Source organism: Heterodontus francisci, chromosome 12 (genome assembly GCF_036365525.1).
Source record: "Heterodontus francisci isolate sHetFra1 chromosome 12, sHetFra1.hap1, whole genome shotgun sequence".
NCBI classification, from domain to species: Eukaryota; Metazoa; Chordata; class Chondrichthyes; order Heterodontiformes; family Heterodontidae; genus Heterodontus; species Heterodontus francisci.
In genome coordinates, this window is record NC_090382.1 from 103,905,417 (window position 1) to 103,977,505 (window position 72,089).

Sequence of the window (72,089 nt, forward strand, 5' to 3'; positions counted from 1 at the left end):
GTCCTGCCCTGGTTTAACTTCCCAAAATGCATCACTTCACACTTGTCTGCGTTAAATTCCATTTGCCACTCCCTTGCCCACTTTCCCAGTTGATCTATATTCTGTTGTAACAGGGCGGCACAGTGGCGCAGTGGTTAGCACCGCAGCCTCACAGCTCCAGCGACCCAGGTTCAATTCTGGGTACTGCCTGTGTGGAGTTTGCAAGTTCTCCCTGTGTCTGTGTGGGTTTCCTCCGGGTGCTCCGGTTTCTTCCCACATGCCAAAGACTTGCAGGTTGATAGGTTAATTGGCCATTATAAGTTGCCCCTAGTATAGGTAGGTGATAGGGACAGGTGGGGATGTGGTAGGAATATGGAATTACTGTAGGATTAGTATAAATGGGTGCTTGATGGTCGGCACAGACTCGGTGGGCCGAAGGGCCTGTTTCAGTGCTGTATCTCTAAACTAAACTAAACTAGACCATCTTCTTCACTGTCCACTATACCACCAATTTTGGTGTCATCTGCAAACTTACTAATCATGCCCCTTACATTCACATCCAAGTCATTAATATATATGACAAACAACAGAGGGCCCAGCACCAATCCCTGCGACACACCACTGGTCAACTTCTTGAAAACATACAATGTTTTGGCCTCAACTGCTTTCTGTGGTAGCGAATTCCACAGGCTCACCACTCTCTGGGTGAAGAAATTTGTCCTCATCTCAGTTCTGAAAGGTTTACCCCGTATCCTTAGACTATGACCCCTGGTTCTGGACTCCCCCACCATATGGAACATCCTTCTTGCATCTACCCTGTCAAGTCCTGTTAGAACTTTATAGGTTTCTATGAGATCCCCCCTCACACTTCTGAAATCCAGCGAATATAATCCTCATCCTCTCTCTTCATACGTCAGTCCTACCATCCCAGGAATCAGTCTGGTAAACCTTCGCTGCACTCCCTCCAAGGCAAGAACATCCTTCCTCAGATAAGGAGACCAAAACTGCACACAATATTCCAGGTGTGGACTCACCAAGACCCTGTATAATAGCAGCTAGACATCCCTGCTCCTGTACTTGAATCCTCTCACTATGAAGACCAACATACCATTTGCCTTTTTTACCGCCTGTTGCATCTGCATGCTTACCTTCAGCGACTGGTGTACGAGAACACCCTGGTCTCGTTGCATATTCCCCTCTCTCAGTTTATAGCCGTTCAGATAATAATCTGCCTTCCTGTTTTTGCTACCAAAGTGGATAACCTTACATTTATCCACATTATACTGCATCTGCCATGCATTAGCCCATTCACTCAACTTGTCCAAATCACCCAGAAGCCTCTCTGCTTCCTCCTCACAACTCACCCTCCCCCCCAGGTTTGTGTCATCTGCAAATTTGGAGATATTACATTTAGTTGCCTCATCTAAATCATTAATGTATTTTGTGAATAGCTGGGGTCCTAGCACCGATCCCTGCGGTACCCCACTAGTCACTGCCTGCCATTCGGAAAAGACCCATTTATCCCTACTCTTTGTTTCCTGTCCGCCAACCAATTTTCTATCCATCGCAATACACTATCCCCAATCCCATGCGCTGTAATTTTACATGCTAATCTCTTATGTGGGACTTTGTCGAAAGCCTTCTGAAAGTCCAAATAAACCACATCCACTGGCTCCCCCTCATCAACTCTACGAGTTACATCCTCGAAGAATTCCAGTAGATTTGTCAAGCATGATTTCCCTTTCGTAAATCCATGCTGACTCTGCCCGATTATATCACTGTTCTCCAAGTGCTCTGCTACAAATCTTTGATAATGGATTCTAGAATTTTCCCCACTACCGGTGTCATGCTGACTGGTCTATAATTCCCTGTTTTCTCTCTACCTCCCTTTTTAAATAGTGGAGTTACATTAGCTACCCTCCAATCTGTAGGAACTGTTCCAGAGTCTATAGAATCTTGGAAGATGATCACCATTGCATCCACTATTTCTAGGGCCACTTCCTTAAGTACTCTGGGATGCAGACCATCAGGCCCTGGGGATTTATCGGCCTTCAATCCCATCAATTTCCCCAACACCATTTCTCTACTAATACTGATTTCTTTCAGTTCCTCACTCTCACTAAGCCAGTGTTCCCCAACATTTCTGGTATATTTGTGTCCTCCTTTGTGAAGACAGAACCAAAGTATGCATTTAGTTGGTCAACCATTTCTTTATTCCCCATAATAATTTCCCTTGTTTCTGACTGTAAGTGACCTATATTTGTCTTCAGCAACCTTTTTCTCATCACATACCTATAGAAACTTTTACAGTCAGTTTTTATGTTCCCCGCAAGCTTGCTCTCGTACTCTATTTTTCCCTTCTTAATCAATCCCTTGGTCCTCCTTTGCTGAATTCTAAACTGCTTCCAATCCTCAGGTCTGTTGTTTTTCCTGCCAAATTATATGCCTCTTCCTTGAATCTAATGCTATCTCTAATTTCCCTTGTAAGCCATGGTTTGGCTACCTTTCCCGTTTTACTTTTGCGCCAGACAGGGTAAACAATTGTTGCAGTTCATCCATGTGCTCTTTAAATGTTTGCCATTGCCTATCCACCGTCATCTCTTTAAGTAACGTTTCCCAATCCGTCATGGCCAACTCGCACCTCATACCTTGGTAGTTTCCTTTACTCAGATTCAGGACCCTTGTCTCAGAATCAACTACATCACTATCCATCTTGATGAAGAATTCTATCATATTATGGTCGCTCGTCCCCAGGGGATCTCACACCACCAGATTGTCAATTGTTCCTCTCATTACACAATGCCCAGTCTAGGATGACCTGTTCTCTAGTTGGTTCCTCAATGTATTGGTCCAGAAAGCCATCCCATATACACTCCAAGATTTCCTCCTCTACAGTATTGTGACTAATTTGATTTGCCCAATCTATATGCAGATTAAAGTCACCCATAATTACAGATGTTCCTTTATCACATGCATCTCTAATTTCCTGTTTAATGCCATTCCCAACATTACCACTACAGTTTGGGGGGTCTATATACAACCCCCACTCATGTTTTTGCCCCTTAGTGTTTCTCAGCTGTACCCATACAGATTCCACATCGTCAGAGCTACTATCTTTCCTCTTTAACCAGCAATGCAACTCCACCACCTTTTGCTTTTTATCTGTCCTTCCTAAATACTGAATATCCCTGGATGTTCATTTCCCATCCCTGGTCACCTTGCAGCCATGTCTCCGTAATCCCGACTATATTAGACCCATTTACATCTATCCCTACGGTCACCGATCCCAAAACTAGGTCGCACTCCAGGTGCACCCAGTGTACAGGTACAGGCATATACTGCCCTCCAATACCATTCACCACCATTCTGGTGTTCACTGCACTCTCTGGGGGAAAGGTCAGGCCTTTTCCCAGTAAAAGGGATCTAGTGGCCCCTTTGTCCCTAAGAATCACTATGGGCTTGCTTGCCCCACTCAAGGGGTGTGGGGTTACTCTCCCTTCAAACACAAACCCTGATAACCCTCAGGAATCCTATTTTATTTTCCTGAACTTGCAGGGGTAGACTTCCTGAGTCTCACTCTTACTGCAGCTTGTTCTGCTGTGCCTTCAGAGCCCCATCTTCACTGAGTGGATGTGCCCTAATTAACCCTACAGGTTTTCCCTTTAGTTTCCAGCAGTTAGCCCCTAAATGCCCTGCTTTATTACAATGGAAGCACACAGGTCTTGCTCACAGCAGCTTCCTTTTTGGCTACAGGAGAGCCCCCTGTGTCTCCTGCTTTCCTTTCACTCCCAGGACTGCTTGGGCTCCGATCATCTTCCCACCCTTTGTCCCTTGCGGATTTGTGGGGGTGACGAGGAAAGGTTCTCCCCTGGGAAACCGACTTATAAATTAAAGCAAACGCATCGACTAGGACAGCCGCTTGCTGGGCTCTCTGGACCCACTGCTCCTCTACATGGGTCTTTATGGAGAGTGGGAGAGAGTGTTTTAATTCCTCTAATAGAATTACTTCTCTGAGATTCTCATAGCTGAGCTGTACTTTAACAGCCCTCAGCCACTGGTCAAAAGTCAGCTGCTTACTTCTTTCAAACTCCAAATAAGTTTGATTAGCTTGCTTATTGAGGGTTCTACACTTTTGGCGATAGGCTTCGGGTACTAATTCATATGCCCCGAGGATAGCATTTTTGGTCAGTTCATAATTTTATAAACTCTCATCTGGCAACAGGGAATAAGCTTCATGGGCTTTTCCAGTTAGCTTGCTTTGCAGTAAGAGAGGCCAGGTCTCAGCTTGCCATTTTAGCTGCCTTGCCAGTTTCTCAAAGGACACGAAAAATGCTTCGACATCCTCCTCAGTAAATTTTGGAATTAGTTGAGCTAGTTTTAATAATTTTGTACCCAGCCCCTCAATATAGGCCATGCTTTCTCTGGAGTTACTCTGGTAACCCCCTAGTTAACTTAATTCTCTCTCTTCGCATCCCTTCTGGAATATTCTTTCTCTCTCCCTCTCCTCAAATTCAAGTATCCTCTGTTCCAATTGTATCTTTGCTAACAATACTCTGTTGCAGTCTGCTTCAAACCCTGTTTCTGCTTCTTCAGATTCAAGGGAAAAATGGTTGGCCACTAGTCTTAGGTGTTCAGACTTCCTAGCCTTGCCACGTACAGTGATCCCACACTGCTCAGCCATTTTCCTCAACTCCTCCTTTTAACTTATCCCAAGTTACTTCACGCTGGCTTGGGGAGCTACTAGCTTCAGTTGCAGACATGTTGGTATTCAAGCACACACAACCACAAGAAAACCTGTATTGAAATCTGGCTCTTTCTTGATTGGGAACAATTTGGCTTCCCACTTCCAATTTCTCTCGTTTATCTGCGAGTAAAATCAGGAACCCAAATTTCTGTTACGACCAGGTGAGAAAAAGGTCTAGGGTTCCCTTTCAGCCTTCACCTGGTCTTACTGTAACAGCGTTTAATTTTAAACATACCGTTTTTTGCTCCCCCTTGGTGAATCCTTGTTCATCACTTTCCAATTATAAGGCAAAGAAACCAGCACAAACAGGCTTTCTTAGGTTTAAAGAAGAAAAGTTGAAATTTATTAAACTTAAACTCTAATTCAGTTAATGCCTACGGATACACACCATGTCTCACGCTAGTATGCATACGCAATACACACATGCAAATAGAGACAGTTAAGAGCAGAAGAAAAATAAAGTAGAAAGGTTTGAGGCAATATCTGAAGAGTTTTTGTTACGGTTCTTTGAGCTCACTGTAGAGTCCTTGATTGTAGGTAGATCTTGCTTTTCGTTGGGGCCCGGTATTCTTTTTAAACCTTGTTCGCTGTAGGAGACTTTTCTCTCTTGGGGTTCATGTGTCTTCAGTGGATTCAGAGGCTTGTGAGAAAGAGATGGAAGCAGGCTGACAGGAGAGAGAACTTCTCAGTCCAAGAGCAAACACCTTTCTGCCAGTTCAAACACTGTCTCTACAATTTAAAACTGCCCAAGTTGGCCAGCAGTACTGAGTTGATGATCCATCTCGGCCCCCTCCTGAAATCTCCAGCATCACAGACTTCAGCCAATTCGATTCACTCCACATGATATCAAGAAACGACTAAAGACAATGGGCCCTGATGACATCCTGGCAATAGTACTGAAGACCTGTGCTCCAGAACCTGCTGCGCCCCTTGCCAAGCTGTTCCAGTACAGCTACAATACTGGCATCTACCCAGCAATGTGGAAAATTGCCCAGGTATGTCCTGTACACAAAAGTCAGGACAAGTCCAACCCAGCCAATTACTACCCCACCAGTCTACTCTCAGTCATCAGTAAAGTGATGGAAGGTGTCGTCAACAGTGCTACCAAGCGGCACTTGCTCAGCAATAACCTGCTCAGTGACGCTTAGTTTGGGTTCTGCCAAGGCCACTCAGCTCCTGACATCATTACAGCCTTGGTCCAGACATGGACAAAAGAGCTGAACTCGAGAGGTGAGGTGGCAGTGACTGCCCTTGAATTTAAGGCAGCATTTGACCGAGTATGGCATCAAGGAGCCTTGACAAAACTGGAGTCAATGGGAATCGGGGGAAAACTCTCCACTGGCTGGAGTCATACCTAGCGCAAAGGTTGTGGTTGTTGGAGGTCAATCATGTGAGCTCCAGGACATCACTGCAGGAGTTCCTCAGGGTAGTGTCCTAGGCCCAACCATCTTCAGCTGCTTCATCAATGACCTTCCTTCAATCACAAGGTTAGAAGTGGGAGTTTTCGCTGATGTTTTCACAATGTTCAGCACCATTCACGACTCCTCAGATACTGAAGCAGTCTGTGTAGGAATGCAGCAAGACTTGGACAATATCCAGGCTTGGGCCGATAAGTGGAAAGTAACATTCGTGCCACACAAGTGCCAGACAATGACCATCTCCAACAAGAGAGAATTTAACCATCTCACCTTGACATTCAAAGCCATTACAATCGCTGAATCCCCCACAATTAACATCCTGGGGTTACCATTGACCAGAAACTGAACTGGAGTAGGAATATAAATACCATGACTACAAGAGCAGGTCAGAGGCTAGGAATCCTGTGGCAAGTAACTCATCTCCTGACTCCCCAAAGCCTGTCCACCATCTACAAGGCACAAGTCAGGAGTGTGATGGAATACTCTCCACTTGCCAGGATGAGGGCAGCTCCAACAACACTCAAGAAGCTCGACACCATCCAGGCCAAAGCAGCCCGCTTGATTGGCACCCCATCCACAAACACACAATGGCAGCAGTGTGTACCATCTACAAGATGCACTGCAGCAATGCACCAAGGCTCCTTAGACAGCACTTTCCAAACCCGCAACCTGCATCACCTAAAAGGACAAGGGCAGCAGATGCATGGGAACACCACCACCTGCAATTTCTCCTCCAAGCCACATATCATCCTGACTTGGAACTATATCGCCATTCCTTTATTCTCGCTGGGTCAAAATCCTGGAACTCCCTTCCGAACAGCACTGTGGGTTTCCCTACCCCACATTGACTGCAACAATTCAAGAAGGCAGCTCACCACCACCTTCTCAAGGGCAATTAGGGTTGGGCAATAAATGCTGGCCTAGCCAGAAGCCCACATCCCATGAACAAATAAAAAAAAAGCGCCGATCATAGTTAACTAGATTTTCATCTCTGAGTTAGAAAGTCGAGGGTTCAAGTCCCACTCCATACATTTATGCACAAAATCTAGGCAAACACTCCCAATGCAGTAGTGAGGGAGCACTGCACTGTTAATAGGTCAGTACTAAGGAAGCACTGCACTGTGGGAGGGGCAATATTGAGGATGTGCTGTACTGTCGAAGGGGCAATACTGAGGGAGCGCTGCACTGTTGCTGTGGCACTACTGAGCAAGTGCTGCAATACCAGAGGGACAGTCCTGAAGAAGTGCTCTACTGTCTGAGGGGCAGTACTGAGGGAGTGCTGCACTGTTGGCAGGTCAGTCGTGAGGGAGCGCTGCACTGTTGGTGTGGCAGTTCTGAGCGAGTGCTGTAATATCAAAGGGGCAGTACTGAGGCAGTGCTGCACTATTGGAGGGGCAATAGTGAGGGAGCGCTGCACAGTTGGTGGGACAGTATTGAGAGAGCCCTGTACTGTTGGTGGGAGAGTTGAATGAGCTTCCTAAGACTAGCCAACAGTCAAGCAGTCACATTGCTGAAGTGAGCAAACTTTCACAGGGGAGTATGTGGGCAATGGAAGGTGTGTTTTCTAAAATAGTTTTGTATTTCTTGTGTCTCTGATGAAATAATTTTAAACTGTTAGAAATGAGGACCTAAAGGAGTCCATATCCAGTTTGCATTTAATAGAAACATAGAAAATTTACAGCATGGAAGGATCCCATTTGGCCCATCGTGTCTGTGCTGGCAAAAAAGAGCTTTCCAGCTTTATCTCACATTCCAGCTCTTGGTCCATTGCCCTGTAAGTAATGGCACTTCAAGAGCATATCCAAGTATTGCTAAAATGGTTTTGGGGTTTTGACCATTTTGTAAAAATTGTTCCCTCGACACCAGATTACATAGACACAAATACATATACTCACACACATAGGTACAGACGCATGGACACACGCAGCTTACTCACAGACACCCACACACACAAAACGCATCCTCATCAGTACACACACAGATACACGTGCATTCACACAGGTGAACAGACATACACTCACAAATACAAAGGTACACACACACTGAAACAGACACGTCCCCATGCAGACATGCACACACATATAGACATAAACGCATCAAACACACCCACACTCAAACGCAGATACATACCCTCAACACACGCATACACAGACACATGCACAGACACACATACCACTACACACACATAGGCACACTTACAGGCACACACACATACAGAGACATACCCATATACAAACAAAGAGACACACAGACATACACCCACACATACACATAGAAACACACACAGAGTAATACACATTACTCAGTAGCCTGAACAGTAACGTTCAATCGCGGAGACTAGTTCCTATTTGCTATTCAGTGAGTAGCCTCTAGGAGGTGTGCCAGACCACTGCAGATTGAATCTCTGAGTTGGCAGCTCAGAATTGTTGAGAATTGTAGAAAAAATCAGAACTGAGAAACAATTAGTAAATGTTCCACTAGTGTGGGCCAACATATGGACTGAAAATCAGAGACACATAGTTGCACATTCGCCATAAGTACCCCAGCTGGGGCTCAGTTGGGGGAGAGTGAAAACGGAAACTTACAGAAACAGAGACTTCCCTCTCTCTGGAAGTGTTTGATGCGACAGTGTAGAGGGAGTTTTACTCTGTATCTAACCCCATGCTGTACCTGCCCTGGGAGTGTTTGATGGGACAGTGTAGAGGGAGCTTTACTCTGTATCTAACCCCATGCTGTACCTGCCCTGGGAGTGTTTGATGGGACAGTGCAGAGGGAGCTTTACTCTGTATCTAACCCCATGCTGTACCTGCCCTGGGAGTGTTTCATGGGACAGCGTAGAGGGAGATCTACTCTGTATCTAAACCATTCTGTACCTTTTTTTATTTGTTTATGGGGATGTGGGAGTTGCTGGCCAGGCCCATCCCTAATTGCCATGAGAAGGTGGTGGTGAGACGCCTTCTTGAACCACTACAGTTCATGTGGGCTAGGTACAACCACAGTGCGGTTAGGAAGGTAACATTTGGGATTTATTTCTCTGAAGACCACCAAATATTACATCGTGGCAATGATTGATTTTTTCTGAAGAATACACCAACTGAGAACAAAGAACAGCTAATTGCATACTAGATGTGGCTGAAGAATCGGGAGGAGACCAGTTGGCAGGAGATCCCACAACAATGCAGCAAACTAGGACTATAGACATGACCTCAGGAGGTGTTGAAACTCTGCGTACAGCAGGGGATTTGCTGAGGGATCAGAGTTTACAGCTGGTCTGGTAGTGGGCCGAAAAGTAGTAACTGAAGCCATTACTGTTTTAGTTTCCCAGTTTTTTTGCTTCCTGGGTGGGGCTGAAACCGAAAAGAGTGGGAAGTGCTCAATAGTGCCACTGGAGGTCCAGCACAAGTAAAAGGCTGGCTGTGGCGGCTGGCGGTACTGCAAGCTGCAGCTCCCTGCAGAGAGAAAAATGTGAGGACAAAAACTGCTCTTTCATTTTAAAAATGTGTAAACAAAGAAAGCAGCTGTTGTCTCATTCTTAACAGGGGCAGGCCTTCAAAAATTAACCTGTTTATAAAAGGAAGCAGAAAGTTGTACCTGAGAGACAGAAAACCTTTAAAGCAGCGAGCCTGTGAAATGTGCCTTTGAAAAAGAAAACCTGTAAAAAGTCCTACATTTTTTTTTAAAAATCAGGATTTTCCAGACCATGGCTTTCAGTTATCCAACTATGGATCAAAAGGCATTGGACATAGTGTCTGAATTTTAGCTGTTTTGACATTGGATGTTTCCTGGAACAAGAAGTGAGAGAACCAGAGAAACAAGCTGTGAAGACCAAGTTTGCACTGGGCAACGAGGGCCTGCAATTAATCAACACATCAGGATTATCAGCTGAGGAGCAGAAGGACCCTAGCAAGCTACAGATATTCCTAGAGAAGCAACTCAAGGCACAGGTCAATTTCCGAGTACATAGGCTTGACCTTATGACCTACCAGCAAAGGCAAACTGTGTTAATTGACCAGTTTTTTTGCCAGGTGTCGAGACAAAGCTCAGGAATGCAACTTCCCAGAAATTAAATTGTCGGAATGGGTTATGGAGCTAGTAATCGTGTCTACCCCAATTGAGGCCTTTCAAAAAGCCCTGCTAGCAAAGAAGAAAGGACACACCAAAGATGCACTAGTTAATGATGGAAGGAAATTTGAAGCCATCATGGCTGGGTGCTAACAGTTACAAGCATTGGGGATGGTATGGTAACCAATGCTCAGATGTCTGCTAAGCCTTGTGGCAAGCGTGGCCTGGCTCGCTCAATCCGCAGTTGTCTAGCATACCAGGACCAGTGCAAAGCATGTGGCATGTGAGGACATTGGGCAAGGCAGTGCAGATGGCCGAGCTCAGATACTGCACACAGGAGTGGTGGCAGATCACATGCAGAGAGAACTCTGCAACACAGGATGGCAAATGCAACAAATGGTATGTCAAAACACAACAAAAGCTCAAGTACATCAGCTCAGCAGAGAGACAGATTGCCAGGAGGACACGGATGAAGAATACACTCATGCAAACAGCAAGCAAGCATCTCACATAGTTAATTTGAATTAACATGTCAATGCTATAATACAATCTGAGGCATTCGCCATGATCGGGATTATACGTCCACAGTAGAGTGCCAGGAACGCACTCGGAGTGAAAATCGACACCAGAGCAAGTGCAAATATTCTGCCCATCCGTCGACCTAAGGACATGTATCTAAAGAAATGGGAATCTTCGGTGCTACCCACCACGGCTAGGCTGACTGCTTGCAATGGTTTTCCTATCAAGCGTGTTGGATTGAATACCTTGCAGTCCAGCTATGGGAACTCCGTATGTCTACCACAAATGTTTGATATTGTAGACACAACTGGACCAGCTGTCGCAGAACATCCAGTCTGCCAAGGTTTATGAATTGTCACAATTCATGAAGTCAGTAATGCACCAAAGATGGTAGAAAATATCCAGGTCACGTGTACCAGGTCAGTCCATGTACATGACGACACAAAGGCTCGGAGTCTTGGCATGAAGAGGCAATATGACCAGGAGTCTATCCTTGGGCTTCAATTTGTTGCAGCAATTACCCGGAGGCCAGAGGGATTGCTGGTGATTGGTGATGTTGCCAGTCATCATTTTTCTAAGCTATCTAAACAAGGTAAGATGACGGCATTGTATGACAGGCAAGCAGGGCCAGAATTAGCTCGATTGCGAGTAGGACAGAAGGTCAGACTCCTCAATAATGTGTTGGGAACTTGGTATCCCACAGAGGTTGCTAGGATATGCAAGCAGCCTGAATCGTATAAGGTTCAGACACCCACTGGTGCAATTCTCAGACAGAACCGAAGTCAACTCAGGGAGCTGTATGACAACACTACATGTGACAACGCTGTGGCATCACGGACACGTTCAAAGACAAAGTCTGAAGATGAACATACAGTCTGAAGATGAACATACGGAGGCTACAAGCACAGAGAAAGAGCAAGCTATCCAATGTTCTGAGTTACCAGAGTCTCAGAGGAGTTGTCAAGATGAGTTCAGCTCTGGGATGACATTTACGATAATAAGATCGGGACGAATAAGCAAACCTCCACTACGTTTTAGAGAGTGTTAAACTCCTTTACTTGTAAATAACGTTTTGTTTTAATCATGTATAGTCGGTCCAAACCGCAACATCACAGCATATTGTACATATGTTTTTATCTTTGGAAAAAAGGGCATCTTGTGGGATGACCTTAAGAGGCTGTCAGTAAAGACCACTGGAGGAAGTGAAGTCGTGTCACACATGACCAGGGACTTATGAGTGTAGCCCGACAGAGTAAGATGTGTGTTGGTGTGGCTCCTATAGTAGCTACATATATATTATATATTCTAGTTAAGTTATAATAAAAACCCACATTTTCTTTGGATATTACTTGGAACCTTGTGAATCTTACAATTGTTCACATACCAAAGGAACAAATAATATTACATGCGCCTACAATGGAAAAGTGTTCCATTCTCAACTTTAATATCCCTCAGTTTCATGAGCATAAAGTTCAGTAAATGGGTAAAAAGATAACAGGACATATTTCAAATCAGTGATGAAAGGTCACACTTGTAGAAAGAGGAAATTAATTTTGCTACAAAATGTTGAATTGTAAATCCAATCTTATTAGACATGTGGACCAGTAAAGGTCACCAGCTGTTAATCTTTCACTGTTTGAACTGTCAAAACTGAGCACTGGCTTTGCTGAATTTTTGCTCTTCCATCTCCCAATGTCTCCCAGTTCACCCAACATAGAGCTGCTCCCCTCACAGACCCCCCAGCCAACATCCATCAATCCACTCCTTACCTCTCTCCTGCCCCATTTTGCCAAGTCTCCCCTATTCCACCTTCACACTGCATCCTCCAATCCCTTCCCTTACCACAAACTTCAATTCTTTTTATTCTTTCTCTGGCTATGGATGTCACTGGCAAGGCCAAGAGCATTGGCCAATGAGGAGGGATTGAGTAGAATGGGCCTAGATTCTCTGGAGTTTAGCAGAATAAGAGGCGATCTCATTGAAACAGAAATAATTCTGAGAGGGCTTGACAGGGAAGATGCTGAGAGGCTGTTTCCCCACGTTGGACTTGGCGTCAGAATCTCAGGATAAAGGGGTTGGCCATTTAGTACTGAGATGCGGAGACATTTCTTCACTTTGAAGGTTGTGAATCTTTGGAATTCTCAACCCCAGAGGCCTGTGGATGCTCACTCATTGAGTATATTCAACACAAAGATCAATAGATTTTCAGACAGGGATATGGGTTAAGAGCAAGAAAGAGGAGTTGGCGTTGAGGTTCAACCATGATCTTATGGATTGGCAGAGCAGTCTCAAGGGGCTGTATGACCTACTCCTGCTTCTATTTCTTATGTTCTTATATTGTTGCCCATCGTTAATTGTTCCTTGAGAAGGTGGTGATGAGCTGCCTTCTTGAACTGCTGCAGTCCGTGTGGTGAAGGTATATCCACACTGCTGTTTGGAAGGGAATTGCAAGATGTTAGCCCAGTGACGATGAAGCAATGGTGATATATGTCCAATAGCCTAACGAAACCTGAAATTTGAACACCACAAACCATTTCCACTGTCAAACAAATAAATTATTTGATTGTGACATTTGGGTGTTTAATACCGGAAATGTACTTTTAAACATTAAAATTTAAGTGTAACAATGTTTGTTTGTTGCAATTGCCTAGGCGGGAAAGGCAGGAAAGGGCAATTCTTTATTAAAACGATTTTCAATATTGGCAACATATCCCTGGAGTTTTGAAAGCTTTCGCGGTCTCAAGTTTATCAGTTTAGGAAAGCTGTGAAAAACCCATGGGTCTGTTGGGTTGGTATATGATTTGAAATTCTCACCTAAAAACTAGGAAAGAGACAGCTCAGGCTCATCACAAGGGCACTACGTGAACAATCAAATGTCCAGCTCCACAAGGTGACTCCTGCAAGGCCAGAAATTGATGTGCATTGTGCCAAATTTGTCAGCGAGCAAGCACGAGCTGCAGGTTAATGAGTGAATGGGACTTGGTGCGAGTTTGGATCAAGGTAACAGAGTGCTAAATGAGCTCAATTTCCTGGAGGGTAGAAGATGGCAGGCCAGCTAGGAGAGTATTGGATCCCGTCAATGTCATCGGGGAAGGGGCGGGTTGTAGCTGTCTACACACTGCAGGAAAATTACTCCCACTGCCCCAAGCAGCCAGCTCAATTAACAACCAATCAGTAAGAGACTGCAACCAGTTACTAGACTGAATTTAACCAGGAAAAACATACTATCTCACAGGCGGTGTAATAAGTCAGGAAACAGCTCAAAAACTGTATTGGAGTCACCCCAATTCTAACCCACAGCCCCGTTTCCCCTCAGCAGCACCCTCGCCTGCCCCCAGCCCTAAGCATGCCCTTCCCAACACAGCCTCACACCCCAGCTATGCATCGCCAGCCCCACACTCTCCCAGCCTCACCCTTTTCCCCAAAATTGCACCCTCCCCCAGTATCACCCCCTCCTCCGACCCATCCGTCCCCTAGCCCACCTCCTTCCAGAGAACAACTCCTTCCCTAATACTGCCCCCTCCATAGACCCACCCCCTCATCGAGCCCAACCCCCCCTATTCCAGCGCCCCATATCCCAAACTCCACCCCGCCGGTCCCCCATCTATGCCCCCTCTCCCAGCTCCATCATCACCTACGGACGTGCTCCATCCACCAGGACCACCCTTACCCACAGATATGCCCAGAGATCTATCCGCCAGCTCCTGTTCCGCCTCCCCCCACCAGGTTCGCCACTCCCACAGCCCTGCCCCTTCTGAGATCCACCAGCTCCCCAACTCTGCCCCCTCCCTATCCCTGTCCCTCCCCGTACAAGCCACCTCAGTTCTGCCCCCACCTCCCAACACCTGGCTGGCATGGGGCACATGGGCGTTAAAATGTTTGAGCTTAGTTTTTACTCCCAGCCAGGAATGGGCAAAACAAGCAAGAACAAACAGGCCAGGCCAATTTCACGATCAGACACAACAGCTCACTGTGCAATTTCTGGATGGGATCCTTCAATGGGCTTTATAATGGCTGTTGGCATTAACATAGAGACAGATTAAATAGAAAATTTCCACACATGGTGTCTGTGCCAGCAGAAAAGGAACTATCCAGCCTAATCCCACCTTCCAGCTCTTGGTCCGAAGCTCTGTAGGTTTTGGCACTTCAAGTGCACATCCAAGTATCTTTTAAATGTGATGAGGATTTTTGTCTCTGTCCCTGTTCCAAGCAGTGAGTTCCAGAAAACCATCACCCTCTGGGTGAAAAACAAATTCCTCAACTCCTCTCAAATACTGCCAATTACTTTAAAACTATGCCCCCTGATTATTGGCCTCTCTGCAAAGGGAAATAGGTCCTTCCAATCCATTATATTTAGGCCCCCTCATAATTTGGTGCAACTCAATTAAATCGAAATTGCCAGGGGGATGGGCACCAACATATAGAAGTAGAAAAGAGGAATAAGGTGCATAAAGGGATGAGGTTGTTGGATAGTACGAGAGATGGAAGTAGTACCACATTGGATAGGAGCAGACAAAGAAGGACTACAAGGAATACAAAGACAGGTTTACAAAGCATGCATGTAAACGCACAAAGTATGGTGAATGACATTGGTGAGATTTATTTTATTTATTTAGTTTAGAGATACAGCACTGAAACAGGCCCTTCGGCCCACCGAGTCTGTGCCAACCAATAACCACCCATTTATACTAACCCTACAGTAATCCCATATTCCCTACCACCTACCCACACTAGGGGCAATTTACAACAGCCAATTTACCTATCACCTGCAAGTCTCTGGCTGTGGGAGGAAACCGGAGCACCCGGCGAAAACCCACGCGGTCACAGGGAGGACTTGCAAACTCCACAGAGGCAGTACCCAGAATCGAACCCAGGTCCCTGGAGCTGTGAGGCTGCGGTGCTAACCACTGCGCCACTGTGCTGCCCCAAGCACAATGCAAGCACAAATAACTATGTGGGAATATGATGTAGTGGCAATAACAGAAATGTGGCTTAAAAATGATGAGGACGGGGCACTCAATATTCAAGGATGCAAAGTGTTCAGAAAAGATAGTGAAGGAAATCTTCTACCGACATGTAAATAGTAAGCGGGTAGTAAGAGGTGGAGTGGGACCTATTGGGGACAAAGAGGGTGATATATGCTTTGAGGCACAGGGCAAGGCTAGAACACTGAAAGAGTATTTTTTATTGGCGTTTACCAAGGAAGACGATGCTGACAAAATATTGGTAGAAGTGGAGATGGTAGAGGTAATGGATGAAGTGAAAATTGAAAGTCAGGATGTACTGGAAAGGCTGGCAATGCTTAGAGTGAATAAGTCACCTGGTCTGGATGGCTTGCATCTCAGGTTGCTAAAGGAAGTGGGAGTGGAGATAGTGGAAGGGCTTGCTATAATCTTTCAATTATGAAGGCGTCAGAGGATTGGAGAGTTCATTCAAGAAAGGATGTAAAGATATTCCTAATAACTACAGTTTAACATCCGTGGTGGGTAACATTTTAGAAACAATCAGGAAAAAATAATCAACAAGTACTTGAGAGGTTTAAGTTAATTAGGAAGAACCAGCATGAATTTGTCAAAGGTAGATTGTGCTTGACTAATTTAATTGATTTTTTTGATGAAGGGAAAGCAATGGATGTTATCTATATGGATTTTAAGAAGGCGTTTGACAAATTATCACATAAAAGACTGGTTACCAAAATTGAGGCTCATGGATTAGAAGGGTCTGTGTCCAATTGGATAAAAAGTGGCTTAAGGACAGAAAACAGCGAGTCATGGTAAATGGTTGTTTTTCAGACTGGAGGATAGTAGACAGTGGTGTTCCCCAAGGGTCATTGCTAGGATCACTGCTTTTTTTGACACACATAAATGACCTGGATATTGAAATACAGAGTCAAACTTCAAAATTTGCCCATGATACCAAACTTGGAGCTGTGGAAAACAATGAGGATGATATCGATCAACTACAACAGGACCGAGATAGGCCAGCAGAATGGGCAGACAAGTGGCAGATGGAGTTTAATACAGTGAAGTGTGAGGTGATGCATTTTGACACAAAGGATAGGGAGAGGCAATATAGCCTAAATGGTACAGTTCGAAACAGTGTACAGGGACAGAGGGACCTGCGGATTCATTGTATTGATGTTTAATGGTGGCAGGACATATTGAGAGAGTAATTAGCAAAGCATATGGGATCTTCATCTTCATAAATAGAGGCATAGAGTACAAAAGCAGGGAGGTTATGCTGAACCTTTAAAAAGCTCTGGTTAGTCCACCATTAGAGTATTGCAAAGAAGGGTCACTGACCCGAAACGTTAACTCTGCTTCTCTTTCCACAGATGCTGCCAGACCTGCTGAGTGATTCCAGCATTTCTTGTTTTTATATTAGAGTATTGCGTCCAGTTCTGGTCACCACGCTTTAGGAAGGATGTAAGTGTCCTTGAGAGGGTGCAGAGGAGATTTACCAGAATGGATCCAGGGATGGGGGAATTTAGCTACAAGGTTAGGTTGTTCTCCTTGGAGCAAAGGAGATTGAGTGGAGATCTGATGGAGGTGTACAAGATTATGACCGGTTTAGATAAGGTAAACAAAGAAAATCTGTTCCCATTAGCTGATGGTACAAGGACTAGGGGACACAGATTTAAGGTTTTGGGCAAGAGCTGCAGGGGGAATGTGACGAACTTTTTTATGCAACAATAATAACAACTTATATTACAATAGTGCTTTTAACATTATAAAATGTACCAAAGTGATTCACAGAAGCATTATAAAATGAAGTATGACATCAAGCCACAAAAAGGAGATATTATGGCCTTACAACCAAAAGCTTGGTCAAAGAGGTAGGTTTTAAGGAGCGTCTTAAATTGAGATGGAGAGGCAGAGAGGTGTAGGGAGGGTATTCCAGCGCTTGGGGCCGAGGCAACTGAAGGCACAGCCACCAACGGTGGAGTGATTAAAATCAGGGATTTACAAGAGGCCAGAACTGGAGGAGCACAGATACCTTGGAGGGTTGTGGGGCTGGAAGAGATTACAGAGTGTGAGGCCATAAAGCGATTCGAAAACAAGGATGAGAATTTTAAGGTCGAGACATTGCTTGACCGGGAGCCAATGTAGCTCAGTGAGCACAGGGATGATAGGAGAATGGGACTTGGTGTGAGTTAAGACACAGGCAGCAGAGTTTTGGGTGACCCCAAGTTTACAGAGAGTAGAATGTGGGAGACCAGCCAAGAATGCATTAGAATAGTCTAGTTTTGAGGTAACAAAGGCATGAATGAGGGTTTCAGCAGCAGATGAGCTGAGGCAGGGGCGAAGCTGGGCGATGTTACGGAGGTGGAAATAGACAGTCTTAGTGATGGCATGAATATGAGGTCGGAATCTCATCTAGGGGTCAAATGTGACACCAAGGTTGCGACAGGCTGGCTTAATCTCAGACTGTTGCCAGGGAGAGGGATGGAGTCAGCAGTTAAGGAATAATGTTTGGAGTGGGGACTGAAAACAATGGCTTCAGTCTTCCCAATATTTAATTGGACAAAATTTCTGCTCATCCCATACTGGATGTCGGAAAAGCAGTCTGACAATTTAGCAACAATGGAGGAGTAAAGAGAAGTGATGGTGAGGTAGCAATTGGTAAAGACCTGGAACTCACTGCTGACATGGGTGGAAGTGGAGATGATGAATGACTTCAAAAGGAAATTGGATAGGCACTTGAGGGAAATAAACTTAAAGGGCTACGGAGATAGTGTCATGGAATGGGACTAATTGGATTGCTCTGCAGAGAGCGGCATGGACTCAATGGGCCAAAGAACCCTCTTTCTGTGCCGTACGCCTCTATGTCTCTATGACTTTCCTCAGCCTCTCCGTTCTAAAGGAAACAACTATAGCCTATATAATCTTTCCCTCATAGCTAAAATTCTTCAGTGCTAACAACATCCTTGCAAACTATCTCTGTACCCTCTCTAGTGTGACCACATCTTCCCTGTAAGGTGGTCACCAAAACCGTACACAGTTCCCTAGCTGTGACATAGCTAGTGTTTTATACAGTTCTATAACATCCCTGCTTTTTTATTCTATGCCTCAGCTAGTAAAGGAAAGTAGCCCATATGCCTTCTTAACCACCTGTTCTGCTATCTTTGGGCATCTGTGGACAAGCACTCCAAGGTCCCTCTGTTCCTCTACACTTCTCAATAACCTACCATTTATTGTGTTATTATTATTCCCTTGCCTTGTTTGTCCTCCCCAAAAGTATTACCTCACACTTGTCCAGAATAAATTCCATTTGCCAATTTTCCGTCCATCTGACCAGTCCATTGATATTGTCCTGCAGATTATAGCTTTCTTCCTCACAATCAACCAAACGGACAGTTTTTGTATCATTTGCAAACTTCTTAATCATGTCCCCTACATTTAACTCGAAGTCATTGATAAATCCCACAAAAAGCAAGGCACCTAGTACCGAGCCCTGTGGAACCCCACTGGAAACAGCCTTCCAGTCACAAAAACACTGTCAGCCATCACCCTTTGTTTCCTGCAATGGAGCAAATTTTGGATCCAATCTGTCACTTTCATTTGATCCCAAAGGCTGTTACTTTACTGACCTGTCTGCCATCTGGGGCCTTATCAAAAGCCTTGATAAAATCCATGTAGATTACATCAAATGTGCTACCCTCATCGATCTTCCTTGTTACCACCTCAAAAAATTCAATCAAGTTCGTCAGGCATGACTAAAAGCCTGCTCGTGTATGCAATTGAAACCTGACCCAAACCTGACAGAACTACATCCAAACCGAACCCCACCTGGCCTGAGTCCTTTGATTTTTTCCTGCTCCCAACCCGACCTGACCCGACTACCGGAATGAAGTTGATTATATCAAAGAGGTTGTGCTCTACCTTGGATGAAATTTCTCACTGCAAACTAGTGCAGAGTCTGGATGCACGTTTCCCGCCTTGACGTCCTGGCTGTTCAAATTTTGAAGCTTTTTCCTCCCTGACCAAAAGACAGCAGCACTGTGTCCGACCTGGCCCGACCCGACTCTAGCCTGGATGCCGGACCCGGGAGAGGGACCCGACCCCAACCCGACACATGTCGTTGGGTCTGGTCGGGTTCTGGTCGGGTAGCCATGCTCTAGGCATGACCTTCTCTTAACAATTCCATGTTGATTGTCCTTGATTAATCTATGCCTTTCTAAATGATGATTTATACTGTCCTTCAGAATTTTTTCAATACTTTTCCCACCACCATGGTTAAACTCATCGGTCTGTAATTACTCAGTCTATCCCTTCCTCCCTTTTTAAACAAAGGTACAACATTAACAGTCTTCCAGTCCTCTGGCACCATGCCTGTAGCCACAGTGGATTGGAAAATGATGGTCAGAGCCTTTGCTTTTTCCTCCTTTGCTTCTCTTAGCAGCCTGGGACACATTTCATCTGGGCCTGGCAATTTATCCACTTTCAAAGATGCTAAGCCCCTTAATATTTCCTCTCTCACTATGTTTTTACCATCCATTATTTCCCACTCTTCCTCTTTAACTGCAATATCTGCATCAGCCTCCTCTTTTGTGTATTCACTCAGAGCCATACCCACATCTTCCGCCTCCATACACAGGTTACCTTTTTTGCTCTCTGATCAATCCTACTCTTTCTTTAGTTATCCTTTTGCTCTTTTATTTATTTCTAAAACATCTTTTCTTTGATTTTACGTGCCAATTTTTTTTATGCCCGCTGTTTGCTTTCCAGATTTCCTTGCGAATTTTGCCCCTGTACTTCCTATACTCCTCTCACCTTTCTGCAGTGTTGAGCTCTTGGTATCTGACCATATTCAAGGGACTCACTCCTGTTTGATGTGTTTGCCTGAGAAGCCGAGGAAAGGGCCTTGTGAAGTAAAGAAAGGGACTGGAGAGATTGGGTGCAGACCATCCCATTGCTAAATTGGTGCACTTACTGTTATATTCCGGAAAGCTTGTTGACGGATTATGCTGGAGCCAATCTTTACTCAGTCTTGCATTTATTTTACAAAGTAATAAGATTACAAACATGCAGCTCCTCACTCAAACCTTCACCCAGTTTCAGTAAGTGCCTCCTTATATATATACTCAAGTAAGACGCTAAGTAACACCCTCCGCCTGCATATGATTAAGCACAATTAACACATACTACCTGCTTTACACCTGAGAAACAGGCGCAACACACACCAATATCCACCCAATCCATCAGCAGCCTCAGAAGTTCTGGTGAGAAATAGGAGCTCATCTAGGTGATGTCAGAACTGCAGCCCAAGATTGCTTAGGGGGCACCATCACCCTGACTGCAGCTGTCCTGTTTACAATCAGGCTGTAATATAACTCATCTGTTAAATTATCAGGCTCCATTACCTGCCCAATAACCAACTACATTAATGTTCCGTGTTATCTTAGACCCTAGGACAGCACCTTAGACCAGAGCAGGAGCAGTCGGCGGCGGACCTGGGAGGAGGCGGATCCGGAGAGGGACCTGTATAAAGAAAGAGCGGGGCTCGAGGCCCTTAATTACCTGAGGAGTGGAGCGGCAGCAGGCGGCTCTCTGTGTCGGCACGCGCTGGGTTTGAAAAATGGGGAAAAGAAACTACCAGTGACATCACAGGAAATCTGTAAACTGATTGGTTGGTTATCAGAGAATCAGAAAATCAGAGAAAAAGAAGTTATTTTTTTAAAACCCCTTAAATAGCAACCTTGTAAGTGATAAGGTTAGTACTACTAAGCTTTTTTAATGAGTGTAATTTATTAATAATTACTAATTTAGAATAGTGCTGGTTGGACGAGTGAGGCTATGAGTTGCGTGTGAAGGATTTCACTGACTAGGGGAAGGAGATGCTCTTTGCTGTCTTTCTTTTCTTTTCTGTCTTTTCAGCCTCCACGGGTACAGGGGAAGAAGCTGACTGGCAAGTGACGGGTAAGTTATTCCACTTATTACATTAGCATTAATTAGTTTGTGAAGCTAAGTAATGGCAGGGCAGCTCGGCCAAGCGGAATGTGCCTCCTGTGGCATGTAGGAAGTCGTGGACGCACCATGTGTCCTAGACAAATACATCAGCAGGAAGTGTCACCGGCTGCAGAAGCTTGAGCTCCAGGTTTCGGAACTCAGCTGGAGTCACTGTGATGCATCCGCGAGGCAGAGAACTACGTGGATAGCATATTTCAGGAGGTAATCACCTTAAGAGAGCACAGGCAGAGAAGGACTGGGTGGCTGCCAGACAGACAAGACGGTCAAGGCAGGTAGTGCAGGAGTCCCCGAAGGGCATCCCACTTTCTAACCGATATTCAGTTCTGAGTACCGATGGGAGAGAGATGAATGCATGGCTGGAGAGATGGTGCAGAAGGGAGGGCTTCGGGTTTTAGCAAGGCGTTTGATAAGGTTCCCCATGGTAGGCTCATTCAGAAAGTAAGGAGGCATGGGACTCAGGGAAAGTTGGCTGTCTGGATACAAAATTGGCTGGCCCACAGAAGTCAGAGGGTGGTAGTAGATGGAAAGTATTCAGCGGTGTTCCACAGGGATCTGTTCTGGGACCTCTGCTCTTTGTGATTTTTATAAATGACTTGGATGAGGAAGTGGAAGGCTGGGTTAGCAAGTTTGCCGATGACACGAAGGTTGCTGGAGTTGTGGATAGTGTGGAAGGCTGTTGTAGGTTGCAACGGGACATTGACAGGATGCAGAGCTGGGCTGAGAAGTGGCAGATGGAGTTCAACCTGGAAAAGTGTGAAGTGATTCATTTTGGAAGGTCGAATTTGAATGCGGAATACAGGCTTAAAGACAGGATTCTTGGTAGTGTGGAGGAACAGAGGGATCTTGGGGTCCATGTCCATAGATCGCTCAAAGTTGCCACCCAAGTTGACAGGGTTGTTAAGAAGGCGTATGGTGTGTTGGCTTTCATTAACAGGGGGATTGAATTTAAGAGCCGCGAGGTTATGCTGCAGCTCTATAAGGCCCTGGTTCGACCACACTTGGAATATTGTGTTCAGTTCTGGTCGCCTCATTATAGGAAGGATGTGGAAGCTTTAGAGAGGGTGCAGAGGAGATTTACCAGGATGCTGCCTGGACTGGAGGGCATGTGCTATGAAGAAAGATTGAGGGAGCTAGGGCTTTTCTCATTGGAGCGAAGAAGGATGAGAGGTGACTTGATAGAGGGGTACAAGATGATGAGAGGCATAGATAGAGTGGATAGCCAGAGACTTTTTCCCAGGGTGGAAAGGGCTATCACCAGGGGGCATAATTTTAAGGTGATTGGAGGAAGGTTTCGGGAAGATGTCAGAGGTAGGTTCTTTACACAGAGAGTGGTGGGTGCGTGGAATGCGCTGCCAGCGGTGGTAGTAGAAGCAGATACATTAGGGACATTTAAGCGACTCTTGGATAGGTACATGGATGATAGTAGAATGAAGGGAAGGTAGTTAGTTTGATCTTAGAGTAGGTTAAAGGTTCGGCACAACATCGTGGGCCGAAGGGCCTGTACTGTGCTGTACTGTTCTATGTTCTATGTTTCTGGGACATTGGGACAGGTTCTGGGGAAGCTGGGACCTGTACAAGCTGGACAGTCTACACCTGAACAGGACGGAGACAAATATCCTTTCAGGAAAGTTTGCTGGTGCTGTTGGGGATGGTTTAAACTAGTTTGTCAGGGGGATGGGAACCTGAGCGCAGTCTTCAATAGGACAATTTCAGGGCAGGGAACAGGAGGCAGAAAATTAGTGAGTGACTCTGAAAGACAAAAGAATCAAAGGTTAAAAAGTGTGCAGCAGAGGAATTTGACAGTGTTAAAGGGTATTGATTTAAATGCAAGGAGTATAGTAAATAAAGCCGATGAGTTGAGGGCACAGACAGACACATGGCAACACAATATCATTGCTATAATGGAAGCTTGGCTTAAAGAAGGACAAGAATGGCAACTTAACATCCCTGGATATAGAATTTTCACGCGGGATAGAGAGGGGGATAAAAAAGGAGGGAGTGTAGCATTATTGGTTAACGAATCATTAACAGCTTTGAGGAGGGATGATATGCTAAATGAATCATCAGGCCATATGGATGGCGATCAGAAACAAAGAAGGGGCAGCCACACTACTAGGAGTGTACTATAGACCCCCAAATAGTGAGAGGGAGATAGAAGAACAAACATGTAGGCAAATTTCTGAGGGCAAAAACTATAGGGCAATAATAGTTGGGGATTTCAACTACCCCAATTTCAACTGGGATACAAACAGCGTGAAGGGCTGAGGGGTGACTTAATTGAGGTGCACAAAATTATGAGGGGCCTGGATAGAGAAGACAGGAGAGGTCAATTACAAGGGGGCACAGATTTAAGGTGATTGGTAGAAGGATCTGAAGGGACATGAGGAAAAACGTTTTCACTCACAGGGTGGTGGGTGTCTTAAATTCGCTGCCAGGAATGGTGGTGGAGGCAGAATCCCTCAATTCTTTCAAAAGGTAACTGGACATGCACCTGAAGTGCTGTAACCGGCAAGGCTATGGACCAGGTGCTGGAAGGTGGGATTAGATTGGGCAGCTAGTTTTTTCGTCCGGCACGAACACGATGGGCTGAATGGCCTCCTTCTGTGCCATAATTTTTCTATGGTCCTATGGTTACTTCAATTAATTCATCCAAATGGAATTGCATATGGCCTGTAATTAACAGACTGGCTTGTGCTACAAACAGAGGTTTCCAGAGCATTTGGAAGTGGTGTTTTTTTTCAAACAGAAGCAGAATAAGCTGGAAGCTCTCAGCAGGTCAGACAGCATTTGTGGAGAAGCAGAAATCAGCCTGCTGAGTATCTCCAGCTTTTCAGTTTCCTTTTTCTGATTTCCAGAACATGTATATTTTATATTTTTTTAACACCAAATTTCCCTGTTACAACATTTGAAAAAAAGGTGTTCAGACTCCTGTGGTCTTAAAGCCTCAATATTCAGAGCACACTGCACAAAATTCAGCAGTAACTAAATTGTTGTTCTATTTATTATTTGCGGTGGAAGTTAATTTAGAATTCAGTCCATGCTGAGAGGAGAAACTGCTTCTACTGATTGCTGGGCTAGATTGAGAGTCCCTTCATTATGACTTCATCCAATCCCATCACAAGCATCATTCACCCAGGCAGAAATAGGCTGTCACTTCTGACCAAGATTTGCTTTTATTATGCTTCCAAATTTATCACCCATCTTTATAGATTTGTTCCTGCACTGCTAAACCAAATGTATTAATGAGCTGAGCGTGTTACAACTGATAAACTGCCGGCTGTGTTCTGAGATTGGTACTTAGTGTGAACAGCAATAACTTGCATTTATATAGAGCCTTTAATATAATAAAACATCTCAAGGTGCTTGACAGGAGCTTTTTCAAACAAAATATTACACCACGCCACATAAGGAGATGTTAGGACAGATAAAAGCTTGATCAAAGAGATAGGTTTTCAGGTGTGTCTTAAAGAAGGAGAGAGAGGTGGAAAGACAGAGAGGTTTAGTTTTGGGCGGCACAGTGGTTAGCACCATAGCCTCACAGCTCCAGTGACCCGGGTTCAGTTCTGGGCACTGCCTGTGCGGAGTTTGCAAGTTCTCCCTGTGACTGCGTGGGTTTCCGCCGGGTGCTCCGGTTTCCTCCCACAGCCAAAGACTTGCAGGTTGATAGGTAAATTGGCCATTGTAAATTGCCCCTAGTGTAGGTAGGTGGTGGGAGAAAGGTGTGGATGTGGTAGGGAATATGGGGTTAATGTAGGATTACTATAAATGGGTGGTTGTTGGTCGGCACAGACTCGGTGGGCCGAAGGGCCTGTTTCAGTGCTGTATCTAAAAAAAAATTTTTAAATAAAATAAAATTTAGTGAGGGAATTCCACGGTCCAGGAAGCTGAGGACACAGCTGTCAACAGTGGAGCGATGAAGATCAGCTATGCTGAAGAGGGCAGAATTGGAGTCGCACAGAGATCTCGGAGGGTTGTGGGGCTGGAGGAGCTTACAGAGATAGGGAGGGGTGAGGCCGTGAAGGAATTTTCATGCTAGTATGAGAATTTTAAAAACGAGGTGTTGCCAACTAGGAGTCAATAGAGGGGATGATGGGTGAATGGGACTTGGTGCGAGTTAGGATATGGGCACACATTATTCTCCCCTGGCACCAGCTTTGCTCAGGCTGTCTCAATGTGGAGATGGAAAGTGGTGGCCCTGAAATTCCTAGGTGTCTCTCCGGAAGTATGGTAGATCGGAAGCACCACTGGTGGGGCATCATGTCCCAAATATTGGTGACAGGGTCACTCACATAGGTGGAGTGGGCCGTCAGCTCTTGCAAGGGCACATCAAGCATTCCTCCCCCCCCACCCCCCATCCCACTCGACCCGATCTGCCTTTGGAAACTGGAGTAACTTCTTGATCAGGGTCTGGGAATTGCAATGATCTAGTTATCAGAGCTGCAATAAAAGGTCAGTGTAGGGTGATGCTTTGCTCAGTTTATTGAAGAATATTCCCACTAGAGTAAATGTTCTGATTGCCTGCTCACCGAGCGGGAGCCCATGCTCACCAAATTAAAAGAGCAAGCCTCACCTCATTCAAGTGTTGAACTGTGAGCCTAAATCATGAGTTGTTAGTATGCTAATCCACCATGAGGGGGCATCACTGAGCCTGATCAGCTCAATGCCCACACAAAGCCAGGAAGAGATAAAGAACTCTCATTTCTGAAGCACCTTTCCTGACCTCAGGACGTCCCTAAGTGCCTTACAGCCAATGAAATGTTTTTTGAACTGTTATCACTGTTTAACAACTCGCCCCAAAGACAAACACCTTGACCGTGCAGCACTCCCCCAGTACTGCACTGGTAGTGTCAGCCTCTGAAGTCTCTGGAATGAGATTTGAATCCACAACCTTCTGACTCTGATGTAGCAGACTACCCACTGAGTCACAGCTGACACCAGACAATAAACCAGCAGTGAGAATCCCAAAGGTGCTGAGCCTCAATGGAATATCCCAGTTTCTGCTCCACCTTAGATTAGTTTATTTACCAGAGAAACGGAATCATAGCATATCCCCACTGAGATACTGATAGCAAACAGATTTTCGTTGGAGTAACCTAGTATTGGAGGTTTAATGAAGGGCGAGTGAGAGGTAGCCCAGTGTTGGAGAGGCTTGAAGGAGGGGAGAATGAGTGTCGGAGGATGGAAGTAGTTATGAGGAATCTGGTGTATCAGCAGGTATTGAATCATCATCACATTCATCCGTTGAACAAATAAACTGCAATTCCATTTTGATTTGACTCAGATGAATTAGTGTTTCAGAGTTGAGGTCACCAGTTGTGTCTGGCCCTTGTTTACTCACCTCAATGTCAGAGAGAACCCAGGATTCAATCAATGCCTTATCTAATGAGGGGAATAAGCTAACAAGGGCAGTCAAACAGTCCCTCTAACCATCCAGCACTATGCTCAGGATAGACAACATTTCAACCTCTGTGTTCATGATAGCAACAGAGAATTCTCTTGTCCCTCACAGGACCAGTGCTTCTCCCAATTTTAACACTGAGTATCGGGTAATAATGGGGCTCAACTTCAAGAACAGTTTTATTTCTGGAACAGTAACCTCTCAACACAAGAGACACTGAAGTAGAGTTTCCACTTTGGGCACAATGGTAATATTGCACCCAAAAATGCGCTGGTTAGTTTATTGTACGAGTTAGAACATAGAACATAGAACATACAGCACAGAACAGGCCCTTCGGCCCACAATGTTGTGCCGATCCTTTGTCCTCTGTCAAGGACAATTTAATCTATACCCCATCATTCTCCTTTATCCATATACCTATCCAAAAGCCTTTTGAAAGTCCCTAAAGTTTCTGACTCAACAACTTCCCCGGGCAAGGCATTCCATGCCTCGACCACTCTCTGGGTAAAGAACCTTCCCCTGACATCCCCCTTATATCTCCCACCCTTCACCTTAAATTTATGACCCCTTGTAACGCTTTGCTCCACCCGGGGAAAAAGTTTCTGACTGTCTACCCTATCTATTCCCCTGATCATCTTATAAACCTCTATCATGTCACCCCTCATCCTTCTCCTTTCTAATGAGAAGAGGCCTAGAATGTTCAGCCTTTCCTCGTAAGACTTATTCTCCATTCCAGGCAACATCCTGGTAAATCTCCTCTGCACCCTCTCCAAGGCTTCCACATCCTTCCTAAAATGAGGCGACCAGAACTGCACACAGTACTCCAAATGAGGCCTTACCAAGGTCCTGTACAGCTGCATCATCACCTCACGGCTCTTAAATTCAATCCCTCTGCTAATGAACGCTAACACCCCATATGCCTTCTTCACAGCCCTATCCACTTGAGTTGCAACTTTCAATGATCTATGCACATAGACCCCAAGGTCTCTCTGCTCCTCCACATGCCCAAGAACCCTACCGTTAACCCAGTATTTTGCATTCATGTTTGTCCTTCCAAAATGGACGACCTCACACTTTTCAGGGTTAAACTCCATCTGCCACTTTTCAGCCCAGCACTGCAACCTATCCAAGTCCCTTTGCAGACGACAATAGCCCTCCTCGGTATCCACAACTCCACCAACCTTTGTATCATCTGCAAATTTACTGACCCACCCTTCGACTTCCTCATCCAAGTCGTTAATAAAAATCACAAACAGGAGAGGACCCAGAACTGATCCCTGCGGCACGCCACTGGTAACTGGGCTCCAGGCTGAGTATTTACCATCTAAGACCACTCTCTGCCTTCTATCAGTTAGCCAATTCTTAATCCAACTGGCCACATTCCCCACTATCCCATGCCTCCTGACTTTCTCCATAAGTCTACCATGGGGGACCTTATCAAATGCCTTACTAAAATCCATGTACACCACATCCACTGGTTTACCCTCATCCACTTGCTTGGTCACCTGCTCAAAGAATTCAATCAGGCTTGTGAGGCAAGACCTACCCCTCACAAAACCGTGCTGACTGTCCCGAATCAAGCAGTGTCTTTCCAGATGCTCAGAAATCCTATCCCTCAGCACCTTTTCCATCAACTTGCCTACCACCGAAGTAAGACTAACTGGCCTGTAATTCCCAGGGTTGTTCCTATTCCCTTTCTTGAACAGGGGCACAACATTTGCCACCCTCCAATCACCTGGTACCACCCCCGTCAGCAGAGAAGATGAAAAGATCATTGCCAGCGGCTCTGCAATTTCATCCCTTGCTTCCCATAACATCCTTGGATATACCCCGTCAGGCCCGGGAGACTTGTCTATCTTCAAGTTATTCAAAAACCCCAACACATCTTCCCTCCTAACGAGCACTTCCTCGAGCTTACCAGTCTGTTTCACACCGTCCTCTTCAGTAATACACCCCTTCTCATTCGTAAATACCGAAGAGAAGTACTCATTCAAAACCTCACTTATCTCTTCCGGCTCAACACACAGTCTCCCGCTATTGTCCTTGACCGGACCTATGGTCCCCCTAGTCATCCTCATATTTCTGACATACGCGTAAAAGGCCTTGGGGTTTTCTTTTATCCTACCCGCCAAGCATTTTTCATGCCCTCTCTTAGCTCTCCTAATCCCTTTCTTCAGATCCTTCCTGGCCATCTTGTATCCCTCCAGAGCTATGCCTGTGCCCTTTTTCCTCAACTTTATATACGCATCCTTCTTCTTCCTAACAAGACTCTCAACCTCTCTTGTCAACCACGGTTCCCTCACATGACCATCCCTTCCCTGTCTGACAGGGACATGCTTATCAATGGCCCCTACTATCTGCTCCTTGAAAAAGTTCCACATTTCGACCGTGCCCTTCCCTGCCAGCATATGCTCCCAACTTATGCTCCTCAGTTCCTGCCTGACAGCATCATATCTACCCTTCCCCCAATTGTAAACCTTGCCCTGTTGCACATACCTATCCCTCTCCATTACCACAGTGAATGCTACAGAATTGTGATCACTATCTCCAAAGTGCTCGCCCACCAACAGCTCTATCACTTGCCCTGGTTCATTACCTAGTACCAAATCCAATATTGCCTCCCCTCTGGTCGGGCAGTCTACATACTGAGTCAGAAAAGCTTCCTGGACATACTGCACAAACACTACCCCATCCAAACTATTCGATCTAAAGAGTTGCCAATCAATATTTGGGAAGTTGAAATCCCCCATAATTACTACCCTGTGACTTCTGCTCCTTTCCAAAATCTGTTTCCCAATCTGCTCTTCCACCTCCCTGCTGCTATTGGGGGGCCGATAGAAAACTCCCATCAAGGTGACTGCTCCTTTCCTGTTCCTGACCTCAACCCACAGTGCCTCAGTCGGCAGATCCTCCTCGAAAATTCTTTCAGCAGTTGTTACACTATTTCTAACTAACAATGCCACCCCCCCACCTCAGTTGCTGGTGTAAATTAATTTGCATAATCACAAACATAAAGTTTTCAATGAAACAACGCAATTGGGCAGTAGAACATTCCGGCAAATTGAATCTCAAACCAGTGTAAAAGATCGCGGAACAAACACAGAAGCGATTTGGGGAGTAACCTACTCACGGAAAGGCGACTCCCTTGTTCCAGCAGCACGTAAACAGGCCGAGGTTTGTTTCACCGGGGACACAGGAGGATCCCATTTTCCTGTCCCACTCAGCTGAGGAGTCCAGCAGAATTCAGGCTCCTAACCAATCCCAAAGTCACAGCATCTGCAGTTGTTTTTTTTCTCTCATGCTGATTTAACATGACACGAGTTTAACACAAATCTCACTGTAGGAAAAGGACAGTCCCAGCAATATTAGTGCTGTCAAACTGATGGCATTGCTGGGAATCATTAAAGATGGATTATTAAGCTGTCAGCCATGGCACAGTGGGTAGCACAATCCCCTCTCATTGAGAGCTATTCAGGTTGAGTTTCCACTCCAGAGACTTCAGCACAAATTCCAGGCTGACACTCTCACTGCTAGTACTGAGGGAGTGCTGCACTGTCGGAGGGGCAATACTGAGGTCCTCTCTGTCCTCTGAGGTGGCTGTTAAAGATCCCACAGCAATATTGGAAGAAGGATCAGGGAGTTCTGGCCAATATCTATTTCTCCACCAGTATCACTAAAACAGATTACTTCATGTCGCTGTATGTGGGAGCTTGCCGTGTGAAAATTGGCATGTTTTCTGCATTATATCAGTTACTACACTTCAAAGGTGCTCAGTTAGCTGTGAAGTGCCTTGAGACATCCTGATGTCATGAAAGGTGCTATACAAATGTAATATCTTTCTTTCTGTTATGTTGCTCGGGTGTTGCTGTGGTTTAGTGGTTAACTACAGGTTTCAAAAAGTATTTGGGTGATTGAGTCCTGCCTGTTAACCCTGATACTGCTGGCTTTTGTAGGGGGGGGCGGCTAAGTTATGCAGTGAATCAGCAACCCAGAGGATCGATCAACTGAGCAACAGATCGAATGGGAAAGGTGTGTGTGTCTCTCTCTCTCTCTCTTTCTCTGTCTCCAAGCGCTGGATTTTAACAAGCCCTCGACAACATGATCTGTGACAGGGGGGTGTCACAGATGTCTGCAGATGAGGCCCACCACAGGTCTCGACGCCGGGAGGGCTCAGCCTGAACCACCTGGCTGTGGCGATGCTCCGTGGCAGCCCCTCCCCCCACCGCTGGATGACAAGACTACAATTTAAATATTCAAATCAATAAAATTAATCAATTTAAATACACTTACCTCCAGGGCGGCACAGTGGCGCAGTGGTTAGCACTGCAGCCTCAGAGCTGCAGGGACCCGGGTTCGATTCTGGGTACTGCCTGTGTGGAGTTTGCAAGTTCTCCCTGTGTCTGCATGGGTTTTCTCCGGGTGCTCCGGTTTCCTCCCACAAGCCAAAAGACTTGCAGGTTGGTAGGTAAATTGGCCATTATAAATTGTCACTAGTATAGGTAGGTGGTAGGGAAATATAGGGACAGGTGGGGATGTTTGGTAGGAATATGGGATTAGTGTAGGATTAGTATAAATGGGTGGTTGATGGTCGGCACAGACTCGGTGGGCCGAAGGGCCTGTTTCAGTGCTGTATCTCTAATCTAATCTAATCTTGAGGCTGCAATCTTCAGCGCAGCGGCCGGCACTCCCACGCCTACGGATCCCCGTCTGGGAAAACCTGGCGCCACAGTGGTGGGGAGGGGGGGAGGAGGTAAGTTTGTCAGTGCGGGAGGAGGGACGCAGTCAAATACACGTCATGGGTGTAGCGGATGGTGGGAAGGATTGAACCTTAAACTTTGTGCAGTTTGTGGGGCGGGGGGGGGGGTAGGAAGGTCAGATGTAAAAGGAAGTGTTTTTTGGAGAGAAGGGCAAATAGTTAATGTAACTGTTTTTGGGGGGGGGTGGGAAAGGGGCATAAGAAATTTATTCATTTAATTTTGGGGAATATGTGTTCCAAAATGTAATTATGCAGGCAGTGGCAGCTGCCCTTTAAAATGGCGCCAGCACCTGCGCACAAGCAGCTGACGCCATTGCCAGTGATTGACAGCTTGCCCCCTCCATGAGATTGGGGGAGGCAGGCCACCCTGGCTATTTAAATGAGCCGCTGTGTTTGAGATTGCAGCGGCTCTTAAAATTCAGTTCTATATGTGTATGTCTCTATGTCTCTCTCTGTCCCTACGTCTCTCTGTCTCTCTGTGTAAATATATCTGTCTCTCTCTCTATGTATGAGTGTATCTGTGTCTCTGTTTCTATGTGTGAGTGTCTGTCTCTCTGTCTCTATTGTGTGTCTCTGTCTCCCTCTCTCCCTAGGTGTGAGTGTCTGTCTCTATCTGTCTCAATTGTGTGTCTCTGTCTCCCTCTCTCTCTCTCTCTCTCTCTCTCTGAGTGTCTCTGTCTCTGTCTCTATTTGTGAGTGACTCTGTGTCTCTGTGTATGAGTGTTTGACTCTCTCTGTCTCTATGTGTGAGTGCCTGTGACTCTGTGTCTCTCTCTCTGTCTGTCTCTTTCTTGCTCTGTCTCTATGTGTCAGTGTCTCTGTCTCTCTCTGTCTCTATTGTGTGAATGTCTCTCACTCTCTCTCTCTATGTGTGAGTACCTGTGTCTCCCTGTCTCTCTCTCTCTGTCTCTATGTGTGTCTCTATCTCTCTCTGCCTCTGTGTGTCTCTGTCACTGTCTGTCTCTATTGTGTGTGTCTCCCTGTCTCTCTGTGTGAGTGTGTCTCTGTCTCTATGTGTGTCTGTGTCTCCCTGTCTCCATGTGCGAATATCTATCTCTCACCTTCATTTCCAATTAGATTTTTCACAAAGAAATGCATCAGGGAACTCATTGAACAAATCCTGACAATTCTTGACATCAGTGATGTGAATGTGCAATGCTCTTATTTTATAGGCTGATATAATCAGTCAATACACAAAACAGTTAATGGAAATCATCTGTCAACTCTTATCTTCCTCAGCAGTGAAGTTGCCTGTAAAATTAGTTCATTAATATCAGTCATTTCTCAGGTTCTTTCTGATTACCCAACAAGCTCAAAATTTGCTCAAAGTGACTGACTATTCACGTGATTTTCCCCACTGGAGTTTCACGAACTCTCCACCGTTTCATCTCACCCCAATGGCTTAACTTTCTCCATCAGTGTATCCTGTCCCGAACTCTCTCTCATTTCAGATTACTGTTCCTTCCCACACATTGTACCCAAGCTTACTCCTAACCCCTGCTGAGGCAGAGGCAAATTGAGGTGATGTTACAGAGTGGAAACAGATGTCTTATTGATGGCGCAAATATGTGGTCAGAAGCTCATCTTGGAGTTAACTATGAGACCAAAGTTGCGAGCAGTCTGTTTTAGTCTCAGACAGTTTCCAGGGAGTGTTGTGGGACCACTGGAAGAGGGGACCACTTTAAGAGGTTGAAATTGAAGGTCACTGGAGGAAGTGATGTCGCATCACACATGACCAGGGAGTTGTGGATGTAGCCTGACAGAGTGAGATGTGTGTCGGTGTGGCCCCTGTAGTAGCTGTGTATATATTGTCACAAGGATCTTGTTTTGTACTGCACACCTGATGGAAGACCTGTGTGAAGCCTGCTGCAGTTGAACTTCCGTGAACACTTACCGATCATAGACTGTTCATCAACCTCGCCTGGAAAGACTTCGAGTGGCATCCAACTGTTCAACTTTGGGACACCTCACCAAACCGAAGAACTTCCTTCCAGAATGTGACAAACTAAGTTATTGTATTATTCCTTTAATTCTGATGAAACAGCTGTTAACCAAAATCCTTTTGTTCCCTGGTTAACCAATTGTTTTAGATGTATGTGTGTGTGCATGAGGGCTAGGGAAATAAGGAGCTTTCTGTAGACAGATTTATTTCATTATTGTTTAAAACTTGGAATTATAATAAATAGTTAATTTTGTTGTTGATTAAAGAAACCTGGTTGGTGTGCTTTATTCTGGGGACAAATGGAGTATCTAATTGGCTGTTTTGGTAAGCGGGAAAATTTATTGATATGCTGTGACCTGTGGAGAAGTGGGACTGAATTAACAGTGCACTCCTCCTGCCTCGATTGTAACTATATATATATATATATATATATATGTTCTAGCCGCATTATAACAAAAACCCACATATTCTTTGGATATTACTTGTAGTCCTATCTTAGAACAGTTCACAAAGAAAAGGAACAAGTAATATTACAATAACGGGCTGAATTTTCCAGTTTGAGTCACAAACCCAATTTTCATTTGATTTCTGGTCGCGAACATAAACGTGCATTTGGCAGGACATCAGGAGCGTTCTTCCCGGAGGAGGCCAATTAAGAAGCCCCCTCCAGGAGTGCTGTCCAATTAGGGACAGCGGACAGCATGATGACAAGGGCCAGGCCAATCAGTGTGTCTAAAGGGAAGGGTGACAGGCTGACCCACTCTGAATGCTGTGTGCTGCTGAGAAGAAGAGGGCGGCACAAGATGGGGGTACTGTACTGCTGATGGGACCAGCAGCCAATTCCATACGTCCAGCACAATCCGGTGGATCCATCTGCAGGTGACAAGCAAAGAATTGCAAACATTTGGCTCCGGATGTCCTGAGGTTTGCTGATTTTTTTGCTTTAAAGTGACCACCGCATATGAATCTCATGGCACTCTGACCCCCGGCTCTGCTGTTGCCTCCTTCTGTGAGTAGACGAGCTGCTGACACAGTGGGGATCCCGTGCACCACCGGCAAACTTCCATAGCCTTCCAAAAATGCTCGCTAATTGCCTCCATAATAATCTTAATTGGCTTCCCGTCACTACTGGGCAGAGTACCGTCACTACTCTGAAGCTACCTCTAGTAAAAGTGTGAGGAGGCAGGAACACGGCTGGGGGTCAGCCCAACACAGTTTTTGACATTTTCCCGGCCCCTCTGCCTCCAAAGCCACCTCCAAGATGCCGGTAAAATTCCGCTCAACATTTCAGATCAATGACCTTTCATCAGAACTGGAAACGGTTACAGATCTAACAGGTTTTAAACAAGTACACGGGCAACAAAAATGGGGAGAGAAGGAAAGAACAACATGGAAGCTCTGCGATGGGGTGGAGGGCAGGAGAGATTAAATGACAGAAGGGCTGATGGTGCAGGGCAAAGGGAGATGGTCATGGGACAAGTAAAGAAACAAAAGATGGGTTTAGAGCAAAAGCAGAATTATTATCAACAGCAGCCATCTGAAAAAATGTTCGTAGTACCTATGATCTGAAATAGTTTAACTCAATGTTGAGTCTGGAAGGCTGTAAAGTACTAATAGAAAGGTGAGGTGCTGTCCCTCAAGCTTACTTGACCTTCATTGGAACAGTGCAGGAGGCCGAGGAAAGAGTGGTCAGAGTGGAATGAAAAAAATAAAATGACAGGCGAATGGAAACTTGGGGTCACATTTGCGGACTGAATGGAGGTGTTCCACAAAGTGGTCGCCCAATCTGCATTTACTCTCCCTTGTGTAGAGGAGACCACATTGTGAGCAGTGAATACAGTATACTAGATTGAAAGAAGTACAAGTAAATCACTGTATTGCCTGGAAGAAGTTTTTGGGGCCTTGGACAGTGAGTAGAGAGGAGGTAAAAGGGCAGTTACATACAAACGTACAAACATACGAATTAGGAGCAGGAGTAGGCCACTCGGCCCCTCGAGCCTGCTCCACCATTCAATACGTGCATGGCTGAACTGATTACTCCACATTCCCATCTACCCCCTTTAACCTTTCACCCCCTTGCTTATCAAGAATCTATCTACCTCTGCCTTAAAAATATTCAAAGACTACTTCCACCGCCTTTTGAGGAAGAGAGATCCAAAGACTCACGACCCTCAGAGAAAAAAAATTCTCCTCATCTCTGTCTTAAATGCGCAACCCCTTATTTTTAAACAGTGACCCCTGTTTCTAGATTCTCCCACAAGAGGAAACATACTTTCAACATCCAACCTGTCAAGACCCCTCAGGATCTTATAAGTTTCGATCAAGTCACCACTTACTCTTCTAAATTCCAGTGGATACAAGCCTAGCCTGTCCAATCTTTCCTCACGAGACAGCCTGCCCATTCCAGGTATCAGTCTAGTAAACCTTCTCTGAACTGCCGCCAACGCATTTGTTGTATCTTCTGCGCTTGCATGGGAAGGTGCCAAGAGAAGGGGCAAGGGTCTTGGGGACGATTGAGGAGTGGACCGGGGTGCTGCGGAGGGAGGGTGGAAGGTGAGGACAGGGGAATCTTATCATGGTTCTGGGGGTGGGTGCTGAAGGGGTGAGAGCAAAAGTACGGGAAATGGAATGAACACTGTTGAGGGACCTGTCAACCACAGCTGGGGGGCTGGGTGGAAGGTGGCATCGTCAGAACAGATGTGACAGAATTGGGAAAATGGAACACAGTCCTTACAGTAAGTGGGGTGGGAGAAAGTGTAGTCAAGATAGCTGTGGAATCAGAGGGCTTATAGTGGGAACACTTTTAAGTCTGCAAGACTGTAAAGTAAATAGGCCAGGTTTCTTGATCTGAGTAGCTGAGGGTCCTTAAGCTATCAATCATCCACATAGACCGAGAGGAACAGATTGCAAACTGTAGTGTAAAGGAATGGTAACTGTAAAAATCTAAACTGAGTGGAAATTGTTGATGATTTGACTCTATCTGTTGCTTTCCCAGGTCACTGCACACAGACCAAGTGTCATTTTCAGATGAGGTATGGATAGAGGGTAGACAATAATTGGATGTGAGCATGCATGTGGAATTCAGCAATGTTATATATATTCTGCCCTTATTTTTATTACGTCCCCATTTATAATGGAAACTGCCTATGTAAACATATCACACTGTAATTACACCCTCTCGCCATTGGTAGCACTGTAACGTGATATGTTTAACATGGATAGTGTTCATTCTAAATTCAGGCATAGGAATTTAGAATAAGAGGTGAACAGGTGGACAGATTTTACTATGTTATATATAGATTATTTCTTTATTGTAAAGTAAGCTTCTCCAATCTGTCATCTTTGCTCCCTCACATTTCTCTCACCTCCTCCTCCCCTGAGGGGATGACACTCACTGGGATCCGGTCCCACATTCACTGATTGCCCTCTGCTACCTCACCTGACTGGTCTTCATGCATGAGTGAGTCCAGACTGCGAGTACCAGCAGGCAATACAAATGCAGGAGTCATTGGACAGAGTTAAGATAATTGGCAAAGGAACCAGAGAAGAAGGAGAATTTTCTTACAAGTAGATTGTTGTGATCTGCCTGGAAGCGGATTCAGTACTAACATTCAAAAGGGAACTGGATAAGTACTGGAAGGAGAAACATTTTCTGGGGAATGGGACTAATTAGACAGCTCATTCAAAGAGCCAGCACAAGCACGATGGGCAGAATGGCCTCTTTCTGTGCTGTAAGATTATATGATTCTATGAAGGGCCTCTTTTACTCATTCTGATATGCAGGTTGAGCACAGGTGACAGTGACTCTGCCCACAGCATCTAGCATAGTTCTATTTTCTCATGTTCTTGAGGGGAAATTGAGCTGATTAAATTTACATTTCTGAGCATTTTGAATCACTAATGGTGACTGCACAGATTCGGAAGTGCCTCAAAACACAGGAAACTCAGCAAGTCACTCTGATGGAGAGTTGAAAAAATTACATTTAGCAGACAGCAGGGAAGCATTAATTCCAGGGGAATCAATCGAGTGTCACCTCTGTGTCATAAAGCATTTTTATTGCAGAATAAAATCTAATAGCATTTATGCGTTGCTGTTTTTCTGTGAAGAACCAAACTTTATCATTTTATTCCTATTATAAATACATTTTGAAACCCTTTGCTTCCGTGTCTCCCACTTTCCACCCCTCCTCTCCTGAAGGCTTGGACCAACACTGAGACCTGCACTGGCCCTTGTTGTCCCATGCGGAACCATGCTGACCTGCACTGGACCACGTTGTCCCATGCTGTCCCGCATTGGCCCATGTTGACCCTTGCTAACTCTTATGATCCCCATGGAGATCAACCAACCAAAAGAATCAATTTTACCAACCGATCCCAATAAAAAACCAACAGACAAGATTTCACTTTTATAAATTTTACTTTAACAATCAAACCGAAATCAACATAAATTAAACATGAATTAACAGTCAAATCATGGTCTATATATATATATATTAAACGTTAATTATCAGATACAACAAAGATAGATCTCATGGATTTACTGGGAAATCTAATCAGTATATATGGCACCAACGACAGCCACAAAGTCTTTAAGAACTCTAAACTTTTTCAGGTAGATCTCCAGATCCCATCTTCCCAGATGCAGTCGTTGATTTTCATCCGACAACATCCACGGATACAGTCTTCACCGACATTATGTATCACTCCGGAACTTCCTTTCTGCTCATGACAGCCTTAATGACGTAACTCCACTGGTATTACCTTAAGTAACTGAAAAAAGCTGCAACAACTTGTACTTGCCAATGGCCAACTCCCAGATTCAGCTTTCTCTCTCTGCAGCTTGTCTGCCCAACAGCCTGCAGCCGGCTTCAGCTCTGTAACCTTCTCATCTGAGCTTGGATAGCTCTAGTCACATGCCTCTAGTCAAATGACTCTGTCTTATCTAGTTCCAACCAGTTCTGCCTCCCCAGAATCCTGAAGTTTATAGTTTCTCTTTTAAGTTAGGGTCTGTCTCCAAAAAAAAAACAAGCTTTGAAACCAGGGTCAGTGCACCTAACATAATTCAACAAGTAATCTGTTCAGACAACAGTCTGCAAACGCCCATCCACTGGTCTTACAAACCATGGACTCTATCACATTGACCCACACTGATCCATGCTGACCTGCATTGGCCCACATTGGCCCACACTGATCCACACTGGCCCACATTGACCCACACTGGCCCAAACTGATCCACACTGGCCCACATTGACCCACACTGGCCCACATTGATCCACACTGGCCCACACTGGTGCACACTGATCCATGCTGACCTGCAATGGCCCACATTGACCCACACTGATCCACACTGGCCCACATTGATCCGCACTGGCCCACATTGACCAACGTTCCTTTTAAAATGTTGTTGTTGTGCACAGACTGTTTTTTTCAGTCTGCTGTAGTTGTAAATGTTTTTGAGTGTCTGCTCAAACAGTACTTAATACAGAACAAGCCTGCACAGTAACATCCAGGCTATTGCGCAGCTCCTAATTGACCAGCGACCCAATAGGGAGGCACAAAGCCAGCTGAAAATTGGGCTTCGGGCCTCATTAACACTTTATGTCTGAGCTGCTGACACATCTCCATGGGCAACTCATGCCTTTGAAGATCATGAATAGCAGGATTATAAATCCTGGGAAGAGTTTGGAACAGACAATTGTATAGGAGGGGGTGATAAGGACGAATGCAAAGATCTCCTGCCCCTCGGAGCTCCACAGGAAAACTTATTTTTCAATTGGTTGAAACAAACATACTTTTATTTATTTATTTATCTCTGAAAAGATCTCATGCCTGCCTCGCCCATCACTTCGTAATATCTGTGAGGGACCTAAAACAGGCGTTGGTTCCCTCATTTACATATGGAGGGATTTAATGCCTCTTTTTGTGCTTGGGGTGAAGGATGTTGCTGGGCCTCATTGTCGAAGCTGGGCCTCATTGTGCCCGTTTTACACCCATTTTACACCTGTAAAATGATTGCAGTGAGGTCTTATGTCCATCTGCTATTCTTTTCTCCATCGGATAAATACTTCAAAAGGAGAAATTTACAGGAACATGGGGAAAGAGCGAGGGAAGTGGGATTAACAGGATTGCCCTTTCAAAGGCCCGGTACAGGTGCACTGGGTTGGTCGGCCTCCTTCTGTGCTATATGTTGCTATGATTCTATGAAGTGATGTACCATGAACCTTAACCCTTCACCTGTTTCACAGGGACTCACACAGAATTTACAGCACAGGAGCAGGCCATTTGTCCCAAAAGGTCCAGCAGCATTTATGCTCTGCACGAGCCTCCTCCCATCATTCCTCACCTTACCCAATCAGCATAGCCTTCCCTTCCTTTCACCCTCTCTGGGTAAATAAGTTTCATTCTCAATATTTTATAATTATGGCTCCTAGTCTGGTCTCCCCACAAGTGGAAATATTTTTTCGACATCACCCTATCAAATGCCTTAAGAATTTTTATAAATCTCTATCAGGTTACCCCTCAGCCTTCTCTTTTCTTGAGAAAACAGCCCCAGCTTTGTCATCCTTTCCTGACAGTTATTGGCTGCAAAGTTCAGTTGCGTGGCGCCCGTTCTTTCAGCACTATGGGTCCCTTTTCTGGATGCAAAATGGCATCTGTACCGCCCATGCATACTTCCAGTGCAGCCCATGCCACTCACCATTTTGGTGAGGGCCTTCGTAGGAGCATGTGCTGGGAGTATGCAGAGTCGGCAGACTGTGACACGAGTCAGCGTGGAACACTGATTTGACTCTCACGATGCCAGTTTCAACCTGAGTGCTCCAGCTAATACCCTCTCTTAACCTCACACAGCTCCACATATGTTCAACAGCAGAGAGGATCCCCCACCAGCGCTATTTAAAGAGATCATCAACCACTTTCAGGTTAGTTGTTAATTGATTTCTACTGGCTGCTGCTGAGTTTGTAGAAGTGCTGCGAGTTTTCTACTGCTATTTAAAGTTGGTGTAGTCTACCGGGAGTGGCGTTGCATGTGGCGAAGGCCTTGGTTCTCATTTCAAGGGTTCTGCTCAGACCACTTGCTCCCAATCATGGGTGCTGTATTTACCATCCCCTTTGTCTGCAGCATGACAGGGAGATTGGGCAGATGCAACACAAAGTAGAACAAGCTGCTCAGAGAGGGAGGAGCAGGAGGAGAAGAATGGGTCTCAGCAGGAGGCCATATCACCCAGGGTCTTCAGGAAGCAATTCGCTTATCTCAACCTCATTGAGGAACAGTGTGTACAATGTCTCCGTTTTACGACAGAGGTGCTCACTGAAATCCGCCACCTCTTGCAGGCAGACCTGCAGCCTCACAGCAGGGCGAGGATGGCACTGCCAGCGGCTGTGAAGGTGACCGCAGCCATGAACGTCTTCATGTCGAGGTCCTTCCGGGCTGAAGCAGGCAATATCTCCAACATCTTGCGGTTCACCATTCTCTGCTGTATAAGAGAGATCTCTGAGACTCTGTACGTCAGGGGAGGGGAATACATTGCAGTTTCTCTTTCCAGAGGGAAGCACGTGGAGCATGCACATGGTTTCACCAGGATAGTGGACCTCCCCATGGTGCAGGGCGCCATTGATTGCACACACATTGCTTTGCGGGCACTGGGTTGAAATACAGAGATGTATCACATCCGCAAAAGGTTGCACTCCTTGAATGTGCAGTTGGTGTGTGACTGCGCTCAGCACATCAAGCAGGTGAATGCCTGCTATCCTGGCAGCAGTCATGATGTCTTTATTCTGCACCCAGCCACTGTACCATCAGTATTTGAGCCACCACATCAAACCAGAGGGTGGCTACTGGGCAACAAAGGTGCTAGCCACCTGGTTCATGACTCTGGTGCACAACTCATGCACACAAGGGCAGCATGAGAGCTATGCTGTCACAAGAAATGTCATTGAGCAGACCACTGGAGCGCTTAAACAATTCTTCCACTGCCTGGATTGTTCTGGAGGAGGCCTCCAGCACTCGTTAGAGTGTTTGTCATGATTCGTCATGTATCCTGCACAACCTTGCCATTATGAGGGCACAGCCCTTGCCACCAGGTATATAGGAAGATAAAACATAGGAAATAGGAGGAGGAGTAGGCCATTCGGCCCCTCGAGTCTGCTCTGCCATTCAACCAGATCGTGGCTGATCTTCTACCTCAACGTCATTTTCCCACATTATCCCCATAACCCTTGATATCTTTAATATCTAGAAATCTATCGATCTCCTTCTTCAATATACGCAATGACTGAGCCTCCACAGCCCTCTGGGGTAGAGAATTCAAAGATTCACCTCCCTCTGAGTGAAGGAATTCTTCCTCATCCCAGTCCTAAATGGCCAACCTCTTATTCTGAGACTGTGTCCCTTGGTTCAAGACCCCTCAGCCAGGGGAAACATCCTTCCTGCATCTACCCTGTTGAGCCTGTAAGAATTTTGTATGCCTCAATGTGATCACCTCTCATTCTTCTAAACTGTAGAAAATACAGGCTCAATCTCCTCAATCTCTTCTCATAGGACAATCATGCCATCCTAGGTGAATCTTCATTGCACTCCTTCTATGGCAAGTATATCCTTCCTTAGATAAGGAGACCAAAACTGTACACAATACTCCAGGTGTGGTCTCACCAAGGCTCTATACAATTGCAGCAAGATTTCTTTACTCCTGTACTCAAATCTTCTTGCAATAAAGGCCAATGTGCTATTTGCCTTCCTAATTGATTTCTGCACTGCATGTTAGCTTTCAATAGCTTATGAACAAGGACACCCAGGTTCCTTTGGACATCAACACTTCCCAAGATCTCACAATTTAAGAAATACTCTGCATCTCTGTTTTTCTTACCAAAGTGGATAACTTCACATTTTTCCACGTTATATTCCATCTGCCATGTTCTTGAGCACTCACTTAGCCTGTCTAAACCCCCTTGAAGCCTCTTTGCATCCTCCTCATAAGTTACATTCCCACCTAGTTTTGTGTCATCAGCAAAGTTGGAAATATTGCATTTGGTCCCCACATCCAAATCATTGACATGTATTGTGAATAGATGGGGCCCAAGCACTGATCCTTGCAGTACCCCACTAGACACAGCCTGCCAACCTGACAATGACCCATTTATTCCTACTCTCTGTTTTCTGTCCGTTAACCAATTCTCCATCCATGCCAGTATATTACCCCCGATCCCATGTGCTTTAATTTTGCTTACTAACCTGTGTGGGACCTGATCAAAAGTCTTCTGAAGATCCAAATACACAACATCCACTGGTTCCTCCTCAGCTATTCTGCTAGTTACATCCTCAAAAAACTCTAACAGATTTGTAAAACATGATTTTCCTTTCATAAATCCATGTTGACACTATCCAATCATACCATTATTTTCTAAGTGTCCAGTTATCAGCTCCTTTAGAATATAGATGCTAGCATTTTCCCTATTACTGATATAGGCTAACAGGTCTGTAGTTCCTCGTTTTCTCTCTCCCTCCTTTTTTAAATATTAAGGTGACATTTACTACCTTCCAATCTGCAGGAACCATTCCAGAATCTATAGAATTAGAATACTGCCTTGCCCCTTCTCGCTGCCGCACTGTTCTGTTAAACTCTCCACTGGTCTCTCTCTCTCTCTCTCTCTCTCTCTCACACTCTCTTTGCCACCGCTCACTATGGCGAGCAGCTGAGGAGCAGAAGGAAGAGGAGGATGAGGAGAAGAAAGGGAGGAGCCCCTTTCTGGATGGGCTGTCCAGGATTGGTTCATCCAGCTACAGTACCAGGGAACACAGCCTCAATTCCTCATTCTACAACAAACCCACACCGTCCCTTCCCTCTGTTTCTGCCCATCTTGGCCACAATGCTGAAATAAAAGCCACCACAAACAACCATTCCAAACCAACTTTATCAAATGAACCATTCCATTTTCCACACAAAAGTCAACTAATCACCCCTGTGCATTCCTTAGTGCCTGTCTTCCTTGTGCCTTTGCCTGTGTTCCTATGCAGCGCTACCCGAGTGGCTGCAGCATGCCTGGCAGAAGGCTGCTGACTTTCACACCCTCGAGCTGTTCTGGTCCTAATAGGCCCAGTTTCGGACGGCACCAACTTGGTATGGATAGCAGCAGTCTGTGCTGGCTGGTGGACAGGCAACAGCAAGAGCCCTGGCAGACTGGCAATGATGGGAGGATGAATGCTGTGACCCTGAGGGTGGACAGCATGTTCATGTACTATGGAATCACCGTCACTCCCTGGGCGGCACCTCAGCAATCCTACCAATGTATTGGAGGACAACTTGCTGGACTGCTGTGAAACCCCGAAGCCCCTTTGAGCACTGGTATCTGCAGCCATGGTGACAGCAGTCTGAGCCTGCATGGTACCGTGGAGATTGCATAACTTCAGTCTGAGCTTCCACTGCAGCACTCAGACATTGTGTTGCTTCTGCTTGTACTGCACTGGTAACTGAGACATTGGTCATCAGATGCTGCACCGCTGAAGTGTGCTAATGGAGCTCCACGTTGGAAAGGATGGGTTCCAAGCCCTGCACAAAGTCTTGTGTCAGGTTGTTGTTGGACCCCTCCAACTGGCAATCCCAACAGCCTTTTCTGTATGCCATCTCATTGAAGTCCTTACCTGAGCCTACTGTAGCAGGACGCCTGTGCAAACCCAATCTCTGTGGAATTGACACCTGTGTTGCCCTTTCCTCCTGCCCTGGCTGCATGCCAATCCTACCCCGTGACTCATCACATGTAGATCCCGCCTCTATTCTAGATTCTACACCACTCACAGTGCTAGTATCGATGGTGTTTCATCATCATCAGGCTCTTCTTCTTACACTTCATGCTCCCACATCACTGCCTGGCCAGATGGCAGTTCATGGGTATCTGAAAGGAGAGATACAAGGGTAGCGTTGCGGTAAGGGAAGTGAAGGAAAGCAGAATGTGCATGCTTATACCACCAGCCTCTCGTTCTTGATCCTTTCATGAGTGGGACCAGTTTTTCCTTATTTACTCTGTCCAGACCCCTCATGATTATGAATATATCTATCAAATCTTAACTCAACATTCTCTCTCCAAGGAAAACAGTCCCAACTTCTCCAATCTATCCACGTAACTGAAGTTCCTCATCCCTGGAACCATTCCTGTGAATCTTTTCTGCATTCTCTCCAATGTCTTCACATCTTTCCTAAAGTGTGGTGCCCAGAACTGGAAGCAATGCTCCAGTTGAGGCCGAACCAGTGTTCTATATAAGTTTAACATAACCTCCTTGCTCTTGTACTCTATGCCCCTATTAATAAAGCTTAGGATGCTGTCTGCTTTATTAACTGTATACAGGTATGTCCTGTACACAAAAAGCAGGACAAGTCCAACCTGGCCAATTACCACCCCATCAGTCTACTCTCAATCATTAGTAAAGTGATGGAAGGTGTCATCGACAGTGCTATCAAGCAGCACTTGCTTAGCAATAACCTGCTCAGAGATGCTCAGTTTGGGTTCCGCCAGGCCACTCAGCTCCTGACCTCATTACAGCCTTGGTTCAACATGGACAAAAGAGCTGAACCCAAGAGGTGAGGTGAGAGTGACTGCCCTTGACATTAAGGCAGCATTTGACCGAGTATGGCATCAAGTAGCCCTCGCAGAACTGGAGTCAATGGGAATCAGGGGGAAAACTCTCCTCTGGTTGGAATCATACCTAGCGCAAAGGAAGATGGTTGTGGTTGTTGGAGGTCAATCATCTCTGCTCCAGGACATCACTGCAGGAGTTCCTCAGGGTGGTGTTCTAGGCCCAACCATCTTCAGCTGCTTCATCAATGACCTTCCTTCAATCATAAGTTCAGAAGTGGGGATGTTCGCTGATGATTGCACAATGTTCAGCACCATTCATGACTCCTCAGATACTGAAGCAGTCTGTGTAGAAATGCAGCAAGAGCTGGACAATATCCAGGTTTGGGCTGATATGTGGCAAGTAACATTCGTGCCACACAAGTGCCAGGCAATGACCATCTCCAACAAGAGAGAATCTAACCATCTCGCCTTGACATTCAATGGCATTGCAAACGCTGAATCCCCCACTATCAACATCCTAGGGGTTACCATTGACCAGAAACTGAACTGGAGTAGCTATAGAAATACTGTGGCTACAAGAGCAGGTCAGAGGCTAGGTATCCTCCTGACTCCCCAAAGCCTGTCCACCATCCACAAGACACAAGTCAGGAATGTGATGAAATACACTCCACTTGCCTGGATGGGTGCAGCTCCAATAACATTTAAGAAGCTCGACACCATCCAGGACAAAGCAGCCCACTTGATTGGCACCCCATTCACAAATCTTCACTCCCTCCACCACCGACGCACAGTGGCAGCAGTGTATACCATCTACAAGATGCACTGCAGCAACGCACCAAGGCTCCTTAGACAGCACCTTCCAAACCCGCGACCTCTACCAACTAGAAGGACAAGGGCAGCAAATGCATGGGAACACCACCACCTGCAAGTTCCCCTCCAAGTCACACACCATCCTGACTTGGAACTATATCACCGTTCCTTCACTGTCGCTGGATCAAAATCCTGGAACTCCCTTCCTAACAGCACAGTGGGTGTACCTACCCCACATGGACTGCAGCGGTTCAAGTAGGCAGCTCACCACCACCTTCTTAAGGGCAATTAGGGATGGGCAATAAATGCTGTCCTGGCCAGTGACGCCCACATCCCATGAATGAATTTTTAAAAATCTGTCCTGTCACCTTTAATGACTTCTGCACACAACATGCAGGTTCCTCTGCTCCTGCACCCCCTTTAGAGTTGTACCCTTTATTTTGTATTGTCTGTCTGCATTCTTCCAACCAAAATAAATCAATTCACACTTCTCTGCATTAGATTTCATCTGCCACCTCTCTGCCCATTCCACCAACCTGTCTATATCCTTTTGACGTTCTACACTATCCGCCTTACAGTTCAGAATGCTTCCAAGGTTTCATATCATCTTCTTTTTGTACTTTGTCACAGTCCTTCTCAGGGTTAATTATTGCTTCAAATTCAGCATCATTTTGCTGAAATAATTCCTCCAATTTAAAAAAAAACTGGAGTTTTGAGCCTAGCGAACTAGACCAGAACATCACGGTCTCTCATACCGTGACATGATGTTACATGGTAAATATATGAATATATATATGAAATATATGAATCAGCTCAGCGTGTTTGGCAGTACAACCATGAGGGTGTTTGTCCTGGCAGCAGGCTGAAAGGCATAAAATACCCATGGGTCTGTCCTACTGCCAGTTCCTGTGAAGCTGGTACCTTTGGCCGAGAGTTTACCTTTTGGCCGCAGTTGGCAATCCGGGAACAAGTTACACCCAGAATTGCACCGGTTTTGAAAATTGAACTTCTTGCTCAAGCTTCTATTCAAAATCATTTGTATATCACCGCACGTAAAATCTTCCACCAACCAGCACAATCAGACAGTGTTTTAGATTGTAAAATTTTCTTATTTTTGATAAACTTAAGAGTTATAACCTGGTGCTGTTTTATGAGTAAAGCTGAAAATGGGTTCATCACCAAAAATCAGCATTTTTAATCAGAGTGTTGAATTACCCACTCTAAGTAAACCCCATTTTAAATACTTTATTTGCTAGTTACTTTGGGAAGTACTTTCTCCACTTTAAAATTTTTCAGGTCCCATTTGCGGGTCCGCCCTACAACATGATCTTACGGGAGGCAGCCAATTAAAGACAGCAGGTGGGACATGGATGTGGGAGGATCCCCCCAGGAAAAACCATCCAGTGGTCCTACCGGGAGCTGCTGAGGCAGATGGAAAGCATGAGGGTGCCTCAAAACGGAGGAGCTGTCAAAAGGTTTTAGATAATTGAATAAAAATGAAGGCTCTGAGCTGGTGAGCCATCATTGTAGAGGGAGCCTTGTGGCTCCAGAAAGGCCAAAGGTCCCATCGCCAGGACTGGAAGAGGGAGCTGTTGCCGCGCAGGCAGGGGATGGGCTGAAGTTTGCGATTATGTTACATTTGGTCAATTAACTGCCGGGAGGCAGAGGAGCCGCCCACTCAGGTAGCACAGGTAGTGTGAGATTGCACCACTGGAAGAACTGGTGCTACATTTAAAAGGCTGCCAGCACTCTGTCAAATCAATTCATCTACATAGGCAGTGCATATTGGAGCCCTGAAGAACAATGCAAGGTAGCCCCAAGGTTTACTGATGCCTCCCTGCAGATTCTCCTCCAGGCTGCTCAGGCAAGGAGGGAAGTCCTTCTCCCCCAGGATGGGAGGAAGAGACCAGCTGAGCAGACCAGGCAAACCTGGATGGAGATCGCAGAGGAGGTCCGTAGCCACGGGGTTGTCCCTCAAAGCTGGCTTCAGTGCCACATGAGGGTTAATACTCTCATGCGATCTGCCAAGGTGAGTGCACCACACATTGGTTACCCTACAGCCTTGCACGTGACTAGGCAGGAATGTGGGATTGATAGAATGGACATAGCCACCCTGTCACTGGCAATGGCCAGGCAGCAACTTGGCCTATCAAAGGCATGCCAGCCTCTTTGTGAAGGGCTCCAGCCTGTCAGAGTTGATTCCTGCGCTGCTGATACTGAGTGGCTGCATGCAGGAAGCATTCCTGTGGCACCATCACAGACAGTCAGGCTGCCACCAGCGTAAGTATTGTGCATGTCTTTGACAGATGAAAACAATGGAAATTTATGTCCTTGCAGGAGAAGTTAGCACCTTATACAAAAGAAAGGGCCAACACGGATAGCAACATCCCCTTCTTAGCAATACTGACACCAATGGAGCAAGAGGTCCTGGAGCTCGGAGCCTGCAAGTAGGTCGGTCCATAGCTGATGGTGAGACGGGAGTGGAGCCCTGAGAGAGTGAGTGGCCTTATGGATGGGCACAAGAGAGTCTCTGGCAAACACGAGACATGGTGCTCATGTGTCCACCACTGGTGACATGGAGCTCCACACTAGGAGAGCTGTGAACAACGTGATGGAATGCGCATTACCCGCTAATCACCCTTCTCTCTCACATAGGTCAAAGACAAGAGCAGCCAGCTGACACGACCAGGATTCAGCTATCTACCTCCAAGGAGAGGGTGGGGACCTCAGAGGATGTACCACCAGATCATTCCCCTGCACCCTCCAGCGGCGCAGATACTCTCACATTGGTGAGTATCCATTCGCGTGTAGATTCAGGATCACAACCTGGTGAGCACACCACAGACATGTCTGAGCAGTTCATGGAGGCTGTGAGGCCACTTACTCTCAGAGGACTGTGGGTGATGAGGGCGATGCGGAGCCTCAGGCTGATGACATGCCTCTGGAGTCGTCCACAAGGCAGCAGATGCTAGACCTGCAGCGTGAGGTGTAGGAACATCTAGTGAAGATTCCAGAGGCTGTGCACACACCCAAGCTTGGACGATGGAGGAGTCCATCCAGGCCATGAGTGCCGTCATGTCTCTGGCGTGTGAGCACTTGGCTGGAGAGAATGGTGACTCTCTTGTACAGCCACATCCAACATACAGGTAGGTGTAAGACTCTTAAACAGGAGGTCTCACATCCCTCTCAGGTCCTGACTCCATACTATTTATCAATGCACAAAACAAAGTTTGGATACAATTTTGACTTTATGTGGAAAACCTTTATTAACTAACTAAACAATAGTATATACTTACAACACCAGTTGCTTAGTTAGACCTGTGTACAGGACCTCGTTCCCAGGTGGTCAAGGTCTGCTGAATAAATTCTTCCGCATGACTTCCTGTGACCGACCAAGTCACACTTCCAGGCTGCAGCAACAATGTCCTTGTGAGCTGGGCTTTATACCCCTTTCTGACCCTGGTCTCTTGACATATAAGGTAATGTGTCGAATTGGATCATCTGATTGGGTTTTAGTACCTTATCAATCCCAAACTGGCTATGCAAGACCAACTGCATGTGGTCATATCCTTCTCTCAGCTGGGGGTGGGGGTGGGGGGAGGGAGGGGCTGTTAGGTGCATACCAGCATTGGATGTGATATCTGCATCTTGACAAGGCAGGAAGAAAACCATTCACACATATTCCGCGAGCCACTGTCTGCGAGAGTTGCTGCAGACAAAGTGTCTGATCTTATAATAGTCTGAACCATCATTTTAATGACATGCTCTGACATGTCTCTGTGTATGTGTGTGTGTTAAACTGTCTATTTTAAAAATTTCAATATGAGCCCCAGCAATGATGTCTTCAGTCAGAATTCTTCTCCCTTCATCCCGATGTCCTCCGCACTCCATGTTCTTACCACAGGGTGAGCTCCGCACGCTGTGCACACCACAACTAGTTACATTTTGCTGATAAAAAGAAATGCAAGAGATATTAAAAATGCTTTACAGAGGACTCAGGAGATACAAGCAGACCTGCATGGCATTGCCACCTCCATGAGCTCCTTGGAGCAATGGCTGAGCGAGATTTCTGCAGAGAGGGACAAGTGTGCCCTGAAAGGGTAGAGAACTGGCTGCCTAAGGCATTGGAGGCTCCTCCCAGGGCGCTCCTGGTATGGACAGTGGCTCCATAGCCCCTCTGTTAGTGACACCATTAACTCATGTAGTTGTGGTGTCAGAGGTGGCTCCTGCACCTGCCACTGCCCACATTGTCCCTGCCAAGCCACATTACCATTCACAATGGCTGTCGTTCAGCTATTCCACCATCTCCTTATACCTGTGAGACTCTGAAGCCCCATTATTCCCGTGCACGTGTCATAAAATTAGAAATCTGTGATAAAATAGGAGTTAATTGCCTGTTTTACCTAACTGCCGCACTTCAGCCGGTCCCAGCCACCCTTCAGAATATCCGGCGGTGATTCAAAAGTCGTCGGGTATCCCTCCTGACGCCTTTCATCACGATATTACCATTCTTCCCACCTCGCGGCCCATCGCCAGAAGGCTGGTAAAATCCAAGCAATGTTTTTAAACCAGCACAAACGATCCCAGAAACTCAGTTTGTGCAACATGTAACTTGTGCTAAAATCCCTCGATCTTTTGCATTGGTTTAGCCAATTTGAATTGCTTTGAGAAAACCAGCAAAACCGAGCAAAAACTCCATGCCTTACAGAACGCATCATAGAGTTATAGAGTCATAGAGTGAAATAACACAGAAACAGGCCCTTCGGCCCATCGTGTCTGTGCAGGCAATCAAGCACTTATCTATTCTAATCCTATTTTCCAGCACTTGGCCCGTAGCCTTGTATGCTATGGCATTTCAAGTGCTCATCTAAATACTTCTTAAATGTTGTGAGGGTTCCTGCCTCTATCAGCCATTCAGGCAGTGTGTTCCAGATTCCAACCACCCTCTGAGTGAAAAAGTCTTTCCTCAAATCCCCTCTAAACCTCCTGCCCCTTACCTTAAATCTATGCCCCCTGGTTATTGATACCTCTGCTAAGGGAAAAAGTTTCTTCCTATCTATCCTATCAATGCCCCTCATAATTTCGTATACCTCAATCAGGTCTCTCCTCAGCCTTCTCTGCTCTAAGGAAAACAACCCTAGCCTATCCAGTCTCTCTTCATAGCTGAAATGCTCCAGCCCAGGCAACATCCTGGAGAATCTCCTCTGCACCCTCTCCAGTGCAATCACATCCTTCCTATAGTGTGGTGACCAGAACTGTACACAGTACTCCAGCTGTGGTTTGACTAGCATTTTATACAGCTCCATCATAACCTCCCTGCTTTTATATTCTATGCCGCAGCTAATTAAGGCAAGTATCCCATATGCCTTCCTAACCACCTTATCTACCTGTGCTGCTGCCTTCAGTGATCTATGGACAAGTACACCAAGGTTCCTCTGTACTTCGTAGAGTCCTGCCATCCATTGCATATTCCCTTGCCTTGTTAGTCCTCCCAAAATGCATCACCTCACCCTTCTCAGGATTAAATTCCATTTGCCACAGCTCCGCCCATCTTACCAGCCCATCTATATCGTCCTGTAATCTAAGGCTTTCCTCCTCACTATTTACAATATGACCAATTGGGTAGCACAGTGGTGCAGTGGTTAGCACCGCAGCCTCACAGCTCCAGGGACCCAGGTTTGATTCTGGGTACTCCTTGTGTGGAGTTTGCAAGTTCTCCCTGTGACCGCGTGGGTTTTCGCCGGGTGCTCTGTTTTCCTCCCACAGCCAAAGACTTCAGGTTGATAGGTAAATTGGCCATTGTAAATTACCCCTAGTGTAGGTGGGTGGTAGGGAATATGGGACTACTGTAGGGTTAGTATAAATGGGTGGTTGTTGGTCGGCACAGACTCGGTGGGCCGAAGGGCCTGTTTCAGTGCTGTATCTCTAAATAAATAAATACATTTTCGTGTCATCTTCGAACTTACTGATCATACTTCCTATATTCATGTCTAAATCATTAATGTACACTACAAACAGCAAGGGTTCCAGCACTGATCCCTGTGGTACATCACTGGTCACAAGCTTCCACTCGCAAAAACAACCCTCGACCATCACCCTCTGCCTCCTGCCACTAAGCCAATTTTGGATCCAATTTGCCAAATTGCCCTAGATCCCATGGGCTCTTACCTTCTTAACTAATCTCCCATGCGAGACCTTATCAAAAGCCTTACTTAAGTCCATGCAGACTACATCAACTGCGTTACCCTCATCTACATATCTAGTCACCTCCTCGAAAAATTCAATCAAATTTGTTAGACATGATCTCCCCCTGACAAAGCCATGCTGACTATCCTATTATATTATATTATTAAACTAACAGCATTCGACCACCCTTGCCAACAGGAGAAGTACCTTCAGAAACTGAAAAATAAGGTCGAGCGGGCTTGGATATAAAGAGCTGGAAAAGATTAGTGTGGAAAATTCACTGTGCCGCACATGTCCTGTCTCTTGCTTGCAGTAGTGGCTCACGTTAAGGATCCTGGTGTCAGTTTAGTGAGACATTCATAACATCCTGCTTGCCTACTCTTTTAGTTTATTACCTTTAAATTTGTGCTCAGGATGTGGGCAATGCTGATGAGGCTGTGTGTATTGCTGTCCCTACTTCATAGTTGAAGTAACGCATTTTGTGAAGAGTCCTGCAAACAGTAATAATTTTAATTTACCTCCTTGAATTTAAAGTTAATGGGCTGGATTTTATGGAGGCAGCAGGGGTTCCATCACTGGGACCAAAAGTGCGGGGGATGGGGACGGGGGTGGGGGAAGGTGCGAACCCACTTCGACAGTCAGCAGAACCCAGTGCTGCTGCTTGTTGGCCGAGGCTGTCTGAGATGCTGTTCTTATTAAGGGACGCAGCCCATCACCAAGCAACACCACTAGCGGGGGACATTGCTGGGGCCGCACCTGGGGTGCATTGATGACCGTGCAGCCTCAAAGTCAGTAAGTGGCATCTGAAGGCACAAGGTCAGTCAGGCATCACTAGCGAAGGGGGCAGAGGGGGTCGCTGAGGGCAGCAGGGGCAGGCTGCCACGGGGGCATCCATTGCCACTAGGGAGCCCCTCCGTGGGCCAAAGAGTACCCAAAAAAGGAGGGCACCCCCTCAGGATCCTGCAGGAAGGCTGCCAGGGTTTACCTGCTGGTCTCCCCAAAATGCTGGTGAAATGCCAGCCGAGGTGGGAAAAGGCCCTTAATTAAGTGGCTCAATTGGGCTCCAGGTATCTGCCACCTTTCTCGACACTGGCAAGATGGTATGGCAGTGGCAAGACAATGGGCAGGGCACCCAATGCTTTCCCACACCATTTTGTCAGCCTTTCCACCTCCTAAGCCGTCCCCAAAGGGCTGGTAGAATCCAGCCCTTTCAATCTATTTGGTCATTCTACTCAGTTAATTCTTGTGTCTGCCAAATCAGATTTTTCAAATTAAATGAGGCAAAACGTTAGCTGGTACTTTTTTGATATAATATATTTGGCAAAGCTCGTGAAACCTCCAGGCTGTGTCTTGTGTCCCAAGCTGTCTTATAACTGATAAAAAGGTACCTGGACCTACACCTGCAGTGCTGTAACTGGCAAGGCTACGGACCAGGTGCTGGAAGGTGGGATACGAATGGGCGGCTAGTTTTTCCAGCTGGTGCAGACACGATGGGCTGAATGGCTTCTTTCTTTGCCATAACTTTTCTATGGTTCTATAATGAGTAGAACATAATCCCTAACTTGATGTGACAGACAACAGACTGAGGCAAACACTTTAGCGATGTATGTCGTGAATAGAGGGATTTAAGGGGAAGCAAGAACAGTACATGAGGGAGAAAGGCATAGAAGGATATATGATGGGTTGAGATGAAGCGATGTGAGAGGAGGCTGGTGTGGAGCATATATGCTGGCATGGACCAGTTGGGCCGAATGGCCTTTTTCTGTGCTGTACATGTAATGTACTGCTGAGAAAAAATTTCCAAAGCTGCGTTCGAGAGATGGAGTGAGGCAATGGTCACTTTATGGAACAATAGAGAGCAGAATTCGAACCCCCGAAAATGGCTGAGGTAGAACCGTGAGATCAGTTCGCATGATTAAAATGATGTCTCTCAGTAACCCAAACAATAACGTGAGACAATCCAAGGAGTGAAAAACCCATCCCTCCAGGCCCCTAACTCCCTCATCGAAGCCCATCCCTCCAGGCCCCTAACTCCCTCATCGAAGCCCATCCCTCCAGGCCCCTAACTCTCTCATCGAAGCCCATCCCCCAGAAATCTAACGCCCCTATTGAAGCCCATCCCTCCAGGCCCCTAACTGTCCCATCAAAGCCCAACCTTCTTGCACTCTAACTCACTTAATCCTTCTGGTACCCTAACACCCACAACCTTCCAATGTATGAACTCACTCATCAAAGCCCATTCTCCTATTAACCTAACTCACTCAATGAAGCCCATCCAATCTCTGAGACAATTTTACAATTGAGTGGGACCTGTTTTTAAATAAAATAGAAACGCCAACACTACCAGCTCCTCAGGGCCACTAGAGATGGGCAATAACTACAGCCCAGTCAGGGTTTATCCAAATTGCAAGAAATAATTTTTAAAAAGGGCCAGATCTTTGAACTATTAACTCACAACCTTCACTTACCCAGGAGCTCTCTGAAGACACTGCTAAATCAGTCCATGTGTCTCTCAAAACCTGTTCAGAGCCATCCTCCCAGAGATTGAATCAGACAGAATCGCACAGCACAGAGGAGGCCATTCAGCCCATCATGCCTGTGCTGGCTCTTTGAAAGAGCTGTCCAGTTTAGTCCCACTCTCCCCTCCTCTTTCCCCATAGCTCTGCAAAGTTTTCCCCTTCAAGTATTTATCCAATTCCCTTTTGAAAGTTACTACTGAATCTGCTTCCTTTCAAGCAGTGCGTTCCAGATCACAACTCACTGTGTAAAAAAAAAGTCTCCTCTGTGGTTCTTTTGCCAATTATCTTAAAACTGTGTCCTCTGGTTACTGACCCTCCCGCCAGTTGAAACAGTCGGACCAGTTCTAATGAAAACTCCCATCAAACCATTAACACAATTCTTTTTTAAATCATGGTTCCCAAACTGGCTCCGAGGAGCTTCCTAGTCCTTGAGTCTAAGAGAATGGGTAAGGCTGGGAGTTTCTGAGAACCTTCTCCGAAGGAAGTTTTTCATGCAATTTGGAATACAGTCTCTAACCAACTCGTATCAATCCCATTCACACATCGCTCCGTGCTCGTTGATCTGCATTGGGTTCCGGTTTGGCAACACCTCAATTTAAAATTCTCACCCTTGCCTCCAAATTCCTCTGTGGTCTTGTCCCTATCTCTGTAATCTCCTCCAGCCTTACAACCCTCTGAGGTATCTGCACACATCCAAGTTTGGCCTTTTGCACATCCCGATTTTGATTGTTCTGCCATTGGTGGCTGTGCCTTCAGCTGACATGCCCTAAGCTCTGGAATTCCCTCTCTGTCTCTTTCTCCTCGCTTATGACACTCCTTGTCTTTGTCCAAACTTTTGATCACCTTATGTGACTCGGTGTCAAATTTTGTTCGAAAATGCTCCTGAGAAGCAGATGTTTTACTACACTAAAGGCTCTATATAAATGAAAGTTGTTATTGCAGAAGCACAGATTCACAGCTTGAATAATCAGCCCTTCCTTTCTAACACCATTATTGCATTGGCCCACTGATGCGAAAAAGCTCAGCGTGATCCTCGTGCCTCAAGTCTAAGCAAAGGATCTGTCTGTCGTTCTCGAGCTGTTTGCAAATCCTCGTCTATTTCCCAGCAGGAACCATGCTTTTTAATTTACAAAAAAATCTCATTACTTTCATACATAAAATATGTTCCTCTACAATTTCCCTCCTGTTTAACTGGTGAGCTGTACTCATTATCTCACAAGCTAAGCGTCTTCCTGGTAGTTTGCAATCACACAATGGAGTGGGAAATCGGTTGGAGAATGAATCAACAATCTTTTGATGTGGACATATCTGTCAAAATATTCACATGCCTATCCAGCCTGCCTGGGTTTTCCCTCAACAGATCTAACTGTCGATGCGGTCTTATTCCAGTGAGAGTCAGTGTCTTTGCAACTTTTATTCTGTATCTAACCTGTTTTTCTTTTCTATTTTTTACTCTCTATCGAACTTTATTTCTTTTTTCGAAGATGGCCTTTATACCCCAGGCCCCTTTTATGTATTTTTATTGAGGGGGCCTTTATAAACATTTTATAAAATAACTTTATTTAAAAGCGGATAAATAAACAAAACTCAAATTAAAATAGCGTTCTCTGCATCAATGATGCACTCTGGCCCCTGCAACAGCCACCAGAAGGCCTCAAGCGAACCGGCAGACACCGCATGCTGCTTCTCCAGGGACACCCGGGCGCAAACGTATCCTCGGAGGAGAGGCAGGCAATCAGGGCGGATGGACCCCCCGACGGCCTGCTGCCTGGACCTGTGAATTGCCACCTTGGCCAGGCCCAGGAGCAGACCGACGAGATCCTCCTCCTCTGCACCGGATGCCCAACGATCAGGAGCGTGGGGCTGATTTGCAACCAAAACCTGAGGAGCGGCCCCTTAAATACTCAAAGAGGGGCTGTAACCTCGCATACTCCATATATACGTGGAACACTGACTTGTCCAGGCCGCAGAAATTATAGGTGGCCTGGGAGTCCATGACCCTACTTAAAAGTCTATTGCACGGGACTGCCCTGTGCAGCACCCTCCACCCCAGGTCCCCGATGTAAAGGGGGAGGAGTCCCGCATAGAGAGACCTCCACCGGAGTTTCCCCTTGCCGCTAGATGGCAACACAGACCACCACAGCATGTCCGGGCGGCAGATGAGGGCGAGGAATTGGAGAGTGTGCAGGAGCATCCCGTACAGGAAACCCTTCCGCGCCATGTGGAATGGCATGGAGGGCGTTTCTGAGAGGCAGCTTAGGTTGTCTAGGACTGGCTCCCAAGGAGGGTTTCGGGTCCTGGGTCCGATTAGCAGTTCCGGCCGAGCGGGAGTCAGCTCGACCGGGAGTGCTCCACACTCCCGAGCCCCCTTATCACCCGCAGTGATGGGCATCCCGGGAGCTTCGGATACTCCTCCGCCGGTCGGTCCGTCCCCAGATCCGGCCACCCAGACAGCCAAGGGGCTCTCCTCCTCTGGTGGGGGAGTGCCCTGACTGGAGGCGACCATGTTCCAGACTCTGAATAGATCCCGGTAAAAGACAGGCAACTCTGTCAGAGAGGTGCGGCTAACATTTGCCGCCAGGAGCTGCGTGTCGACTCGAAGGCAGTGCCCCGGCGGAAAAAATACATCGCCAGCGCACACCATCTGGGAGAACGCTCGACGTACAGGTATCTCTGCAGGGTCCGAAGGCAGAGAGTCACAGCCTGGGTGTGAACGCACAACATTGGCCTCCCTCCTCAAATCGGGAGACTCAGGACCGCAGCAGAGACCCAGTGTTTCTTCTTGCCCCAGAAGAAATCGACAAACTTCTTCTGGATCTTGGTAGTAAAGGCAGGGATGGGACCAAAGTGACCAACCGGTACCACAGCGTCGAGGCCACCAGTTGATTTATAATCAGCACTCGTCCCCTGTAGGAAAGCATTCGGAGCAGTCTTGTCCAGTGCCCTAGCCAATGGTGACTTTGCCTCCAACTTCCTCCAGGCTTCCTCAGCGGGCCTCAGGTGGACTCCCAGATAGAGGAGGTGCGTGGTGCTCCACACAAAAGGTGTTAACTCTTCAGGCAGGGGGTCCACCCGCCACTGACCCACCAGGAGTCCAGAACATTTCTCCCAATTGATCCTTGCGGAGGATACGGCAGGAAAGATCTGCTGGCACTCGCGCATCCTCCACAAGTCAATGGGATCTGTGACCACGAGGAGCACATATTTGGCATAATCCAAGAGGATGACCCACATCCTGGCCCGCGCAGAGCCAAACCCACCAACCTCCTGCGAAGCAGGCACAGGAATGGTTCCATGCACATGGTATATAATTGGCCAGACATGGGGCACCACGGCGTACTCCCCTCCCAAAGCGAAGGGGTGCCGTCAAGGACCCGTTAACTTTGACCAGACACTCTGTGGTGGCATACAAAAGTGGCGCGGGCCACAAAATGCAGCCCGGGTCTGAATGTGCACAGAGTCACTAAAAGATATTCGTGATCCACCCTGTCGAATACCTTCTCCCGATCGAGGGAGAGGAAGGCAACCAACAGACCCAGCCCTCTGGGAAAGATGGATCTGGTCCCAGACCAGGTGGATGTGGGCCTGGAAGGACTGGCTCAGGACTGTGTAGGACTGGTCGGGGTGGATCATTTGGGCCAGCACTAAGCCCAGGCGGGGAGACCGGACGGTAGTTCTTAAGTAAGCAGAGATTGCCCTTCTTCGGCCGCAGGACGATGACCGCCCTGAGCCACGAGAGGGGCATCTCCCCGAACGCCACGCTTTCCCCCGGGACCGACGCATAATCGCCCCCCAGGATGTCCCAGAACACCCTGAGGAACACCACAGTCAGCCCGTCCAGCCCCAGGGATTTGTCCCTTGAGAGCGGGTGATGGGCGCCGGTCAGCTCTGCCAACGTGAGCGAGCTTCCAATCCTTCGCCGCCCTCCGGTTGACCAATGGCAGGCTCTCCCACAAATCTCTGCGCACGTTCTGACTGGATGGATCCAGAAAGAACAACTTGCTGTAATCGGTACAGACCAAGCGGCCCATTCCCTCCGGATCCACGATGGAGGATCCATTGTCGGCCAGCAGCTCAATGAGCTGCATACAGACCCCCCACCATTTTTCCAGCGAGCAGAAAAAGGGTGAGGCGCGGTCCAGATCTTCCAGGATCTGGATCTGCGACCTCACATACATGTGTCGGGACCTTATGAGCTGCAGGTCCCTCAGCACGCCCTTCTCTTTGTACGCCTGCCACAGGGCTGGGTCCACGACGGCGTGACTGAGGCGGGACTCCAAGTCAAGCACCTCCCTCTCCAGGTTCCCAATCTCGGCTTCCTGCCTCTTGGTCGACCCCTTCGCCTACTCCTGACAGAAGACACGGATGTGAGTCTTGCCCACATCCCACCATAGCCTCATGGAGGGGAGGGCCCGTGCTTCGTTCTCCAGTAGGCCCAGAATCAACGGAATTAGTACCGGAATCGCTCATCTTCCAGCAGCCGGTTGTTAAAGTGCCAGTATGCGGACCCTGCCCGAGTGCAGAGCGGAGCTCCGCCTACACCAGGTGGTGGTCCGGGCATAGCACCAACCGCATGGAGGCCACCAAGACGCAGGAGACATACGCCTGCAAAATGTAGAGGCGGTCGATTCGGGATCCTTCTCCTCCAGACTTCCATGTGAAGGCACTGGAGTCGGGATGGAGATTCCGCCAGATATCCACCAAGTCGAGGGAGCTGATCAATTCCCTTAACTTCTCCACTGACGCTTAGCTGCAGTGGGGACCGGAGCGATCCCTCACCTCAAGGGTACAGTTAAAATCCCCCCTGAGGATGATGTACTCACCGCTATCGATAGAGCTCAAGAGAGCAGTCACTTCTTTAAAGAAGCGCACTTGCAATGAGCCAGGCCTGTGCGCGTACACGTTCACAAAGTGGAACAGCACGCTACCCAGGCGAACGGCGAGGTGGAGCAAGCGGCCCGGCACAGTGGCGCAGTGGTTAGCACCGCAGCCTCACAGCTCCAGCGATCCGGGTTCAATTCTGGGTACTGCCTGTGTAGAGTTTGCAAGTTCTCCCTGTGTCTGCGTGGGTTTCCTCCGGGTGCTCCGGTTTCCTCCCACAGCCAAAAGACTTGCTGGTTGATAGGTTAATTGGCCATTATAAATTGCCCCTAGTATAGGTAGGTGGTAGGGAAATATAGGGACAGGTGGGGATGTGGTAGGAATATGGAGTTAGTGTAGGATTAGTATAAATGGGTGGTTGATGGTCGGCACAGACTCAGTGGGCCGAAGGGCCTGTTTCAGTGCTGTATCTCTAAAAAAAAAGCTCCTTGACCCCCAAGATCTCCGGCTGAAAAATCTGGCCCAACACGATAGCCACCCCACTAGGAATAGGGGTGAGGTGACTCGTGTAGACCCCACCCTGCCACTCCACGAGCCAGGTGGCTTTATCTCCTGGAACAGTATGGGTTTCCTGCAGAAAGCTCACCCCATACCTCCCTTCCCTGAGGACTGAGAGATTGTGAAATCTGCAGAGAGACCCCCTGCTGCCGTTGATGTTGAGGCTGGCTATAGAACTCTGCAGTGGGGATGAGAGTCCCCATCATCCTGGCTATGGTTATCTTCATGTCAAAAGTACTCTGAAACCCTATGCCAACGCCTTACTGTGAGGAGGGAGCGGAAGTGTGCCTGGCCTTCCACTCCCTCAGCAACCCTTTGAGGAACACTTTTAAGCCTCTCAAACAGTTTCAGGCCCTCACACTTCTCCCCTTCTCGAAGTTGGCATGGACTGACCAGATGATTAGCGCCAGACTAGACCACCGGCCGAGGGCCAGCTGAACTTTATTGCGGCAACCCCTGCAGGCGACGAGGAATACCGGAGCTGTGTAGCGGAGATGAGAGAAGACTCGGCAGGAGGCACAAGGGAATCCACTGCCTCACTGGCGATGGATTTAAGATCATCCTCCGTGCCACATACCGAGTCCCCATCCTCCCCCAGGTCATCACCGCCAGCAGACGACACACCCACCACTCACTGTGGGGCAGACATCCTGGCCGCGACAGCTGATTCCACCTCTGTCACAATCCCAACCCCAGGATCAATGGCGGAGGATTCCTCTCTGGGTTCTTCTACGGAACTGGAGCCTATGGGCACCAGCGGTTCAGGACCCCCCTCCAGCTCCATCCCCAGGCCAGTGAGTGGCTCAGGGGAGATGATAATTCACAACTCCAGAAATCCAGCCAGAGCTAGGACCGGAGGCAGAGAGAGGAGGTCATCTCCCACCACACCAGCACCCACAGGCTCAGCAGACGAGACAGCATTTACCATTGGAGCTGGGTCGGGTACGTCCTCGTGAGGAATGGATTTTATCTGGGTGGGCCGACCCTTCGGAGCCTCGCCCTCCCCTCCACCCAGGGCACCCGACTGAGTGGCAGATGGGGAGGCTTCTCCAGGAGCATCCCCAGGCTACCCCACCACAAGCAGGGCTCCACTCGCTCCCTCAGGAGAGGCCACATGTACAGGGGTCTCCCCCCGCCCGTCTCTCTATCATGAGGGGTAGGGAGCTCCTGCCCAGGCCTTACGGCCTTGGTGGTGGTGGCAGGGGGAACCTGGGAACCCGAACTAGGAGACAGCTCCCCTCCAGCAGATGGACCTTCACCTGAGGTCCCTGTGTTACCTCTGTGGAGGGGTGCCTTTTTTTCCCACTAAGGCACGAAGACTCAGAGGCCTCCGTGATGTCAGAGGCCTCCGCCTTCGCACCCTCCTTTTGCCTCGTTACCCTGGGCCTGAGCGCAGCCCTGGGGCAGGTAGGTTCCCCTGGATCGGGCCTTGGGCTGAGCCCAGGCCCAGGTTGTGCTACGGTATCCAGCAGATGCGCCTTTTGGTGTTTATTCTTTTTCCACGCCTTCCTTCCACTCGCATGGGCACCACCCCCCCTTGCCAGAACTGACTGAGCCATGTTTGTTGCAGGAGTCGGGGGAGGTGCGGTGGCATCACCCTGGGCCACCCAGGTAGAGTGGGCAGCCTGGAGGTTGGGGCAGCTCTTCCCAACATGACCCACCCCCTTGCAGGCATGGCACACGCCCATCCGAGGTCCAGAAGACGCGTTAGGCCACCCCCTGAGCTCCACATTGAAGTAGCCTTCTGAGACCTCCTCCCGCGCCAGCTGCATGAATAGTTACACATGCTGGAGGCTGCTTTCCCAAAGACCGAGCAGGACTGGGGTGATCCCCGACCTCACTTCCCCCAGGTGGTGCAGGTAGGGGAGGAGGAGCTCACCAGGAATGAAGGGCGGGATATTGGACAGAATGACCTGCTGCACAGTAGCATCCAGAGGGTCCACTGGAAGAAAGGTCCCGCCCACGGCGAGCCCCTTGCCAAGGGCCAGGAACACTTGCCCGCTTGGTCTTCAGGAAAATCACTGCCTTCCCATACATTTTTAGAGGAAGCAACAATGGCTGAGGGGCCAATAACCTCAGCCATTGGTTTTACACATGCCTTTATCATCACGTTTGGCTGGATGTAGCTCTTGACCCCATGAATGGATGTTATTAGTGCAAAAGCTGACGGGGCAACAGAAGCGGCCACAGCAGCATATGTGCAAGAGAGCCTCACCACCAGTGAAAAGGAGCTTGCCATGGGGTCAAAGAGCCACACCCAACCCTAACAAACAAAGCAAATAACAGTTTTTTTAAAACTTTAACCAATATGATGGGGGTGAGTTGGAGTAGAGAAGGATAGGGGTGGAAAGGAAAAGGAGAGGCTAGGCGGCTGAGCGATGGAAGAGAAAGGTTGCGAGGATGTACCCAAGAATAGGTGGTTGGAGCAAGGGTACAAAGTCCAGTCTTCCAGTCAAGGGAGGGTTCTTCACCCAGGTCGGCTGGAGCCGCCCAGTTCTTTCCTCTTGCTGCTGTTGTACAAAGACTTTTTTCAGGTGGGTGGCTCCAGCCATCCCCAGCCATGCAGTTGGTGTGGGGAGGGAGCGCCCTTTGTGCAGGATGGAAGAAAAGCACAAGAGTGAATACAGGGACTCCCTAAAGAATCTGGCAGCCCCACCCTTGGATCTTCCGGCATTTCCTCCCTCCCCAAACAAAAACAGTTCTCCAATGCTCCAAAACCCACCACTCCAAAATAACTTGTACGTCTTCTTTGCTCTCACTAAATAGAAACAGTTCCACAGTTGAAGTTATAAATATATCAGCTCTCTCCCCTCTCCACTCTCTCCTCCAGTTCCAGCTCCCACCAGCCTGCACAGGTGCAGCTGTTTTGCCTGAGTGCACACAGGAAGTGCTCCAAACTCTCCAGCCAGTCCCGTACTGTACCTGCACTGGGAGTGTTTGATGGGGACAGTGTAGAGGGAGCTTTACTCTGTATCAAACCCTTTTTTTTTTACTCTGTATCTAACCCCCGTTTTTTTTTGTTTTTTTTTTATCGAGGGGGCCTTTATCCCTCAGGCCCCCTTTATGTACATATTTACAGTTTTAAAATAACTTTATTAAAACAGATAAATAAACAAAAAACTCAAATTAAAATGCCGTTCTCGGCGTCGACAATGCACTCCAGTCCCTGCGGTGCCCACCGGTCGCGGAAGGCCTCAAGCGTACCGGCGGACACCGCATGCTCCTTCTCCAGGGACACCCGGGCGCGAACGTAACCGCGGAAGAGGGGCAGGCAATCGGGGAGGACGGAACCCCCGATGGCCCGCAGCCTGGACCTGTGAATTGCCACCTTGGCCAGGCCCAGGAGCAGACAGACGAGGAGATCCTCCTCCCGGCCCAAGCCCCTCTGCACCGGGTGCCCAAAGATCAGGAGCGTGGGACTGAAGTGCAGCCAGAACTTGAGGAGCAGCCCTTCAGATACTCAAAGAGGGGCTGCAACCTCGCACACTCCGTATAAACGTGGAACACGGACTCGTCCAGGCCACAGAAAGTACAGGCGGCGTGGCAGTCCGTGAACCTACATAAAAGTCTATTGCACGGGACTGCTCTGTGCAGCACCCTCCACCCCAGGTCCCCGATGTAAAGGGGGAAGACTCCCGCGTAGAGTGACCTCCATCGGGGTTTCCCCTCGCCGCCAGATGGCAACGCGGACCGCCAGGGCGTGTCCGGCCGGCTGACGAGGGCGAGGAAGTGGAGAGTGTGCAGGAGCAGCCCGTACAGGAAACCCCTCCGCGCCGATTGGAATGGCACGGAGGGCATTTCCGAGAGGCGGCTCGGGTTGTGCGGGACCGGCTCCCGAGGAGGGTTTCGGGGCCTGGGTCCGATGAGCAGTTCCGGCCGAGTGGGGGTCAGCTCCGCCGGGATCGCTCCGCACTCCCGAGCCCCCTCGCCACCCGCAGTGAGGGGCGTCCCGGGGGTTTCGGCTACTCCTCCGCCCGCCGGACCGTCCCCGGAGTCGGCCGCCCGGACAGCCGAGGCGCTCTCCTCCGCCGGCGGGGGAGCGCCCTGACTGGAGGCGACCATGTTCCAGACTCAGAATAGATCCCGGTAAAAGACAGGCAACTCCCTCAGAGAGGCGCGGCTAACGGACTCCACCGGGAGCTGCGTGTCGTCTTGAAGGCAATGACACTGGCGGAAAAAATACGTCGCCACAGAGACCCAGTGTTTCCTCTTGCCCCAGAAGAAATCGACGAGTTTCTTCTGGATTTTGGTGGCAAATGCAGGGGGCGGGGCCAAAGTGACCAACCGGTACCACAACATGGAGGCCACCAGTTGGTTTATGACCAACGCTCGGCCCCTGTAGGATAGCACTCGGAGCAGTCCTGTCCAGCGCCCCAGCCGAGCGGTGACTTTCGCCTCCAACTCCTGCCAGTTTGCCGGCCAGGCTTCCTCAGCGGGGCTAAGGTGGACTCCCAGATAGAGGAGGTGCGTGGTGCTCCACGCAAAAGGTGTCATCTCCTCCGGCAGGGAGTCCACCCGCCACTGACCCACCAGGAGTCCGGAACATTTCTCCCAATTGATCCTCGCGGAGGACGCGGCAGTAAAGGTCTGCTGGCAGTCGCGCATCCTCCGCAAGTCAACAGGATCTGTGACCGCGAGGAGCACGTCGTCGGCGTAAGCCGAGAGGACGACCCGCATGGCCGGCTCGCGCAGAGTCAATCCCGTCAACCTCCTGCGAAGCAGGCACAGGAAGGGCTCCACGCAGATGGTATACAATTGGCCGGACATGAGGCATCCCTGACGCACTCCCCTCCCAAAGCGAAGGGGCGCCGTCAAGGACCCGTTAACTTTGACTAGACACTCTGTGGCGGCGCATAAAAGTCGGACCCGGGCCACGAAATGCAGCCCGAGTCCGAAAGCGCACAGACGTCCCAGAACGCCCTGAGGAACTCCACGGTCAACCCATCCAGCCCTGGGGATTTGCCCATTGAGAGCTGGTGGAGGGCGCCAGTCAGCTCCGCCAACGTGAGCGGAGCCTCCAATCCTTCGGCGCCCTCCGGGCTGACCTGCAGCAGGTCCTCCCACAAAACTCTGCGCGCATCCTCGCTGGACGGATCCGGAGAGAACAACGCACTGTAATAAGTACGGACCAGGAGGCCCATTCCCTCCGGATCCGTGATGGAGGATCCGTCGTCGGCCAGCAGCTCAACGAGCTGCTTACGGACCCCCCGCCATTTTTCCAGCGAGTCGAAGAAGGGTGAGGCGCGATCCAAATCTTCCAGGATCTGGATCCGCGACCTCACGTACGCGCCTCGGGACCCTATGAGCTGCAGGTCCCTCAGCGCGCCCTTCTCTTTGTACGCCTGCCAGAGGGCCGGGACCGCGACGGCATGACCGAGGCGGGACTCCAAGTCGAGCACCTCCCTCTCAAGGCGCCCGATCTCGGCTTCCCGCCTCTTGGTCGACCCCTACGCGTACTCCTGACAGAAGACGCGGATGTGAGTCTTGCCCACATCCCACCATAGCCTGAAGGAGGGGAAGCCCCCCTGCCTCCTTCTCCAGTCGGCCCAGAATCGACAGAACGAGTCCCAAAATCACTCGTCCTCCAGCAGCCGGTTGTTAAAGTGCCAGTACGCGGACCCCGCCCGCGTGTGGAGCGGAGTAAACTCCGCCCACACCAGGCGGTGGTCCAAGCACGGCACCAGTCGCATGGAGGCCGCCGAGACGCGGGAGACGTACGCCTGCGAAATGTAGAGGCCGTCGATTTGGGACCCTCCTCCTCCAGACCTCCACGTGAAGGCGCTGGAGTCGGGATGGAGATTCCGTCAGACGTCCACCAAGTTAAGGGAGCTGATCAGTCCCCTCAACCTCTCCACCGACGCTTGGCCGCGCTGGGGACCAGAGTGATCCCCCACCTCGAGGGTGCAGTTAAAATCCCCCCCGAGGATGATGCACTCGCCGCTATCGATGGAGCTCAAGAGAGCGGACACTTCTTCAAAGAAGCGCGCTTGCAACGCGCCGGGCCTGGGCGCGTACACGTTCACAAAGTGGAGCGGCACGCTACCCAGGCAAACGGCGAGGTGGAGCCAGCGGCCGGGCACTAGCTCCTTGACCCCCAAGATCTCCGGCTGAAAAGTCGGGGCCAACAAGATAGCCACCCCACTAGAAATAGGGGTGAGGTGACTCATGTAGACCCCACCCTGCCACTCCAGGAGCCAGGTGGCTTCGTCTCCCAGAACGGTGTGGGTTTCCTGCAGAAAGCTCACCGCGTATCTCCCTTCCCTGAGGACTGAGAGATTATGAAATCTGCGGTGAGACTCCCTGCTGCCGTTGATGTTGAGGCTGGCTATGGTTATCTTCATGTCAAAGGTACTTAAAACCCGTCACCAACACCTCACTGTGAGGAGGGAGTGGAAGTGCACCTGGCCCTCCACTCCCCCAGCAACCCATTGAGGAACACATTAAAACGGCGCCTCTCAACCAGTTTCACGCCCGCGCGCTTGCCCGCTATCTTAAGGGCGGCACGGACGGACTGAATGATCAGCGCCAGATTCGACCAGCGGTCGAGGGCCTGCTGAACTTTATTGCGGCAGCCCCTGCAAACCGCGAGGAAATCCCGGAGTTCCGCCGTGGGGATGAGAGGAGATTCGGTGGGAGGCACGAGGGACTCCACCACTTCACTGGCGATGGAATCAAGATCATCCTCCGTGCCCCACACCGAATCCCCATCCTCCTCCGGGTCGTCACCGCCAGCGGCCGACACATCCACCGCACACTGTGGGGCGGATGTCCCGGCCACGCCAGCTGGTCCTGCCTCCGTCACGATCCCACCCCCAGGATCGATGGCGGAGGAGTCCTCTCTGGGTTCTATTGTGAAACTGGAGCCTGTAGGCACCAGCGGTTCAGGAGCCCCCTCCACCTCCGTCCCCAGGCCAATGAGTGATCCAGGGGAGACAGAAGTTCTCGACTCCGGAAATCCAGTCGGAGCCGAGACCGGAGGCGGAGAGAGGAGGCCATCTCCCGCTCCGCCACCACCCACAGGCCCAGCAGATGAGGCAGCATTCTCGGTTATAACCGGGTCGGGTGTCTCCTGGTTGGTGGTGGACTCCGGCTGGGAGGGCCGACCCTCTGGGGCCCCGACCTCCCCTTCACTCAGGGCACCCGACCCAGTAGCAGTGGCAGAATGGGCGGCGTCCCCAGGCTCCCTCACCACAAGCAGGGCCCCACTTACTCCTTCAGCAGGGGCCTCAAATACCGGGGCCTTCCCCTCCCCTCCATTCTGAGGAATAGGGTGCTCCTGCCTGGACTTTGTCGCCCTGGTGGTGGCAGTAGGGGAAACCTGGGGACACGAAACAGTAGACAGCTCCCCTCCAACAGATGGGCCCTGCGCCTCAGGGCCCCTCGTTACCTCTGTGGAGGGGTGCCTTCTCCTCTTTTTCCCAACAGGGCGCAGAGGCTCAGAGACCTCCATGTCATCAGAGGCCTCCGCCTCCGCACCCTCCTTCTTTTTAGTCACCCTGGGCCTGAGCCCAGCCCTGGGACAGGTGGATTCCGTGAGAACGGGCTTTGGGCTGAGCTCAGGCTCGGGTCGTTTCAATGTGTCCAGGGGACACGCCTCTTGACGCTTCTTTTGCCTCCGCGTTTTCCTTCCACTCGGACGGGCACTCCCCTCCCCACTGGAGGCTGTGAAAACCACAGCCTCCAGAACCGACTGTGCAGTGTCTGTTGGATGTGTGCAGGGAGTGGGAGGTGGTGCTGTGGAACCACTCTGGGCCGCCAAGGTGGAGCTGGCAGCCGGGAGGTTGGGGCAGTTCTTATGAACATGCCCCACCCCCTTGCAGACGTGGCACCGCGCCCCATCCGAGGTCCAAAAGACGCGGTAGGCCGTCCCCTGGAACTCCACATTAAATTGGCCTTCCAAGTCCTCCTCCCGCGCCAGCTGCATAAATAACTGACGACGGGAGGAGTAGACATGTTGGAGGCTGTGTTCCCGACGACCAAGCCGGACTGGGGTGATCCCTGACCTCACCTCCCCAAGATGGTGTAGGTGGGGGAGGAAGAGCTCACTGGGAATGAAGGGTGGGACGTTTGATAACATTATCCGCTGCGCAGTGGCCCCCAGAGGGTCCACCAGCAGGAAAGTCCCCCCCACAGTGAGCCCCTTATTTAGGGCCAGGGACACGGCCCGCTCAGTCTTTAGAAACAACACAGCCTTCCCATACATCTTTGAGGCCGCAACAATGGCCGAGGGGCCGACAACCTCGGCCATTGCCTTCACACAGGCCTCAATGGACATGTTGGGGTGGGGATAGCTCTTCACCCCATGGCTGGATGTTATTGATTTAAAAGGTGACTGGGCCACGTGGGCAGCCACAGAGGCTGCAGCTGCATAGAATGTAGAGGGCCCCGCCACCTGTGATGAAGGGCTTGCCATGGGTCTAAGAGCTAACCCACCCCAAATTGTAGGCTTGAAAATAACTTTATGCACAAAACAAACAAACTAACAACAGGTTAGGGGAGAGGCTGAGGGAATAGAGGAGAGGGAAAGACAAGCTGTAAGGGATAACTTTCTTTCCTTTCTGGAGGTGGTGCACACAGCACACTTAAAACAGTCTCTGCCAGCACACTTGGTCTTACGGTCTTCTGGTTGGGGGAGGCGTCTTCACCTGGGCCAGCTGAAGCTGCCCAGGCACTATTTATCCCCTTCTGTATATTAGCCAGGCAGCTTCAGCTGACTCAGGCTGGGCAATTGGGGTGGGGAGGGAGCTTCCCTGCAACTTTAGTGCAACTGCACAGCTCCCTGCAGAATTGTATAGCCCCCACCCCTTGTTCTTCTGGCCTCTTCCACCTCCCACAGCAGTCCAAATGAAATGAGTCTGGTGCTCAACACCCACCTCCAAATACAGGCTTATTCCAAAAGTCTTTCCTCTGCAGCAAATGTTGAAAGTTTTTGCAGTTTCTCCTCAGCACTCCCTCTCCAGCAGCACTGTCAGCTGCACCTCGTTGAGGCACTCAGTATTCCCAATCACAGAGGAGCCAATCCCCGTTTTTTTTTTTTTCTTTTTTTTTCTTTTCTTTTTTTTTCCTTTTTTTTTCAAGGTGACCTTTATACCCCAGGCCCCTTTTATATTTTTCACATCGAGGGGGCCTTTATCCCTCAGGCCCCCTTTATGTACATATTTACAGTTTTAAAATAACTTTATTAAAACAGATAAATAAACAAAAAAACTCAAATTAAAATGCCATTCTCGGCGTTGACAATGCACTCCAGTCCCTGCGGTGCCCACCGGTCGCGGAAGGCCTCAAGCGTACCGGCGGACACCGCATGCTCCTTTTCCAGGGACACCCGGGCGCGAACGTAACCGCGGAAGAGGGGCAGGCAATCGGGGAGGACGGACCCCCCGACGGCCCGCAACCTGGACCTGTGAATTGCCACCTTGGCCAGGCCCAGGAGCAGACCGACGAGGAGATCCTCCTCCCGGCCCGAGCCCCTCCGCACCGGGTGCCCAAAGATCAGGAGCGTGGGACTGAAGTGCAGCCAGAATTTGAGGAGCAGCCCCTTCAGATACTCAAATAGGGGCTGCAACCTCGCACACTCCGTATAAATGTGGAACACGGACTCGTCCAGGCCGCAGAAAGTACAGCTGGCCTGGGAGTCCGTGAACCTACTTAAAAGCCTATTGCACGGGACTGCTCTGTGCAGCACCCTCCACCCCAGGTCCCCGATGTAAAGGGGGAAGACTCCCGCGTAGAGAGACCTCCATCGGGGTTTCCCCTCGCCGCCAGATGGCAACGCGGACCGCCAGGGCGTGTCCGGCCGGCTGACGAGGGCGAGGAAGTGGAGAGTGTGCAGGAGCAGCCCGTACAGGAAACCCCTCCGCGCCGATTGGAATGGCACGGAGGGCATTTCCGAGAGGCGGCTCGGGTTGTGCGGGACCGGCTCCCGAGGAGGGTTTCGGGGCCTGGGTCCGATGAGCAGTTCCGGCCCAGCGGGGGTCAGCTCGGCCGGGATCGCTCCGCACTCCCGAGCCCCCTCGCCACCCGCAGTGAGGGGCGTCCCGGGGGTTTCGGCTACTCCTCCGCCCGCCGGACCGTCCCCGGAGTCGGCCGCCCGGACAGCCGAGGCGCTCTCCTCCGCCGGCGGGGGAGCGCCCTGACTGGAGGCGACCATGTTCCAGACTCGGAAAAGATCCCGGTAAAAGACAGGCAACTCCCTCAGAGAGGCGCGGCTAACGGACTCCACCGGGAGCTGCGTGTCGTCTTGAAGGCAGTGACACTGGCGGAAAAAATACGTCGCCAGTGCACACCATCTGGGAGGACGCTCGACGTACAGGTATCTCTGCAGGGTCCGAAGGCGGAGAGTCGCAGCCTGGGTGCGGACGCACACCAGCGACTGACCGCCCTCCTCGATCGGGAGACTCAGGACCGCGGCAGAGACCCAGTGTTTCCTCTTGCCCCAGAAGAAATCGACGAGTTTCTTCTGGATCTTGGTGGCAAATACAGGGGGCGGGGCCAAAGTGACCAACCGGTACCACAGCATGGAGGCCACCAGTTGGTTTATGACCAACGCTCGGCCCCTGTAGGAAAGCACTCGGAGCAGTCCTGTCCAGCGCCCCAGCCGAGCGGTGACGTTTGCCTCCAACTCCTGCCAGTTTGCCGGCCAGGCTTCCTCAGCGGGGCTAAGGTGGACTCCCAGATAGAGGAGGTGCGTGGTGCTCCACGCAAAAGGTGTCATCTCCTCCGGCAGGGAGTCCACCCGCCACTGACCAACCAGGAGTCCGGAACATTTCTCCCAATTGATCCTCGCGGAGGACGCGGCAGAAAAGGTCTGCTGGCAGTCGCGCATCCTCCGCAAGTCAACGGGATCTGTGATTGCGAGGAGCACGTCGTCGGCGTAAGCCGAGAGGACGACCCGCATGGCCGGCTCGCGCAGAGCCAATCCCGTCAACCTCCTGCAAAGCAGGCACAGGAAGGGCTCCACGCAGATGGTATACAATTGGCCGGACATGGGGCACCCCTGACGCACTCCTCTCCCAAATCGAAGGGGCGCCGTCAAGGACCCGTTAACTTTGACTAGACACTCTGCGGCGGCGTATAAAAGTCGGACCCGGGCCACGAAATGCGGCCCAAGTCCGAAAGCGCGCAGAGTCCCGAAAAGGTAATCGTGATCCACCCTGTCGAACGCCTTCTCCTGATCGAGGGAGAGAAAGGCGACCGACTGACCAGTCCTCTGGGAAAGATGGATCAGGTCCCGGACCAGGTGGATGTTGTCCTGGATGGACCGGCCCGGGACCGTGTAGGACTGGTCGGGGTGGATCATGTGGGCCAGCACGGAGCCCAGGCGGGTAGACATAGCCCGGGCAAAGATCTTAAAATCCGTGCTGAGGAGGGAGACTGGACGCCAGTTTTTAAGCAGGCGGAGATCGCCCCTCTTCGGCAGCAGGACGATGACCGCCCTGCGCCACGAGAGGGGCATCTCCCCGGTCGCCAGGCTTTCCCCCAGGACCCGCGTGTAATCGTCCCCCAGGACGTCCCAGAACGCCCTGAGGAACTCCACGGTCAACCCATCCAGCCCTGGGGATTTGCCCCTCGAGAGCTGGTGGAGGGCGCCAGTCAGCTCCGCCAACGTGAGCGGAGCCTCCAATCCTTCAGCGCCCTCCGGGCTGACCTGCGGCAGGTCCTCCCACAAAACTCTGCGCGCATCCTCACTGGACGGATCCGGAGAGAACAACGCACTGTAATACGTCCGGACCAGGAGGCCCATTCCCTCCGGATCCGTGATGGAGGATCCGTCGTCGGCCAGCAGCTCGACGAGCTGCTTACGGACCCCCCGCCATTTTTCCAGCGAGTAGAAGGGTGA